The 72,089-nt window shown below is 44.7% G+C and overlaps 1 protein-coding gene across 1 annotated transcript; it reads left to right on the top strand.

The window, feature by feature from the left end:
- Positions 1 to 49,393: 49,393 nt before the first annotated feature.
- Positions 49,394 to 51,594, top strand: LOC123396053 (plant UBX domain-containing protein 10-like). The gene is made up of 4 exons (XM_045091085.1): positions 49,394 to 50,071; positions 50,485 to 50,694; positions 50,789 to 50,953; positions 51,207 to 51,594. The coding sequence occupies exons 1-4, from the start codon at positions 49,508 to 49,510 to the stop codon at positions 51,435 to 51,437; spliced, it is 1,170 nt and encodes a 389-aa protein (XP_044947020.1). The 5' UTR covers positions 49,394 to 49,507; the 3' UTR covers positions 51,438 to 51,594.
- The last annotated feature ends 20,495 nt before the right edge of the window (positions 51,595 to 72,089 follow it).

Here is a 72,089-nt window from a genome sequence, read left to right as displayed (position 1 = left end):
TGCTACTGGTTACTGTTGTTCCTTGCTACTGCTATCACTACTTCTGTTCCTTGCTATTGCTGTCACTACTGCTGTTACTTGCTACTTTGCTGTTACTTGTTGCAAGACTTTTCTGGAGCAGTTGCTGGGGAAGAATAGTCGCCCGCCAACGTGCTATTTACTGGCGCCATTGATACAATAGTTAGGAATAGTCTGCCGTCAACACACCTTTTTCTGACACCGTTGCTATCATACCACTTTGCTACTGATACTTTTCTTGCAGACACTAATCTTTCAGGTGTGGTTGAAACTGACAAACTCAGCTGCTAATACTTGAGAATATTCTTTCGCTTCCCTTTGTGTCGAATCAATAAATTTGGGTTGAATACTCTACCCTCGAAAACTGTTGCGATCCCCTACACTTGTGGGTTATCAAGACCTTTTTCTGGCGCCATTGCCGGGGAAGCATAGCTATATTCTCTGAGTCACTTGGGATTTACGCCTGCTGGTCACTATGAAGAATCTGAGATATCCAAGAACTAAAGTCTTGCCCTCAACTACGAGGACAGGTAAGGAACTGCCATCTAGCTCTCCACTTGATTCACCTTCAGTTATGAGTAAGTTTGCGACACCACCACCTGCTAGAAATCTTGATATGTCGCATGTGCTTGATGATGCTACTTCTGCTGCCCATGATTCTTATGATGATGCTATGCTTGATACTATGCCTGATGATGCTATGCTTGATACTATGCCTGATGATGCTATGCTTGATACTATGCCTGATGGTGCTATGCTTGATACTTCTATTCCTGATGATGTTATGCCTGATACTACTTTGCCACTAGATGCATTCCTTGATGCACAAATTGCTAGAGTTGCTGCTAGATGTGATGATACTTCTGAAACTGCAGATACTATTGAAGTAGAACCTGCTATTTTGCCTGCTAGAACTAGCTCTCCTATGTCTGATTTGCCTGATATGCCTGATACGCGTTATGTTATGGAGGGAGAGATAGCTGAGGATTTTCTTGCGTGTAAGGATAGCTATGATGTTGAGAAATTACCGGGCAAGTGGAAAGAAAAATCTCTGAATGCTAGGATGAAATACGACCCTAAGTTTGCCACTTCGCCTATCTTTGTGACCGATAAGGATTATGAATTCTCTATCGACCCTGAGTTAATCACTCTAGTCGAATCTGATCCTTTTCACGGTTATGAGTTTGAAACGGTTGTAGCCCATCTTACCAAACTGCACGATATAGCCACCCTATTCACTAGTGAGGAAAAGATTCGCCACTACTATATCCTCAAGCTATAGGATGATGCTAAGACCTGGTTCACTTCTCTTGCTCCTAGTTGTGTGCGTAGCCCCCAGGACATGGTCTATTACTTCTCTGGAAAATATGTCCCTGCCCATAAGAAGCAAGCTGCCTTGCAGGAAATATACAACTTTGCTCAAGCTGAACAAGAGAGTCTCCCACAAGCTTGGGGGAGGCTTATCCAGCTACTGAATGCTTTCCTTGATCACCCTCTTGAGAAGAATGAAATACTTGATATCTTCTCCGGCGTCACACCATGATCTCCATCATCATGATCTCCATCAACGTGTCGCCATCGGGGTTGTCGTGCTACTCATGCTATTACTACTAAAGCTACGTCCTAGCAATATAGTAAACGCATCTGCAAGCACAAACGTTAGTTTAAAGACAACCTTATGGCTCCTGCCGGTTGCCGTACCATCGACGTGCAAGTCGATATTAACTATTACAACATGATCATCTCATACATCCAATATATCACATCACATCGTTGGCCATATCACATCACAAGCATACCCTGCAAAAACAAGTTAGACGTCCTCTAATTGTTGTTGCATGTTTTACGTGGTGACCATGGGTATCTAGTAGGATCGCATCTTACTTACGCAAACATCACAACGGAGATAATGAATTGCTATTTAACCTCATCCAAGGACCTCCTCGGTCAAATACGATTCAACTAAAGTTGGAGAAACTGACACTTGCCGGTCATCTTTGAGCAACGGGGTTACTCGTAGCGATGAAACCAGTCTCTCGTAAGCGTACGAGTAATGTCGGTCCAAGCCGCTTCAATCCAACAATACCGCGGAATCAAGAAAAGACTAAGGAGGGCAGCAAAACGCACACTACCGCCCACAAAAACTTTTGTGTTCTATTCGAGATTACATCTACGCATGAACCTAGCTCATGATGCCACTGTTGGGGAACGTCGCATGGGAAACAAAAAATTTCCTACGCGCACGAAGACCTATCATGGTGATGTCCATCTACGAGAGGGGATATTCGATCTACATACCCTTGTAGATCGCACAGCAGAAGCGTTAAGAAACGCGGTTGATGTAGTGGAACGTCCTCACGTCCCTCGATCCGCCCCGCGAACCGTCCCGCGATCCGTCCCATGATCTAGTGCCGAACGGACAGCACCTCCGCGTTCAGCACACGTACAGCTCGACGATGATCTCGGTCTTCTTGATCCAGCAAGAGAGATAGAGAGGTAGATGAGTTCTCCGGCAGCGTGACGGCGCTCCGGAGGTTGGTGATGATCTTATCTTGGCAGGGCTCCGCCCGAGCTCCGCAGAAACGCGATCTAGAGGTAAAACCGTGGAGATATGTGGTCAGGCTGCCGTGGCAAAGTTGTCTCAAATCAGCCCTAAAACCTCCGTATATATAGGGGGAAGAGGGGGAGCCTTTCCTTGGGGCTCAAGAGGCCCCAAGGGGGTCGGCCGAGCCAAGGGGGGGAGTCCTCCCCTTCCAAACCGAATCCAACTAGGTTTGGAAGGAGGAGTCCTTCCCCTTTTTCCCACCTCCTCCTTTTTTTTCTTTTCTCTTTGATTTTCTTCCTATGGCACATAGGGCCTTCTTGGGCTGTCCCACCAGCCCACTAAGGGCTGGTGCGCCACCCCCAAGGCCTATGGGCTTCCCCGGGGTGGGTTTCCCCCCCGGTGAACACCCGGAACCCATTCTTCATTCCCGGTACATTCCCGGTAACTCTGAAAACCTTCCGGTAATCAAATGAGGTCATCCTATATATCAATATTCGTTTCCGGACCATTCCGGAAACCCTCGTGACATCCGTGATCTTATCCGGGACTCTGAACAACATTCAGTAACCAACCATATAACTCAAATACGCATAAAACAACGTCGAACCTTAAGTGTGCAGACCCTGCGGGTTCGAGAACTATGTAGACATGACCCGAGAGACTCCTCGGTCAATATCCAATAGCGGGACCTGGATGCCCATATTGGATCCTATATATTCTACGAAGATCTTTATCGTTTGAACCTCAGTGCCAAGGATTCGTATAATCCCGTATGTCATTCCCTTTGTCCTTCGGTATGTTACTTGCCCGAGATTCGATCGTTAGTATCCGCATACCTATTTCAATCTCGTTTACCGGCAAGTCTCTTTACTCGTTCCGTAATACAAGATCCCGCAACTTACACTAAGTCACATTGCTTGCAAGGCTTGTGTGTGATGTTGTATTACCGAGTGGGCCCCAAGATACCTCTCCGTCACACGGAGTGACAAAACCCAGTCTCGATCCATACTAACTCAACGAACACCTTCGGAGATACCTTTAGAGCATCTTTATAGTCACCCAGTTACGTTGCGATGTTTGATACATACAAAGCATTCCTCCGGTGTTAGTGAGTTATATGATCTCATGGTCATAGGAACAAATACTTGACACGCAGAAAACAGTAGCAACAAAATGACACGATCAACATGCTACGTCTATTAGTTTGGGTCTAGTCCATCACATGATTCTCCTAATGATGTGATCCCGTTATCAAGTGACAACACTTGCCTATGGTCAGGAAACCTTGACCATCTTTGATCAACGAGCTAGTCAACTAGAGGCTTACTAGGGACAGTGTTTTGTCTATGTATCCACACATGCACTGTGTTTCCAATCAATACAATTATAGCATGGATAATAAACGATTATCATGAACTAAGAAATATAATAATAACTAATTTATTATTGCCTCTCGGGCATATTTCCAACAGTCTCCCACTTGCACTAGAGTCAATAATCTAGTTCACATCACCATGTGATTTCAACGAATCCAACACCCATATAGTTCTGGGGTGTGATCACGTCTTGCTCGTGAGGGAGGTTTTAGTCAACGGTTCTGAAACTTTCAGATCCGTGCGTTCTTTACAAATCTTTATGTCATCTTATAGATGCTGCTACTACGTGCTATTCGGAAATGCTCCAAATATCTACTCTACTATACGAATCCGTTTCACTACTCATAGTTATTCGGATTAGTGTCAAAGCTTGCATCGACGTAACCCTTTACGATGAACTCTTTAACCACCTCCATAATCGAGAAAAATTCCTTAGTCTATTTAGTTACTAAGGATAACTTTGACCGCTGATCAGTGATTCAATCCTGGATCACTCTGTGTACCTCTTAACAGACTTGCTGCAAGGCACACATCAGGTGCGCTACTCAACATGGCATACTTTAGAGTCTACGAATAAGGCATAGAAGATGACCTTCGTCTATTCTCTTTATTCTGCTGTGGTCGGTTTTTGAGTCTTACTCAAATTCACACCTTACAAAACAATCAAGAACTCCTTCTTTGCTGATCTATTTTGAACTCCTTCAAAAACTTGTCAAGGCATGCATCTTGTTGAAACTTCTATCAAGCGCTTTCGATCTATCTCCATAGATCTTTGATGCTCAACGTTCAAGTAGCGCAATCCAGGTACTCCTTTGAAAACTCCTTTCAAACAACCTTGTATGCTTTACAGAAATTATACATTACTTCTGATCCACAATATGTCAACCACATATACTTATCAGAAATTCTATAGTGCTCCCACTCACATCTTTGGAAATACAAGTTTCTCATAAACCTTGTAGAAACCCAAAACCTTTGATCATCTTATCAAAGTGTATATTCCAACTCCGAGATGCTTGCACCAGTCCATCAAAGGATTGCTGGAGCTTGCATACCTGCTAGTATCTTTAGGATTGACAAAACCTCCTGTTTGTATCACATACAATGTTTGCTCAAGGAAACCGTCGAGGAAACAATGTTTTGACATCCTACGTGCAATATTTCATAAATAATGCAGCAACTACTAACATAATTCTAACAGACTTTTAGCATCGCTACGAGTGAGAAAGTCTCATCATAGTCAACTGTTTGATCTTGTCGGAAACATCTTCGCGACAAGTCGAGCTTTTCTTAATACTTACTTATCACTATCATCGTCTGTCTTCCTTTTAAAGATCCATCTTTACTCAATAGTCCTATGACCATGAAGTAGTTCTTCCAAAGTCTACACTTTGTTTTCATACATGGATCCTCTCTCGGATTTCATGGCTTCCAGCCATTTGTTGGAATCTGGGCCCACCATTGCTTTCTCCATAACTCATAGGTTCACTGTTGCTCAGCAACATGACCTCCCAGACAGGGTTACCGTACCACTTTTGCAGTAGTACGCGACCTTGTCAACCTACGAGGCTTGTAGTAACTTGATCCGATGCTCGATGATCACCATCAGCAGCTTTCACCTCAATTGGTGTAGGCGCCACATGAACAGCTTCCTGCGCCCTGCTACACACTGGTCGAAGTGATGGTTCAATAACCTCATCAAGTTCTACCACCCTCCCACTCAATTCTTTCGAGAGAAACCTTTCCTCGAGAAAGGATCCGTTTCTAGAAACAAACACTTTGCTTTCGGATCTGAGATAGGAGATGTACCCAACTGTTTTGGATATCCTATGAAGATGCATTTATCCGCTTTGGGTTCGAGCTTATCAGACTGAAACTTTTTCACATAAGTGTCGAAGCCCCAAACTTTCAAGAAACGACAGTTTAGATTTCTCTAAACCTCAGTCTATACTGTGTCATCTCAACGGAAATACGCAGTGCCCTATTTAAAGTGAATGCGGTTGTCTCTAATGCATAACCCATAAACGATAGTGGTAATTCGATAAGAGACATCATAGCATGCGCCATACCAAATAGTGCGTGGCTATAATGTTCAGACACATCATCACACTATGATGTTCCAGGTGGCATGAACTGCGAAACAATTTCCACATTGTCCTAACTGCGTACCAAAACTCGTAACTCATATATTCATTTCTATGATCATATCGTAGACAGTTTATCCTCTTGTTACGACGAACTTCACTATGAAACAGAATTGAACTTTTCAATATTTCAGACTTTTGATTCATTAAGTAAATACTCTTGCATCTACTTAAATCGTCATTGAAGTAAGAACATAATGATATCCACTGCGTGCCTCAGCACCCATTGGACTGCATACATCAAAATGTATCACTTCCAACAAGTTACTATCTTGTTTCATCTCAATGAAAACAAGGCCTTGCTCATGTGGTATGATTAGCATGTCACTAGTGATTCAAAATCAAGTGAATATAAAGATCCATCAGCATGGAGCCTCTTCATGCAATTTATACTAACATGACTCAAGCGGCAGTGCCACAAGTAAATGGTACTAACATCATTACCTCGTATCTTTTGGCACCAATATCATGAACATGTGTAACACTACGATCGAGATTCAATAAACCATTGAAGGTGATTATTCAAGCAAAATAGAGTAACCATTATTCTCTTTAAATGAATAATCGTATTGCAATAAACACGATCCAATCATGTTCATGCTTAACGCAAGCACCAAATAACAATTATTTCGGTTTAACACCAATCCCGATGGTAGAGGGAGCGTGCGACGTTTTGATCATATCAATCTTGGAAACACTTCCAACACGTATCGTCACCTCGCCTTTAGCTAGTCTCCGTTTACGTCGTAGCTATCATTTCGTGTTACTAATCACTTAGCAACCGAACCGGTATCCAATACCCTCATGCTACTAGGAGTACTAGTAAAGTGCACATCAACATCATGTATATCAAATATACTTCTTTCGACTTTTGCCAGCCTTCTTATCTACCAAGTATCTAGAGTTGCTCCGTCTCAGTGACTGTTCCCCTCATTACAGAAGCACTTATTCTCAGGTTTGGGTTTAATCTTGGGTCTCTTCATTAGTGCAGCAACTGTTTTGCCGTTTCACGAAGTATCCCTTCTAGCCCTTGCCTTTCTTGAAACTCAGTGGTTTTACTAAGCATCAACTATTGATGCTCCCTTTTGATTTCTACTTTCGCAGTGTCAAACATCGCGAATCGCTCAAGGATCATTGTATCTATCCTTGATATGTTATAGTTCATCACAAAGCTCTCACAGCTTGATGGCAGTGACTTTGGAGAACCATCACTATCTCATCTGGAAGATTAACTCCCACTTGATTCAAGCGATTGTCGTACTCAGACAATCTGAGCACACGCTCAACGATTGAGCTTTTCTCCTTTACTTTGTGGACAAAGAATCTTGATGGAGGTCTCGTACCTCTTAACAAGGGCACAATCATGAAATCACAATTTCATCTCTTTAGAACATCACTTATGTTCCGTGACGTTTCAAAACGTTTTCGGCGCCTTGCTTCTAAGCCATTAAGTATTTTGCACTGAACTATCGTGTAGTCATCAGAAACGTGTATGTCGGATGTTCACAGCATCCACAGATGACGCTCGAGGTGCAGCACACCGAGTGGTGCATTAAGGACATAAGCCTTCTGCGCAGCAACGAGGACAATCCTCGGTTTTACAGACTTAGTGTGCAAAGTTTGCTACTATCAACTTTCAACTAAATTTTCTCTAGGAACATATAAAAACAGTAGAGCTATAGCGCAAGCTACATCGTAATTCTCAAAGACCATTAGACTATGTTCGTGACAATTAGTTCAATTAATCATATTACTTAAGAACTCCCACTCAAAAAGTACATCTCTCTAGTCATTTGAGTGGTACATGATCCAAATCCACTATCTCAAGTCCGATCATCACGTGAGTCGAGAATAGTTTCAGTGGTAAGCATCTCTATGCTAATCATATCAACTGTACGATTCATGCTCGACCTTTCGGTCTCATGTGTTCCGAGGCCATGTCTGCACATGCTAGGCTCGTCAAGCTTAACCCGAGTGTTCCGCGTGTGCAACTGTTTTGCACCCGTTGTATGTGAACGTTGAGTCTATCACACCCGATCATCACGTGGTGTCTCGAAACAAAGAACTGTCGCAACGGTGCACAGTCGGGGAGAACACAATTTCGTCTTGAAATTTTAGTGAGAGATCACCTCATAATGCTACCGTCGTTCTAAGCAAGATAAGGTGCATAAAGGATTAACATCACATGCAATTCATAAGTGACATGATATGGCCATCATCATGTGCTACTTGATCTCCATCACCAAAGCACCGACACGATCTTCTTGTCACCGGCGTCACACCATGATCTCCATCATCATGATCTCCATCAACGTGTCGCCATCGGGGTTGTCGTGCTACTCATGCTATTACTACTAAAGCTACGTCCTAGCAATATAGTAAACGCATCTGCAAGCACAAACGTTAGTTTAAGGACAACCCTATGGCTCCTGCCGGTTGCCGTACCATCGACATGCAAGTCGATATTAACTATTACAACATGATCATCTCATACATCCAATATATCACGTCACATCGTTGGCCATATCACATCACAAGCATACCCTGCAAAAACAAGTTAGACGTCCTCTAATTGTTGTTGCATGTTTTACGTGGTGACCATGGGTATCTAGTAGGATCGCATCTTACTTACGCAAACACCACAACGGAGATATATGAATTGCTATTTAACCTCATCCAAGGACCTCCTCGGTCAAATCCGATTCAACTAAAGTTGGAGAAACTGACACTTGCCAGTCATCTTTGAGCAACGGGGTTACTCGTAGCGATGAAACCAGTCTCTCGTAAGCGTACGAGTAATGTCGGTCCAAGCCGCTTCAATCCAACAATACCGCGGAATCAAGAAAAGACTAAGGAGGGCAGCAAAACGCACACTACCGCCCACAAAAACTTTTGTGTTCTACTCGAGATTACATCTACGCATGAACCTAGCTCATGATGCCACTGTTGGGGAACGTCGCATGGGAAACAAAAAATTTCCTACGCGCACGAAGACCTATCATGGTGATGTCCATCTACGAGAGGGGATATTCGATCTACATACCCTTGTAGATCGCACAGCAGAAGCGTTAAGAAACGCGGTTGATGTAGTGGAACGTCCTCACGTCCCTCGATCCGCCCCGCGAACCGTCCCGCGATCCGTCCCACGATCTAGTGCCGAACGGACGGCACCTCCGCGTTCCGCACACGTACAGCTCGACGATGATCTCGGCCTTCTTGATCCAGCAAGAGAGACAGAGAGGTAGATGAGTTCTCCGGCAGCGTGACGGTGCTCCGGAGGTTGGTGATGATCTTATCTCGGCAGGGCTCCGCCCGAGCTCCGCAGAAACGCGATCTAGAGGTAAAACCGTGGAGATATGTGGTCGGGCTGCCGTGGCAAAGTTGTCTCAAATCAGCCCTAAAACCTCCGTATATATAGGGGGGAGAGGGGGAGCCTTGCCTTGGGGCTCAAGAGGCCCCAAGGGGGTCGGCCGAGCCAAGGGGGGGAGTCCTCCCCTTCCAAACCGAATCCAACTAGGTTTGGAAGGAGGAGTCCTTCCCCTTTTTCCCACCTCCTCCTTTTTTTTCTTTTCTCTTTGATTTTCTTCCTATGGTGCATAGGGCCTTCTTGGGCTGTCCCACCAGCCCACTAAGGGCTGGTGCGCCACCCCCAAGGCCAATGGGCTTCCCCGGGGTGGGTTTCCCCCCCCCCCCGGTGAACACCCGGAACCCATTCTTCATTCCGCTACATTCCCGGTAACTCCGAAAACCTTCCGGTAATCAAATGAGGTCATCCTATATATCAATATTCGTTTCCGGACCATTCCGGAAACCCTCGTGACGTTCGTGATCTTATCCGGGACTCCGAACAACATTCGGTAACCAACCATATAACTCAAATACGCATAAAACAACGTCGAACCTTAAGTGTGCAGACCCTGCGGGTTCGAGAACTATGTAGACATGACCCGAGTGACTCCTCGGTCAATATCCAATAGCGGGACCTGGATGCCCATATTGGATCCTACATATTCTACGAAGATCTTATCGTTTGAACCTCAGTGCCAAGGATTAATATAATCCCATATGTCATTCCCTTTGTCCTTTGGTATGTTACTTGCCCGAGATTCGATCGTTAGTATCCTCATACCTATTTCAATCTCGTTTACCGGCAAGTCTCTTTACTCGTTCCGTAATACAAGATCCCGCAACTTACACTAAGTCACATTGCTTGCAAGGCTTGTGTGTGATGTTGTATTACCGAGTGGGCCCCGAGATACCTCTCCGTCACACGGAGTGACAAAACCCAGTCTCGATCCATACTAACTCAACGAACACCTTCGGAGATACCTGTAGAGCATCTTTATAGTCACCCAGTTACGTTGCGACGTTTGATACACACAAAGCATTCCTCCGGTGTTAGTGAGTTATATGATCTCATGGTCATAGGAACAAATACTTGACACGCAGAAAACAGTAGCAACAAAATGACACGATCAACATGCTACGTCTATTAGTTTGGGTCTAGTCCATCACATGATTCTCCTAATGACGTGATCCCGTTATCAAGTGACAACACTTGCCTATGGTCAGGAAACCTTGACCATCTTTGATCAACGAGCTAGTCAACTAGGGGCTTACTAGGGACAGTGTTTTGTCTATGTATCCACACATGCACTGTGTTTCCAATCAATACAATTATAGCATGGATAATAAACGATTATCATGAACTAAGAAATGTAATAATAACTAATTTATTATTGCCTCTAGGGCATATTTCCAACACTCCTAAACCAACTCCGAAGAAAGTAGGTATTCTATTCCTCAGTCCTAAAGATATGCAAGAAGCCAAGAAGTCTATGCGAGAGAAGGGCATTAAATCTGAAGATGTCAAAACTCTACCACCTATCGAAGAGATCCATCGTCTCGATAACCCGATACAGGTAGTAGAAGTAAGTTCTCTGCGTAGGTTTGATGAGAGTGATATTCCTTTTGATAAACCTGCTAGCTTATGCATGGATGAATTTTATAACTTGGTTGCCAAACAACAGAGTTTCAATGATTATGTTAGAAGACAATTGGAACAGAATGCTCGTATGCCTATTCATTTAAGTGCTTGTGTGGACAGAAACGTCAATGATCTTAAACTTCTGAGTAAACATGCCTCTATGGTTACTACTCAGGTAGAACAAGTACTTAAAGCTCAAAATGACTTGCTCAATGAGTTGAATGACAATTCTATGAGAGTCGTCACTAGAGGCGGTAGAATCACCCAGGAACCTTTGTATCCTGAGGGTCATCCGAAGAGAATTGAACAAGATTCTCATGGAGTTAGCACTAATGCACCTAGTCATCCTAGAAAGAAGAAGAAAGATGATAGGAACTTGCACGCTAGCAACCCTGTTGCTGCTACACCTGAGAGTCCAAACGATGTCTCTCTCTCTGATGCCGAAACACAATCTGGTGATGAACATGAGCCTAATGATAATATCAATAGTGATGTTCATGTTGATGCTCAACCTAGCTATGATAAGGATGTGGAGATTGAACCTGTTGATCTTGATAACCCACAACCTAAGAACAAGAGATACGATAAGAATGACTTCGCTGCTAGGAAGCATGGTAAAGAAAGGGAGCCATGGGTTCATAAACTCATGCCCTTTCCTCCCAAACCATCCAAGAAAAAGGATGATGAGGATTTTGAGCGACTCGTTGAAATGATCAGACCTGTCGTTCTGCAAATGCGTTTGACGGATATGCTCAAGATGTCTCCGTATGCTAAGTACATGGAAGATATTGTGACTAATAAGAGGAGGATACCTAAGGTTGAGATTTCCACCATGCTCGCTAATTATACCTTCAGGGGTGGAACTCCGAAGAAACTAGGTGATCCCGGTGTGCCCACTATACCATGCTCCATTAAAGGCAACTATGTTAGAACTGCGTTATGCGACCTTGGAGACGGTGTTATTGTCATGCCTCTCTCTCTTTATCATAGACTTGAACTGGATAAGTTGACACCCACTGAAATCTCTCTGCAAATGGCCGACAAATCAACTTCTTTCCCTATCGGCATTTGCGAGGATGTGCCTGTTGTGGTTGCTAATGTCACTATCTTAACAGACTTTGTTATCTTGGATATTCCCGAGGACGATGCCATGGCGGTCATCCTCTGAAGACCCTTTTTAAACACCGCAGGGGCTGTTATAGATTGCAACAAAGGCAATGTCACTTTCCATGTCAACGGTAATGAGCACACAATGCACTTTCCGAAGAAACAATATCGAGTACATTGCATCAATGCTATCGAAAAAATTCATCGATTCTTATTGGGAGCTTTGAATGCCCTATTCCTCGTGTCAAGATGAAGTATAACTTGCTTGTTGGGGAGATACACATCCCCATTGAGGTGACCTAGTGACTATTCAAAAATTCTCCGTTCTCTTTTGCGATTCGAAAAAGTTTTATCCAGGGGATTTGATCAACCCCATTGACGGATTTGTTTCGATGACCATGAGATGGATGAATCCAGGAGTCACAAACCTCTGTTTTAAGCTTTCACCTTCGGTTGCTTAGAAGAAAGATGATAGATTTAGTTTAGTTTTCCCTGTTTTCTGTTTTAGCGCCCGGTAGAAAAATACCCCGAAAATAGAAGTTCTCCGAACGTCCTGAAATCAAGTATGATTTTTTCTGGAATTTTTGAAAAATTCTGAGACAAAGAGTTTGTCTAGGGCTGTACCAGTGGGCCACAAGCCCTGACGGTGCGGTCACCCCCTGGACGCGCCACCCGGGCTTGTGGGGCCCACATGCACCCCCTCCACTCATTCTTGCTAGCATCTGGTTCTCCTACCTCCAGAAAAAATCGTTTCGCAGCTCAAACCTGTGTTCTTGCTCCTGTTGCTGGGATTTTCGATCTCTTTGCTCAAATCACCATTCTCCGAACTGTTTTGGGGAAATTACTCCTTGGTAAGTGACTCCTCCATTGGTCTAATTAGTTTTTGCTCTAGTGCCTTATACTCCGCGTATTTTTGCTGCCTTGGTGACCATGTTCTTGAGCATTGCATGTTGATTTTAGCTGGTCCCAAGTAGTTTTGATGCGTAATATGGCCTCCAGGCACTTGTGGGAGTAGTTGCTACGAGTTTAGTTGAGCCTTGTTCACTTTTCCTTAGAATCACTAAAAATTCAGAAATTTTCAGAGATAGAAAAGGGAAAAGATGAGGAGGTTCTTAAGAGGATCGTCAAGCCGTGACCCCAAGGATGATGGGAGTGAGAAGAAGCCCAAGTATTTGGTCCCTCGAGTCGTAGAAGTTCGACCATGCGAGTGGCCAAGCGACGTGTTCTTACGCGCCGCTGGAATTTATGTGGACTTTACCACTTGGTGGAGAACGCAGGCCTTACCACCTTCGTTGGAGATAAGTGTCCGCAATACCTCCTCCTCACTAATATCTTCGTACAAAGCTTTAACTTCTATCCGAGGAAGAATCCTCCTATGGTTGAGTTTAAACTTTATGATATCCCCACCGCATGTCACCTCAGGATTTTTGCAATGTTTGCAAATTGCCTTTCGTGGGGATATTCATGAACCTCGTCCACGGGACTTGGAAGCTTTCATTGATACAATTGTTGTAGGAAAGGAGAGAGGAGTGTATTGCGCTAGAGCTGCTAGCATTCATTTTCCCATGCTTCGCTACTTCTCATTATTCATGGGAAAATGTTTGATTAGCCGTGGGAAGGCTGGGTCACTTAGTTCCCCAGATCTTGCGGTCTTGCGCGAAGCCCTTTATAACGATAAAACTTATAGCTTGGGCGCTATAGTAGCTCAACGGTTGAACATGAACCGTTCTAAAGGCGCTGTCTATGGAGGTATATACGCTACTCGTCTTGCCAGACATTTTTAGATACCTATTAGACTGGAAGAGGAAGAAGAGATTCTTCTTCCTAAGAGATATCTAGATTATGATAGCATGGTTGGCCATGACTTTCTTGATAGAGATATAAATAGAAGGATGATTTATAACCTGGTATTTAGTCATGGTACTCGTGAGACTATTACTTTGCCTGCTCCTTCTTTGTTCAATCTTCATGCACGCAGGTACACTATTATGCCCTCGGACATCTACGCATATTGGGGCTTAGCTCAACCACAGGTGCCCATGCCCGAGCTACTAGTTGAGTACCACACGCCAGTTTATCAGTGGGAGCCAGAGGAGCTCACACATCAGTGGCATCCTCAGTCCACTCCGGAGTACCCCGGAGTTGGTTATTTCCCTCCTTGGGAGTAGACCGACTTAGGCCAAAAGCCTAAGCTTGGGGGAGTACGTGTTCTCACCGACTTTACATTCTTGCTTATGCTTTCACTTTGTTAGCCGGTGTTCACACTTTGCCACTGTATCATCAATGCTAGTTTATTTTCTTTTCCTCGTTTTCTTTTCGTTTGTCTGTCTAGTTTGAGAAAAAACAAAAAGATTTTCTTTTCTTCTTTTTCTTTGGGTCAAGGTAGAAGACCATGGTTACAATGTTTAGTGGCTCTTGCATGCATACCTGTTTAGCTTTCAAAGAACCATATTACTTTGTCTTCTCCTTTGTGTTTGCGTGCAGATTCCAACTTTAGTCCAATACACGAGCACTCTTATTATTGTTCACATCGTTCGGTCGTGCAAGTGAAAGGCAATAATGACGATATGTGATGAAGTGACTGAGCCTGGAAAAGCTGGTATGAACTCGATCTATTTTGTTTTTGTAAATATGATTAGCTCACTGTTCCTAGTTCAGCTTTGTTGTGAGAGAAACATGTTTGCAATGACAACTTAGAGATCATAGTTGCTTATGCCATGCTTACTTAGCTAGGAGCTTATAATGGTTTGTCTTGGATGCCCACATGAATGTTGAGATGACTATGATGTAGTATGATAGGATGGTATCCTCCTTTGAATGTTTCAAGTGGCTTGACTTGGCGCATGTTCACACATGTAGTTGAAACAAAATCAACATAGCCTCTATGATGTTCATGTTCATGGTGATTTATGTCCTACCCATGCTTGCACTCAATGTTAGTTAATCTCAATGCATTTTGATGACTGTTGTCGCTCTCTAGTTGGTCGCTTCCCAGTCTTTTGCTAGCCTTCACTTGTACTAAGCGGGAATACTGCTTGCGCATCCACTTCCATAAACCCAAAGTTGTTCCATATGAGTCCACCATACCTACCTATGTGTGGTATCTATTTGCCGTTCCAAGTAAATTTGCATGTGCCACTCTCTAAACCTTCAAGAAATAATCTGTTTTCATGCCCGAACCGCTCATGTGGTGATAGGGGGCTAATGGTATCTTCCATGCTAGGCGTGTTATCCTCGATATGTGTTTATTCACTATCATTCATGAGAAAGGGGCCGGTAATTGGAATTCCCAGTTCCATGCTCAAATCGAAAAGATAATTGCAAACAAAACTCCCCCAGGATTGATGTTGGTATGGACGGTACCCGAGGATTCGGCTAGCCGTGGAGTTTGATTGATTGGTGGTGGGGGAGTCAAAACTTTACTTTTCTTTTTGGGAACCACCTATAGCATGAGTAGCTTGGAAGATGTTGAGAACTCTTAGTCATTGCGTTGACAATGAAAACATGCCACCCAAAATTATTATCTCTATTTTCAAAGCTTGAGCTCTGGCACCTCTGTAAATCAATGCTTCCCTCTGCGAATGGCCTGTCTATTTATGTTCTTGTTGAGTCATCCTCCTCTTACAAAAGCACCAATTAGAGAGCACCTTTGTCATTTTTATGCTTTGCTTTTAACTGTGTTGAGTATGACTGTGACTGGATCTTCTTTGCCATGAATTACAATGTTTATTCAGCCCTTGGTCTTTGAAGGTGCTCTGCATTTATATTTTGCGGTCTTAGAAAGAGCTAGCAAGATACCATCTGTTCGCACTGCTTCATGTTGTTTTGATTGAACTGTTGACATTTGAGACTTATTATTATTTGCTCGCTAGTTGATTATGCCATTGATATGAGTTTACCGTGAGACCTAGATGACATTTGCTTATGTGGTTTGCTTGTGATCTTGCTGAAACTCTGGATATGAGTTAGACATAGTTGCAATAACAAGATCAAACAGAGTTCGTCAAAGTTTTTCTTTTGTCTCTTTCAGTTTGTCAACTGAATTGATTGAGGACAAGCAAGGCTTTAAGCTTGGGGGAGTTGATACGTCTCCGTCATATCTACTTTTCCGAACTCTTTTGCCCTTATTTTGGACTCTAATTTGCATGATTTGAATGGAACTAACACGGACTAACGCAGTTTTCAGCAGAATTGCCATGGTGTTGTTTTTGTGCACAAATAAAAGTTCTCGGAATGTCCTGAAAATTTACGGAGAATTTTTCTGGAATAAATGAAAAATACCTGCACAAAGATCCACCGGAGGAGGTGTGCCAGTGGTCCACAAGCCCTTGGGCCACGGCTACCCCCCTGGCCGCGCCGTGAGGGCTTGTGGGGCCCACGTGGCACCACCGCCTCCAAACTCAACTCTATTTCTTCCGTCTCGCCCGGAAAAAAAAATCAAAGAAAAGGATTCATCGCGTTTTACGATACGGAGGCGCCGCCACCTCCTGTTCTTCATCTGGAGGGCAGATCTGGAGTCCGTTTTGGGCTCCAGAGAGGGGAAATCGTCGCCATCGTCATCATCAACCTTCCTCCATCGACAATTCCATGATGCTCTTCATCGTTCATGAGTAATCTCATCGTAGGTTTGCTGGACGGTGATGAGTTGGATGAGATCTATCATGTAATCGAGTTAGTCTTGACGGGGATTGATCCCTAGTATCCACTATGTTCTGAGATTGATGTTGCTACTACTTTTCCATGATTAATGCTTGTCACTAGGGCCCGAGTGCCATGATTTCAGATCTGAACCTATTATGTTGTCGCCAATATATGTGTGTTTTAGATCATATCCCGTAGTTTCCATTAGGACCCCGCTGCCACGGGAGGGATGGACAATAGATGTCATGCAAGTTCTTTTCCCTAAGCATGTATGACTACATACGGAATACATGCCTACATTAGATTGACGAACGGGAGCTAGTTACTTATCTCTCCGTGTTATAGCTGTTACATGATGAATCACATCCGTCATACTCATCCATCACCGATCCACTGCCTACGAGTGTTTTACTACTGGTCCTTGCTACATTACTTTGTCGCTACTACGGTTGCTACTGCTGTTACTCTGCTGCTACTGGTTACTGGTGTTCCTTGCTACTGCTGTCACTATTGTTGTTCCTTGCTACTACTGTCACTACTGTTGTTCCTTGCTACTGCTGTCACTACTGCTGTTACTTGCTACTTTGTTGTTACTTGTTGCAAGACTTTTCTGGAGCAGTTGCTGTGGAAGAATAGTCCCCCGTCAACATGCTATTTACTAGCGCCATTGATACAACAGTTAGGAATAGTCTGCCGTCAACAGACCATTTTCTGACACCGTTGCTATCATACCACTTTGCTACTGATACTTTGCTTGCAGACACTAATCTTTCAGGTGTGGTTGAAACTGAGAAACTCAGCTGCTAATACTAGAGAATATTCTGTCGCTTCCCTTTGTGTCGAATCAATAAATTTGGGTTGAATACTCTACCCTCGAAAACTGTTGCGATCCCCTACACTTGTGGGTTATCAGAGGCCACTGATACATCCATTTTGCATCATGTTTTCATGTTGATACTTATCGCTTCTTTGGCTGTTATTTCACTTCACGGTACTATTCTTATGCCTTTTCTCTCTTATTTTGCAAGGTTTACATGAAGAGGGAGAATACCAGCAACTGGAATTCTGGCCTGAAGTAGAGCAAAGTTGAGATACCTATTCCGCGCAACTCCAAACGCCATAAAAATCATGAGGAATTTTTTCCCGATTTATCAAAAATACTGGGCCGAAGAAGTGCCAGAGGGGCACCAGGGTGTGCCCAAAAGCCTGCACGGCGCGACCACCCCCACACCGTGCCATGGTGGCTTGTGGGCAGCCTACTGGCCCACTTGCTCCCCTCTTTTGCTATATGGAGGGTTTCGTCCAGGAAAAAATCAAGGAGGAGCTTTTTCGTGGTTTCGCCGCCGCCACAAGGCGGAACTTGAGCAGAACCAATCTAGAGCTCCGGTAGGACGATCTTGCCGGGGAAACTTCCCTCCCGGAGGGGGAAATCGTCACCATCGTCATCACCAACACTCCTCTCATCGGCGGGGACTCGTCATCATCAACATCTTCATCAGCACCATCTCATCTCCAAACCCTAGTTTATCACTTGTAAACAATCTCCGTCTCACGACTCCGATTGGTACTTGTAAGGTTGCTAGTAGTGTTGATTACTCTTTGTAGTTGATGCTAGTTGGATTATTTGGTGGTAGAGTTTATGTTCAGATCCTTGATGCTACTCATTACCTCTCTGATCATGAATATGATTATGCTTTGTGAGTAGTTACTTTTGTTCCTGAGGACATGGGATAAGTCATGCTAATAGTAGTCATGTGAATTTGGTATTCGTTCGGTATTTTGATATGTTGTATGTTGTTTTTCCTCTAGTGGTGTTATGTGAACGTCGACTACATAACACTTCACCATTATTTGGGCCTAGAGGAAGGCATTGGGAAGTAGTAAGTAGATGATGGGTTGCTAGAGTGACAGAAGCTTAAACCCTAGTTTATGCGTTGCTTCGTAAGGGGCTCATTTGGATGCACTAGTTTAATGCTATGGTTAGACTTTGTCTTAATTCTTCTTTTATAGTTGCGGATGCTTGTGAGAGGGGTTAATCATAAGTGGGATGCTTGTCAAAGTAAGGGCAGTACCCAAGCGCCGGTCCACCCACATATGATAACTATCAAAGTAACGAACGTGAATCGTATGAACATGATGAAACTAGCATGACAGAAATTCCCATGTGTCCTCGGGAGCGTTTTTCCTCCTATAAGACTTTGTAAAGGCTTGTCCCTTTCTACAAAAGGGATTGGGCCACTTTTCTGCACCGTTTCTACTTTGTTACTTGTTGCTCGCTACGAATCATCTCACCACACAATCACTTGTTACCGACAATTTCAGTGCGTGCAGATTTTACCTTGCTGAAAACCACTTGTCAGATCCTTGTGCTCCTCGTTGGGTTCGACACTCTTACTTATAGAAAGGACTACGATTGATCCCCTATACTTGTGGGTCATCAAGACTCTTTTCTGGCGCCGTTGCTGGGGAGTGGAGCGCCTTTGGTAAGTGGAACTTGGTAAGGAAACATTCATATAGTGTGCTGAAATTTATTGTCACTTGTCACTATGGATACTAATTCTTTGAGGGGCTTGTTCGGGGTATCTTCACGTCGAACGGAAGCACAAATAGTTTCTCCTCAACCTGCTGCACCTACTGAAAGTATATGTTTTGAATTTCCTTCGGGTATGCTTGAGAAACTGTTGGCTAATCCTTTTACAAGAGATGGAACATCACATCCAGACTTGCATCTAATCTATGTAGATGAAGTCTGTGGTTTATTTAAGCTTGCAGGTGTGCCCGAGGATGAGGTCAAGAAGAAGGTCTTTCCTTTATCTTTGAAGGATAAGGCGTTGACATGGTATAGGCTATGTGATGACACTGGATCATGGGACTACAATCGGTTGAAATTGGAATTTCATCAAAAGTTTTATACTATGCATTTAGTACATCATGATCGAAATTATATTTATAAATTTTGGCCTCGTGACAGAGAAAGCATCGTTCAAGCTCGGGGGAGGCTTAAATCAATGCTATATTCATGCCCCAATCATGAGCTCTCGAGAGAGATTATCATTCAGAACTTCTATGCTTGGCTTTCTCATGATGATCGCACCATGCTTGACACTTCTTGTACCGGTTCTTTTATGAAGAGAGATATTGACTTCAAATGGAATTTATTGGAGAGAATTAAACGCGACTCTGAAGATTGGGATCTTGAAGAAGGTAAGGAGTCAGGTATGAATTTCACGTTTGATTGCATTAAATCCTTTGTTGAGACAAATACCTTTTGTGATTTTAGCGCTAAGTATGGACTTGACTATGAGATAGTAGCTTCATTGTGTGAATCTTTTGCTGCTCATATTGATCTCCCCAAAGAGAAGTGGTTTAAATATCATCCTCCTTTAGAAGTCAATGTAGTTAAACCCACTCCAGTTGAAGAGAAAGTCATTGCCTATAATGATCCTGTTGTTCCCAGTGCTTACATGGAGAAACCACCTTTCCCTGTTAGGATAAAGGATCATTCTAAAGATTCAACTGTGATACGTAGAGGCTATATTAGAACACCTACACCCCCTGAGCAAATTAGAGTTGAACCTAGCATTACTATTATCAAAGATCTTCTGTTTGAAGAAGTTGAGGGACATAATATTCACTTCTGTGAAGATGCTGCTAGAATTGCTAAACCTCATGCTAGAGACAAACATAGGCCTGTTGTTGGCATGCCTGTGGTTTCTGTTAAGATAGGAGATCATTGTTATCATGGTTTATGTGACGTGGGTGCTAGTGTTAGTGCAATACCTCAATCCTTATATGATGAAATCAAAGATGAGATTGCACCTGTTGAGATAGAGCCTGTCGATGTCACTATTCAGCTTGCCAATAGAGATACTATCTGCCCTATGGGAATTGTTAGGGATGTTGAAGTCTTATGTGGTCAAACGAAGTATCCTGCTGATTTCCTCGTTCTTGCTACCGCACAAGATAGCTTTTGTCCCATCATATTTGGTAGACCTTTTCTCAATACTATCAATGCTCATATTGATTGTGAGAAGCAAACTGTCACTGTTGGCTTTGAAGGTGTGTCACATGAGTTCAATCTCTAAGTTTGGTAGACAACCTCATGAAAAGGAGTTGCCTAGTAGGGATGAAACTATTGCCTTAGCTTTTATTGACATGCCTCCTACTGATCCCTTTGAGCAATACTTGCTTGAGCATGAAAATGATATGCATATGGATGAAAGGGATGAGATAGATAGAGTTGTCTTAGAACAATATCCTATCCTTAAGAATAACTTGCCTGTTGAACTGCTTGGGGATCCACCCCCACCAAAGGGTGATCCTGTGTTCGAGCTTAAGCAGTTGCCTGATACTCTTAAGTATGCCTATCTTGATGAAAAGGAGATATATCCTGTTATAATTAGTGCTAGCCTCTCAGAGCATGAAGAAAAGAAGTTACTAAAAACTCTGAGGAAGCACCATGCTACTATTGGATATACTCTTGATGATCTTAACGGCATCAGTCCTACTCTATGTCAGCACAAGATTAAAACTGATCCTGATTTCAAACCAGTTGCTGATCATCAAAGGAGATTGAATCCTAAGATGAAAGAGGTAGTAAGAAAATAAATATTAAAGCTCCTGGAAGCAGGTATCATCTATCCTGTTGCTCATAGCGATTGGGTGAGTCCGGTGCATTGCGTCCCTAAGAAGGGAGACATTGCCGTTGTCCCTAATGATAAAGATGAATTGATCCCACAGAGGATTATCACTGGCTATAGGATGGTGATCGATTTTAGGAAACTGAATAAAGCCACTAGGAAAGATCGTTACCCTTTGCCTTTTATTTACCAAATGCTAGAAAGGCTGTCCAAACACACACACTTATGCTTTCTAGACGGTTATTCTGGTTTCTCCCAAATACCAGTTGCACAATCTGATCAGGAGAAGACCACTTCACTACTAGGAAAAGGGCTATAGATAATATAGACACTAATGGCGCACCAGAGAAGTGGTGGGACACTACTATATAGCAGTGGCGCACCATGTGCAGGTGCGCCATTAGTGTGATGGACCACTACTAATAAACTTTTTTTTCCAAAAGTAGTAATGGCGCACCGGTGCAGAGTGCGCCATTACTAGTTTAACTAGTAATGGCGCACCACTCACAGAGTGCGCCACTACTATATTTTTTTGTGCAAAACTACTAATGGCACACCGGGGCAGAGTGCGCCATTACTAGTTTAACTAGTAATGGCGCACCACTACCCAGTGCGCCACTACTGCCAAACGACTACCAGCATCCATTTCCTCCCCCATCTCCACCGCCATCACCGCCATCACCTCCCCCTCCCCCTCCTCTCGATGTCGGATCGAGATCTACACGACGGCGCCTCCGCCTCTCCCACCACCTCCGCGCCTCCGCAAGACGGTGTCCAGTGGGCTGAGGCCGCCTCCTCGGCCGCCCTCCGCGTCCCCCTTCCGTGCACGAGGGGAGAATAGTCTAATCGGCCCAGTGCGCACCACGCCTACCGCCACCTAGCTCCACTCTCGCCACTGGATCAATCAGGATCCCCCTCGGGTTCGCTCCGTCCAGCTAATCTGGTCGGCCTTTGCTGGTTCTGGCCGCGGTCTGAGCCGAGAGGATTCAGGAGGGGAGCGAGGGGAGGCATGGAGCACAACAGGGAGGAGTTCTTGGAGCAGTTCGGAGGCGAATACGGCTACCCGGACGCGCCCAAGGGCGTCGACCAGATTCGGGCCGCCGATTTCAAGCGCCTCCAAGGTGCGGATCCATTCATGGTTCTGTCAATTTTTATTCTTGTCCCGTGTAGAAAGTATGATTCTTGAGCTGAGAGTGATGGCGCCGCTGTTCCCCGGGTGCGACTACGAGCACTGGCTCATCGTCATGGACAAGCCCGGCGGCGAGGGCGCCTCCAAGCACCAGATGATCGACTGCTACATACAGACCCTCGCCAAGGTCCTCGGAAGGTACTCCCCACCCGCCGTGCACCCCTCACCGCTACCTGCATGCTGCTGCCGTTGCATCTAATCATGAACGATGCTTCCATAACAGCGCCGATCGGCCAGTCTCCGATGTAGTGATACTGTCTTAGACAAGATGTACTGAAACTGCTTGCCTCTGTTAGGTTATTACTAGTGTCCATTTTTGGTGCAATCCCTGGTCCCTGTATCTTGTGGACATGTCTGCCTGCTATCAAGTGCGCGGTTTCAGCAAACTTGTGTCTTGTTTGGGTTGGACGACTAGTTCCACGGTAGTTTCTGTTGAGTATTGTTTGTGTAAGCCTGATAAGCCGATACTGTTCCATCTTTGCATTCTGCGACAGCGAGGAGGAGGCCAAGAAGAAGATTTACAACGTCTCGTGTGAGCGCTACTTTGGGTTCGGGTGTGAGATTGATGAAGAGACATCCAACAAGCTTGAAGGTTCGTCTGAGCTAACTTGTCCTGTTTCTCCTTCTGGTAGGGTGTGTGTGTGTGTGTGTGTGTGTGTGTCTAAATACATCTGTTGGTTTGTGCTGCAGGTATTCCTGGTGTTCTTTTTATGCTCCCTGATTCCTATGTTGACCCTGAACACAAGGACTATGGAGGTAATTCTGGACATATTATACATATCCCGCAACCATCTTTTCCTGCCTTTTTGTTTAAACAATGCCATGTTAAGTTAAAAACTTCATGTCGATGATAAGCCATTTGTGGAAGGGAGTTAGTCTATAACATTCTCTGTGGGATTAGAGATGCTCAAGTCGACAACCATTTTAGATTTTTCAAGGTTACAGACTTGCAGTACAGAAGTACATCTTGTTTTTTTTCAACCAGCAAGACATGTGTTGTCCATTAGCATTTAAATGATTCCATCTTGGTTATCCGATGCAGCATTATGGGCGGTATCATTGATTTAATTGCTAATAAACCTGTAGATGGTCATGCACGTGAGTAGATTTCTTTTATCATGAAACATACATCCTCTTTCAGTACAACCCATGGTGCTCTAATCTGTCTCTACTGAGCAATGGTTTCTTTCTTCCTTTCTTTCTTTCAAATCCAATCAGACCTACCTACCTAACCCTAAGGGAATTGCATCTATTCCTGCTTGCAGGCGTCGACTTCAAGGTCAAGATGGTTAACATTGCCGGCAAGAAGCTCAAGCTCGCCGTCTCGGACACTGGTGCATCCCCTCTCTTTCTCTTTTTCAACCTGCAATTCTTTCTTTCTTTCTTTCTTTGGTTATTAATATTAATTTCTCTTGCCCTAGCCTGGGATTCAACCGTCTTAGATTGACAACGCCATGTCTTTTCATCTTTCTTGAATAGCCACATATTCTGTTTGATATTCAACATATCTAAAGCATCTATTACATATTCTATTGCTCATAGTCAAAGATGATTGTGTTCCCTGCAGCTTCCAAATCTACCAGGCCAAGTATTGCTACCATTGTTATCTGCCAAGCGAAGTTATTTTGAACTCCTCGGTACGTAGCCGCCAGGGTTATGAAATCCAACCATGTACTCTATTCCGATTCCTTCACTTATTTTGCAACATATCTGTATTTCGATGATTGTAATGTTCCTAATGGCTCCAGTGTTTGTTCATTTCGGAGAAGAGGCTTCAATGTCTATTGTGATAGTTCAGAGCACTTATCACCACAAGTAGGTCGACAACGTTCTGTCTTGAACCCACCTCACATCGATGCAGCGGCCTCGGGTCGAAGTCGTCGCCTCTCACCTCAAGTCTGCCTCTGTAGCTGTTGTCCCTCGGGTCGACGGTACCGTCGTATGGATCCAAGGGAAGTGGCCATCTTATTTCTCTATTGGTTCGTCTGCACATCCTTTTAGTGGTTTTCTTGGAGTACATATGCAGGTTCCAGATTCGCCGCTGATGCAGGTTCCAGATTCGCCGCTGATGCAGGTTCCAGATTCGCCGCTGATGCAGGTTCTTTACCCTTTTGGAGTATTATATTATGTGGTACCTTCATGCCGGCTGCCTGAGTGATTCTCGCCGGATTGGCCGAGCGGTTCTTGCTCCTTGTGGTCGGATTCTTGATTTTGTTTGTGATCCAGGCCAGGCCGTTGCTTGCCCATTGACCCGTGCGAGATTAGTTGAGTCATTCTTACGGTTCTTGAGCGGGTTTGCTGCTTATATCTGCGCTGAATTTTGCACATCCCCTGCAGCCTGCACCAAGCTCTCTGTTTTACAGTTGAGTGTGAATGTCATAGCAGGGATCTTGCTCTAGTTGTTCTCCGTTGATCTATGCCCAAGAAACAAGAGATTGTCATTGATTAGTGAGAGTACAAGCTCCTCGTGTACAAGCTTGTGTTGATTGTGCAGTCTGTACTCTGTACCTGTTGTTGGATCGTGTGGGAACTGAAAGATGGTGTCGTGGCTCGCATGTATGTGAAGTAGACAAGCAATGAGTGTACCGCCCATAGGTGCTTCTTTCTCTACTCCTATCTATTTATCAATAGAAATCTCTATGCTTTTCAAGTTTTGTAATTTGCTAGAGGTTGCTCTTTTCGCCTCTGCATCACTAGCATTGTTGCTCAAAACATGTAAGAAGAGATCATTTGACCCATTTGAAGATCAAATTTATAATTAGAGACCATTATTGAAGATCTTCATGATTTAGAGTGTTAAATTTGACATGTTGATGATTTCATCCTGTAGGTTGCCACGCGGATGCTCTTTGGACTACGATATGGACATGAAGGCATTTGTTTTAGTGCCAAATATTACTTACTAATGCCCGCAAAGTATCGTTGTGTATTATATTTGCTATGGAGCTATGTATGTATGGATGCTATGGAACTATATGTCTATATGGATGCTACGGAATTTTGGATGTATGGATGCTATGGAATTTTGATATATGGATCATGAAATTTGTTATGCAACTTTGCATATATGTTATGTGTTGTGGATCAGTAAAACTATTGGGCACATATTATGTATTATATATTTGATATATATGTTATGTGCTGTTGAATTTGTGGTTTTGAAACAAAACATATATATGCCAGAATACTAGATACTAATGGAGCACCATGGGCTATACTAATGGCGCACTGTCTGGTGTGCCATTAGTATATATGCCCTGGGAGGCATACTAATGGAGCACCATGAGCTATACTAATGGCGCATTGTCTGGTGCGCCATTAGTATATATGCCCTCGGAGGCATACTAATGGAGCACCATGGGCTATACTAATGGCGCACCTATGGTGTGTGATACGTCTTAAACGTATCTATAATTTTTGATGGTTTCACGCTGTTATCTTGTCAACTTTGGATGTTTTGTTTACCTTTTATATCTTTTTTGGGACTAACTTATTAATTCAGTGCCAAGCACTAGTTCCTGTTTTTTCTGTGTTTTTGACTCTTTTCAGATCTGATTTTGGAACGGAGTTCAAACGGAATAAAATCCCTGAAATAAATTTTTCCAGAACGGAAGAAGATCGGGAGGCTTGAGGGCCAAGGCAGTGGGCTCACAGGGAGCCCACAAGCCTTGTTGCCGCGGCCAGGGGGGAGGCCGCGACAACCAAGCTTGTGCCCCCCCTGGCGATCCCCTGCCCTAGGTCTTTGGCCTATAAATTCCCTAAAAATCCAGAAAAAATCAGGGCATCCACGGAAACACTTTTCCGCCACCGCAAGCTTCCGTTTCCGCAAAATCTCATCTGGAGAACCTTCCCGGTGCCCTGCCGGAGGGGACTTTGGAGTTGGAGGGCTTCTTCATCAACATCATCGCCCCTCCAATGACTCGTGAGTAGTTCACTTCAGACCTACGGTTCCGTAGTTAGTATCTAGATGGCTTCTTCTCTCTCTTGGATCTTCAATACAAAGTTCTCCATGATCTTCATGGAGATCTATCCGATGTAATCCTCTTTGGCGGTGTGTTTGTCGAGATCCGATGAATTGTGGATTTGTGATCAGATTATCTATGATATATATTTGAGTCTTTGCTGATTTCTTATATGCATGATTTGATATCCTTGTAAGTCTCTCCGAGTCTTGGGTTTTGTTTGGCCAACTAGATCTATGATTCTTGCAATGGGAGAAGTGCTTGGTTTTGGGTTCATACCGTGTGGTGACCTTTCCCAGTGACAGAAGGGGCAGCAAGGCTAGCATCGTGTTGTTTCCATCAAGGGTAACAAGATGGGCTTCTATCGTAGATATGAGATTGTCCATCTACATCATGTCATCTTGCTTAAGGCGTTACTCTCTTCTTTTGAACTTAATACACTAGATGCATGCTGGATAGCGGTCGACGTGTGGAGTAATAGTAGTAGATGCAGAAAGTATCGGTCTACTTGTTTTGGACGTGATGCCTATAGATATAATCATTGCCATAGATAACGTCACGACTTTGCGCAGTTCTATCAATTGCTCGACAGTAATTCGTTCACCCACCGTCTACTTGCTTTCATGAGAGAAGACACTAGTGAACACTACGGCCCCCGGGTCTATTCACACCTATCATTCCCACTTTCACTTTTACTTTGCTTTGTTTCTTTTTGCTTTCAGTTCTCACTTGGCAAACAATCTATAAGGGATTGACAACCCCTTCATTGCGTTGGGTGCAAGCTCTTTGTGTTTGTGCAGGTACTTGTGATAATCCTTCACTGGATCGATACCTTGTTTCTCAAAACTGAGGGAAATACTTACCGCTGCTGTGCTGCATCACCCTTTCCGCTTCGAGGGAACACCAACGCAAGGCTCCAAGGCCACGGGGGAATCCTTTTCATATTTGCCAAGGAAGTCCCTAAAGGCGTAGCCGTAGCAGAAGGATTCCTGGTGTCGTTGCTGAGGAGTATCAAGACAAGAATAGTCTCCCGTCAGCACGCTTGTTTCTGGCGCCGTTGGAAGGTCTTTTGTTGTAGTAGCAGAAGTATTTCTGGCGCCGTTGCTGGGGAAGGAGAGATCTATCCAAGTAGGTCTCACAAACTCATCTCTTGCATTTACTTTTTTGCCAGTTGCCTCTCGTTTTCCTCTCCCCCACTTCACATTTCACGTTTTCATTTGCCTTTCTCCTTTGCCGTTTTCATTTGCCTTTTTGCCGTTTTCCTTTGCCGGTTTTCTTGCTTGCTTGTGTGCTTGTTTGTTTGTTGAAGTCATCATGGCTGAAAACACCAAACTTTGCGACTTCTCGAGTACCAATAATAATGATTTTATTAGTACTCCGATTGCTCCCGCCACTAGTGCGGAATCGTATGAAATCAACGCATCTTTGCTGAATCTTGTTATGAAAGAGCAATTCTCTGGCCTTCCTAGTGAAGATGCCGCATCCCATCTCAATACCTTCATTGAGCTTTGCGATATGCAAAATAAAAGAGATGTGGATAATGACGTGATTAAGTTGAAGCTTTTTCCTTTCTCATTGCGAGATCGCGCAAAAACTTGGTTTTCTTCTTTGCCTAAAGTTGTAGCCGTAGCAGAAGGATTCCTGGTGCCGTTGCTCAGGAGTATCAAGACAAGAATAGTCTCCCGTCAGCACACTTTTTTCTGGCGCCGTTGGAAGGTCTTTTGTTGCAGTAGCAGTGCGCCATTAGTAAAAAATTCTAATGGCGTGATGCTAGCGGCGCACCTGTAGTGCGCCATTAGTAGCCAAAACAGGTGCGCCACTAGCAGGCCTTTTCCTAGTAGTGCTTTCACCTGCCCTTTCGGTACCTTTGCTTATAGACGTATGCCTTTTGGCTTATGTAATGCACCTGCCACCTTTCAAAGATGTATGATGGCTATATTCTCTGACTTTTGTGAAAAGATTGTTGAGGTTTTCATGGATGACTTTTCCGTTTACGGGTCTTCCTTTGATGATTGCCTCAGCAACCTTGATTGAGTTTTGCAGAGATGTAAAGATACCAATCTTGTCTTGAATTGGGAGAAGTGCCACTTTATGGTTAATGAAGGCATCGTCTTAGTACATAAAATTTCTGAAAGAGGTATTGAAGTTGATAAGGCTAAGGTTGCTGCAATCGAGAAAATGCCATACCCCACAGATATCAAAGGTATAAGAAGTTTCCTTGGTCATTCTGGTTTCTATAGAAGGTTCATTAAAGACTTCTCTAAGATTTCTAGGCCTCTTACCAATCTCTTGCAAAAGGATATTCCTTTTGTTTTTTACGATGATTGTGAGGAAGCCTTCGAAACACTTAAGAGGGCTTTGATAACTACATCTATTGTTCAACCACCTGATTGGAACTTGCCTTTTGAGATCATGTGTGACGCTAGTGATTATGCTATTGGTGTTTTTCTAGGGCAAAGAGTTGACAAGAAGTTGAATGTTATTCACTACGCTAGTAAAACTCTAGACAGTGCCCAGAGAAACTATGCCACTATGGAGAAGGAATTTTTAGCAGTCGTGTTTGCATGTGAAAAGTTCAGGTCTTACATAGTTGATTCCAAAGTCACTATTCACAGTGATCATGCTGCTATTAAGTACCTCATGGAGAAGAAGGACGCTAAACCTAGACTTATCATATGTGTTCTCTTGCTACAAGAATTTGATTTGCACGTTGTCGACAGAAAGGGTGCTGATAACCCAGTAGCAGATAACTTGTCTAGGTTGGAGAACGTTCTTCATGACCCACAACCTATCAATGATAGCTTTCCCGAACAGGTTGTTAGATGTTGTGTACCTGAACATGAACAGATCCTACAGAAGTGTACCTAAACATGAACATGAACATGAACATGAACATGAACAGGTTGTGTACCTGAACATGAACATGAAGAGGTTATTAGACGTTATTAGACGTTATTAGTAGCAGATAACAGGGATGATCCTCACCTTTATAAGGAAGGAGTAGATGGTGTTATTAGACGTTGTGTACCTAAACATGAACAGGGACAGATCCTACAGAAGTGTCACTCCGAGGCCTACGGAGGACACCATGCGGGAGATAGAACTGCACACAAGGTATTGCAATCAGGTTTCTATTGACCCACTCTCTTTAAGGATGCCCGTAAGTTTGTCTTGTCTTCTGACGAATGCCAAAGAATAGGTAATATTAGCAAACGTCAGGAAATGCCTATGAACTATTCACTTGTCATTGAACCATTTGATGTTTGGGGCTTTGATTATATGGGACCTTTTCCAAAATCCAACGGGTATACACATATCCTAGTTGATGTTGATTACGTCACTAAGTGGATAGAAGCTATCCCCACTAGTAGTGCTGATCACAACACCTCTATCAAGATGCCGAAAGAAGTTATCTTCCCTAGATTTGGAGTCCCTAGATATCTAATGACCGACGGTGGTTCACACTTCATTCATGGTGCTTTCCGTAAAACGCTTGCTAAGTACGATGTCAACCATAGAATTGCGTCTCCGTATCACCCTTAGTCCAGTGGTCAAGTAGAGCTAAGCAATAGAGAGATTAAACCGATTCTGCAAAAGACTGTCAACATGTCTAGAAAGAATTGGTCTAAGAAGCTCGATGATGCATTGTGGGCTTATAGAACTGCCTATAAGAATCCCATGGGCATGTCTCCATACAAAATGGTGTATGGGAAAGCATGTCACTTACCTCTTGAGCTAGAGCATAAAGCTTATTAGGCAATCAAAGAGCTCAACTTTGGTTTCAAACTTGTCGGTGAGAAGAGGTTATTTGACATTAGCTCGCTTGATGAGTGGAGAACTCAGGCATATGAGAATGCCAAGCTGTTCAAAGAGAAGGTTAAGAGGTGGCATGATAAGAGGATACAAAAGCGTGAGTTCAATGTAGGTGATTATGTCTTGCTATATAAATCTCGTTTAAGATTCTTTGCACGCAAGCTTCTCTCTAAATGGGAAGGGGCCTATGTTGTTGAGGAAGTATATCGTTCCGGTGCTATCAAGATCAACAACACGGAAGGTAATTGTCCGAGAGTGGTAAATGGGCAGAGAATCAAGCATTATATCTCAGGTACTCCCATAAATGTTGAAAGCAATATCATCAATACCATAACTCCGAAAGAATACCTAAGGGACATTTATCAGCCTGTTTCAGACTCCGAAAACAAAGAGATATGTGATTCGGTAACAAAATAGAGTCCAAAACTTTTCCAGTAGGAAATTTTCTCTGTTTTGGAATATTTGAAAAAATAAAAAAATTGGAAGTAGTCCGGAAAGTGCGCGAGGAGGCGACAAGCCAGCAAGGCGCGGGCCCACCCCCTGACCGCGCCGTGAGGGCTTGTGTCCACCTCGTGCGCCTCCCGGACTCCGTTTTCATGCAGGGTACTCCTTCTGGTCTGGAAAAAATCATTATATGTACTTCCATTTGGTCTGACCCCTGCATCATGCAGATTTCCTGTGTTTTTCGTTTCGAGCCTGTTTCTGTTGCAGATCTAGATCGCTATGACTTCCCCAAAAGCTCCAAAGGAGAAGATCTTCGAGAAGGTCATCAATCCCTACCTCACGAAAGTGCTGCAACACCCTCAATCTATCGAGATGCGTGAGGGGATGTTGCACATGTGTGATGTTGAGGGGCCTAAGAAGACCGCAAGCGTGGAGACGAGGCTCGAAGCAATGGAGCAACAAGTCTTCAAGTGCCAGGGGATGGTGGAGCGTGGACTCAATGCCAACCACATGATGATCACGGAGTTCACCAACAAGCACAGGATTGATGCCAATGACATTGGGAAGCACCTCTCCAGGCTCTATGACAGGGTTGATCAACTCCAGGGCCAGATCTATGACCTGCAGAACCAAAACTGTGAGTATGAGTATAGATTTAAATCAATAAGGTTGGCTATAGATTTGAGGATTCCGGAGACTCATTCATCTTTCCATGGTGGAGCACCTATGCCTTGGAAGACGGAGGATAAAACTCATGTTGCAACAACTCCACCATCACCACCAAAGGAAGACAACTGAGCATTGGTATGGGCAATCCCCTTGGATTTTGCCAAGCTTGGGGGAGTTGCCCCGGTATCGTATCACCATCACATCTTTTTCCTTTACCTTTGTTTTAGTTTTCCTTTTTAGTTTTCTTTTTCTCTAGTAGTTTAAAAGTCTTAGTGTTTTAGTCTTGAGTTTTGCTTTGTGTCACCCCCGATGTATTCTTGCTCGTGAGCCATATAATAAAGAGTGTCTTAGTTGAAGGGCTTTGCCTCTTGCCATGATCAAAAGAGTGAGAATAGAACAAAAGCATGAAAGATCATGTAATGATCTTATGGGAAGTGATGGCTTCACATATAAAAAGGATGAGGATTGAAACTTGTTGAGGGTAGGCAAACGTAGACCTTGGGCATTGTTGCAATTAATAGGAAGTGATAAAGAAGGAGAGGTTCACATATAAATATATCATCTCTGACACTATATATGATTGTGAACACTCACTAAACTATTACATGCCTAGAAGTAGATGTTGGACAAGGAAGACAACGTAATGAATTGTGTTTGCTTGGCTCCGAACAATGTTATATGATTAGAGATCCCTTAGCATGTGACGATTGCCTCCACCTGATATTAGCCAAAACCTCCCGCACTAAGTAGAGATACTACGTGTGCATCCATGAACCATCAAACCAGTTTTGCCATGAGTGTCCACTATACCTACCTATGGATTGAATAAGATCCCTCAAGTAAGTTGTCATCGGTGCAAGAAATAAAAATTGCTCTCTAATATGTATGATCTATTAGTGTGGGGGAAAACAAGCTTTATACGAACCTATGATGAGGAAGACATAAAAGCGACAGACTTCATAATAAAGTTCTTTATCACAGGAGGCAATATAAAGTGACGTTCCTCCACACTAAGAGGGCACACATCCAAACCTCAAAAGCGCATGACAACCTCTTCTTCCCTCTGCGAAGGGCCTATCTTGTACCTTTAATTTTTGCCCTTGAAAGAGTCATGGTGATCTTCACCAATTCTTTATCTCGCCTTTATCTTGGCTAACGTCATATGCTTGGGAAAGATCTATATTCATATGTCAACTTGGAGGTAGGCATTCATGAATTATTATTGTTGACATTACCCTTGAGATAAGTAGTTGGGAGGCAAAACTATAAGCCCCTATCTTTCTCTGTGTCTAGCTAAAACTTTGATCTCATGAGTACCACGTGAGTTGTAGCAATTGTAGAGAACGAAAGAATGATTGAGTATGTGGATTTGCTTTACAAGCTCTTATTTGACTCTTTATGATGTTGTGATAAATTGCAATTGCTTCAATGACTAAAGGCTATCGGTTGTTACTTCTCGGTAAGGTTCTGGATCCATGCTTTACTTTGTGAAGGAATTATCACTTTAGCATGAGAGATTATATGTTGGTATTGCTGTTATGATCTTGATCATGATGCATGCATGTTCGTATCTTGTTATGTCGACACCTCTCTCCTTAAACATGTGGACATATTTATTGAGCTCGGCTTTCGCTTGAGGACAAGCGAGGTCTAAGCTTGGGGGAGTTGATACGTCCATTTTGCATCATGTTTTCATGTTGATATTTATCGCTTCTTTGGCTGTTATTTCACTTCACGGTACTATTCTTATGCCTTTTATCTATTATTTTGCAAGGTTTACATGAAGAGGGAGAATACCGGCAACTGGAATTCTGGCCTGAAAGTGGAGCAAAGTTGAGATACCTATTCTGCGCAACTCCAAACGCAGTAAAATCATGAGGAATTTTTTCCCGATTTATCAAAAATACTGGGCCGAAGAAGTGCCCGAGGGGCACCACGGGGTGCCCACAAGCCTGCACGGCGCGGCCACCCCCCAAGCCACGCCATGGGGGCTTCTGGGAAGCCCACTGGCCCACTTGCTCCCCTATTTTTCTATATGGAGGGTTTCGTCCAGGAAAAAAAATCAAGGAGGAGCTTTTTCGTGGTTTCGCCGCCGCCACGAGGCGGAACTTGAGCAGAACCAATCTTGAGCTCCGGCAGGACGATCCTGCCGGGGAAACTTCCCTCCCGTAGGTGGAAATCGTCGCCATCGTCATCACCAACACTCCTCCCATCGGAGGGGACTCGTCACCATAACATCTTCATCAGCACCATCTCATCTCCAAACCCTAGTTCAGCACTTGTAACCAATCTCCGTCTCGCGACTCCGATTGGTACTTGTAAGGTTGCTAGTAGTGTTGATTACTCTTTGTAGTTGATGCTAGTTGGATTATTTGGTGGAAGAGTTTATGTTCAGATCCTTGATGCTACTCATTACCTCTCTGATCATGAATATGATTATTCTTTGTGAGTAGTTACTTTTGTTCCCGAGGACATGGGATAAGTCATGCTAATAGTAGTCATGTGAATTTGGTATTCGTTCGGTATTTTTATAAGTTTTATGTTGTTTTTCCTCTAGTGGTGTTATGTGAACGTCGACTACATAACACTTCACCATTATTTGGGCCTAGAGGAAGGCATTGGGAAGTAGTATGTAGATGATGGTTTGCTAGAGTGACATAAGCTTAAACCCTAGTTTATGCGTTGCTTCGTAAGGGGCTGATTTGGATCCACTAGTTTAATGCTATGGTTAGACTTTGTCTTAATTCTTCTTCTGTAGTTGCGGATGCTTGCGAGAGGGGTTAATCATAAGTGGGATGCTTGTCCAAGTAAGGGCAGTACCCAAGCGCCGGTCCACCCACATATCAAACTATCAAAGTAAAGAACGCGAATTGTATGAACATGATGAAACTGTTGGGTAACGTAGCATAAATTCAAAAAAATTCCTACGCATATTTAGATCTTCCTATGGAGAGACCAGCAACGAGAGAGGGGGTGAATGCATCTTCATACCTTTGAAGATTGCTAAGCAGAAGCATTGCTAGAACGCGGTTGATGGAGTCGTACTCGCGGCGATTCAGATCGCGGTGTGATTCTGATCTAGTGTCGAACCACGGCATCTCCGTGTTCAACACACGTGCAGTCCAGTAATGTCTCCCGCACCTTGATTCAGCAAGGAGGAGGGTGAGTTTGGGGAAGATCTACGGTAGCACGACGGCGTGGTGTCGATGGAGAGACGAGGTCTCCCGGCAGGGCTTCACCAAGCACCGGCAGAGATGAGGAAGAAGGGGGGCAGGGCTGCGCCGAGGGAGATGGAAAAATCGTGTGTCAAACAGCCCCAAAACCCCCACTATATATAGGAGGAGGGGAGGGGGGGCGCCACCCCTAGGGTTCCCACCCTAGGTGGTGCGGCAGCCCAGATGGGAGGGGGGCGGCGGCCAAGGCACGGAAAGGGGGGGCGGCGCCCTAGATGGGCCTTGGCCCTCCCCTGCGCCTAGGTTTTCCCCTCCCTCCCTCTCTGATCGCATGTGCTAGGTGTCGGGGGCGCAGCAGCCCACCTAGGGGCTGGTTCCCTCCCGCACTTGGCCCATGTAGCCCTCCGGGGCTTGTGGCCCCTCCCGGTGGGCCTCCGGAACCCTTCCGGTGGTCCCGACACTTTGCCGGTGGTGCCCGAAACATTTCCGGCGTCCAAACCCATCGATCCTATATATCAATATTTACCTCCGGACCATTCTGGAGCTCCTCGTGACATCCGGGATCTCATCCGGGACTCCGAGCATACTTCGGTAACCTCGTATAACAATTCCCTATAGCCCTAGCGTCATCGAACCTTATGCGTGTAGACCCTACGGGTTCGGGATACAGGCAGACATGACCGAGACACCTCTCCGGCCAATAACCATCAGCGGGGTCTGGATACCCATGGTGGCTCCCACTTGCTCAACGATGATCTCATCGGATGAACCACGATGTCAAGGATTCAATCAATCCCATATACAATTCCCTTTGTCTGTCGGTATAGAACTTGCCCGAGATTCGATCGTTGGTATACCTATACCTTGTTCAATCTCGTTACCGGTAAGTCTCTTTACTCGTTCCGTAGAACGTCATCGTGTGACTAACTCCTTAGTCACATTGAGCTCATGATGATGTTCTACCGAGTGGGCCCAGAGATACCTCTCCGTCACACGGAGTGACAAATCCCGATCTCGATTCGTACCAGCCTAACAGACACTTTCAGAGGTACTCGTAGTGCACCTTTATAGTCACCCAGTTACGTTGTGACGTTTGATACACCCAAAGCACTCCTACGGTATCCGGGAGTTGCACAATCTCACGGTCGAAGGAAATGACACTTGACATTAGAAAATCTTTAGCATACGAACAATACGATCTAGTGCTACGCTTAGGATTGGGTCTTGTCCATCACATCATTCTCCCAATGATGTGATCCCGTTATCAATGACATCTAATGCCCATGACCAGGAAACCATGATCATCTATTGACTAACGAGCTAGCCAACTAGATGCTTGCTAGGGACACATTGTGATCTATTTATTCACAAATGTATTACTGTTTCCTGTTAATACAATTATAGCATGAACAATAGACGATTATCATGAACAAGGAAATATGATAATAACCATTTTATTATTGCGTGTAGGGCATATTTCCAACAGTCTCCCACTTGGACTAGAGTCAATAATCTAGTTACATTGTGATGTATCGAACACCCATAGCATCATGGTGTTGATCATGTTTTGCTCGTGGAAGAGGTTTAGTCAAGGGTCTGCAACATTCAGATCCGTGTGTACTTTACAAATCTCTATTACTCCACTCTGGACATGGTCCTGGATGGAGTTGTAGCGGCGTTTGATGTGCTTCGTCTTCCGGTGAAACCTGGGCCCCTTGGCTATGGCAATGGCCCCAGTGTTATCATAGAAGAGTGTCATTAGACCCGACGCGCTTGGAACCACTCCAAGGTCGGTGATGAGCTCCTTCATCCAAATTCCTTCATGAGCTGCTTCAGAAGCAGCTATGTACTCCGCTTCACATGTAGATGCTGCCACGACTTCTTGATTGCTGCTGCACCAGCTCACTGCCCCACCATTCAAAACATATATGTATCCGTTCTGTGACTTAGAGTCATTCGGATCTGTGTCGAAGCTAGCGTCGACGTAACCCTTTACGACGGGCTCTTCGTCACCTCCATAAACGAGAAACATTTCCTTAGTCCTTTTCACATACTTAAGGATATTCTTGACCGCTGTCCAGTGTTCCATACCAGGATCACTTTGGTACCCCCTACCAAACTTATGGCAAGGTTTATATCAGGTCTGGTACACAGCATGGCATACATAAGAGATCCTATGGCTGAAGCATAGGGGACATAACTCATCTTCTCTCTATCTGCTGCCGTGGTCGGCGATTGAGTCTTACTCAATCTCATACCTTGCAAAACTAGCAAGAACACTTTCTTTGAGTTTTCCATATTGAACTTTTTCAATATCTTGTCAAGGTATGTACTTTGCGAAAGACCTATGAGGCATCTCGATCTATCTCTATAGATCTTGATGCCTAATATGTATGCAGCTTCTCCAAGGTCCTTCATTGAAAAACTCTTGTTCAAATAGGCCTTTATGCTCTCCAACATCTCTATATTATTCCCCATCAATAATATGTCATCCACATACAATATGAGGAAAGCTACAGAGCTCCCACTCACTTTCTTGTACAGACAGGCTTCTCCATAAACCTGTATGAACCCAAACGCTTTAATCACCTCATTAAAGCGAATGTTCCAACTCCGAGATGCTTGCACCAGCCCATAGATGGAGCGCTGGAGCTTGCACACTTTGTTAGCACCCTTAGGGTCGACAAAACCTTTTGGTTGCATCATATACAACTCTTCCTTAAGGTTCCCGTTAAGGAACGCTGCTTTGACGTCCATTTGCCAAATTTCATAATCAAAAAAGGCGGCAATTGCTAACATGATTCGGACTGATTTCAGCTTCGCTACGGGAGAGAAAGTCTCTTCGTAGTCAATTCCTTGAATTTGTCGAAAACCCTTTGCGACAAGTCGAGCTTTATAAACGGTCACATTACCGTTTGCATCAGTCTTCTTCTTGAAGATCCATTTATTTTTTATGGCTCGCCGGTTATCGGGCAAGTCCACCAAAGTCCATACTTTGTTCTCATACATGGATCCTATCTCGGATTTCATAGCTTCAAGCCATTTGTTGGAATCACGGCCCGCCATCGCTTCTTCATAGTTCGAAGGTTCACCGTTGTCTAACAACATGATTTCCATTACAAGGTTGCCTTACGACTCTGGTGTGGAGCGTACCCTCTTGGATCTTCGTGGCTCAGTAGTAACTTGATCCGAAGCTTCATGATCATTATCATAACTTCCTCTTCAGTTGGTGTAGGCGCCACAGGAACAACTTCCCGCGCTGCACTACTATCCTGTTCGAGAGGGGGTGTAATTACCTCATCAAGTTCTACCTTCCTTCCACTTACTTCTTTCGAGAGAAACTCTTTCTCTAGAAAGGATCCGTTCTTGGCAACAAAGGTTTTACCTTCGGATCTAAGATAGACGGTATACCCAATAGTTTCCTTAGGGTATCCTATGAATACGCATTTCTCCGCTTTGGGTTCGAGCTTTTCTGGTTGAAGTTTCTTCACATAAGCATCGCAGCCCCAAACTTTAAGAAACGACAACTTAGGTTTCTTGCCAAACCATAGTTCATACGGTGTCGTCTCAACGGATTTAGTCGGTGCCCTATTTAAAGTGAATGTTGCAGTTTCTAATGTGTATCCCCAAAATGATAGCGGTAAGTCGGTAAGAAACATCATAGATCGTACCATATCTAGTAAAGTGCGATTACGACGTTCAGACACTCCGTTGCGTTGCGGTGTGCCAGGCGGCGTCAGTTGTGAAACGATTCCACACTTCCTTAGGTGTGTGCCAAACTCGTGACTCAAATATTCTCCTCCACGATCATATCGTAGACACTTAATTTTTTTGTCACGTTGATTCTCGACCTCACTCTGAAACTCCTTGAACTTTTAAAATGTCTCAGATTTGTGCTTCATCAAGTAGATATACCCATACCTACTCAAATCATCAGTGAGAGTGAGAACATAACGATAGCCACCGCGAGCTTCAACGTTCATTGGACCGCACACATCAGTATGTATTATTTCCAATAAGTCAGTTGCTCTCTCCATTATCCCTGAGAATGGAGTCTTAGTCATCTTGCCCATGAGGCACGGTTCGCATGTGTCAAATGATTCAAAGTCAAGAGACTCTAATAGTCCATCAGTATGGAACTTCTTCATGCGCTTAACGCCGATATGACCAAGGCGGCAGTGCCAGAAGTATGTGGGACTATCATTATCAACTTTACATCTTTTGGTACTCACACTATGAATATGCGTAACATCACGATCAAGATTCATCAAGAATAAACCATTCACCAACGGAGCATGACCATAAAACATATCACTCATATAAATAGAACAACCATTATTCCCTGACTTAAATGAGTAGTCGTCTCGCATTAAGCAAGACCCTGATACAATATTCATGCTCAAAGCTGGTACTAAATAACAATTATTAAGGTTTAAAACTAATCCCGACGGTAGATGTAGAGGTAGCGTGCCGACGGTGATCACATCGACCTTGGAGCCATTCCCGACGTGCATCATCACCTCGTCCTTGGTCAGTCTCCGCTTATTCCGCACTTCCTACTTTGAGTTGCAAATGTGAGCAATAGCACCGGTATCAAATACCCCGGAGCTACTATGAGCGCTGGTAAGGTACACATCAATAACATGTATATCACATATACCTTTAACATTGTCGGCCTTCTTGTCCGCTAAGTATTTGGGGTAGTTCCGCTTCCAGTGACCCTTTCCCTTGCAATAGAAGCACTCAGTCTCAGGCTTGGGTCCATTATTTTTCTTCTTCTCGGCATCTGGCTTACCGGGCGCGGCAACGGCTTTGCCGTCTTTCTTGAAGTTCTTCTTACCCTTGCCCTTCTTGAAACTAGTGGTCTTGTTGACCATCAACACTTGATGCTCTTTCTTGATTTCTACTTCTGCAGACTTGAGCATCGAGTACAACTCGGGAATGGTCTTCTCCATCCCTTGCACGTTGTAGTTAAGCACAAAACCTTTGTAGCTTGGTGGGAGAGACTCGAGGATTCTGTGAATTCTAGCATCATCCGGAAGTTTGACTCCAAGTGAAGTCAGACGACCGTGTAACCCAGACATTTTGAGTATGTGCTCACTGACAGAACTGTTCTCCTCCATCTTACAGCTAAAGAACTTGTCGGAGACTTCATATCTCTCGACACAGGATGAGCTTGAAAAACTAGCTTCAGCTCTTGGAACATCTCATATGCACCGTGTTGCTCAAAACGCCTTTGGAGCCCCGTTTCTAAACTGTATAACATGCCACACCTAACCAGAGAGTAGTCATCACTCCGCGTTTGCCAGACGTTCAGAATGTCCTGGGCTGCTGCGGGAGCGGGAGGGTCACCTAGCGGCGCATCAAGGACATAAGCCTTTTTAGCTGCTTCAAGGATGAGCTTCAAGTTGCGAACCCAGTCCGCATAGTTGCTACCATCATCTTTCAGCTTGTTTTTCTCTAGGAATGCATTGAAATTGAGGTTGACGTTGGCCATCTACAATATTTATAAAGACAACTTTTAGACTAAGTTCATGACAATTAAGTTCATTTAATCAAATTAAGTATGAACACCCACTTAAATCGACATCCCTCTAGTCATCTAAGTGATACATGATCCATGTTGACTAACTCGTGTCCGATCATCACGTGAGACGGACTAGTCACCATGGTGAGCAACTTCATGCTGATCGTATTCAACCATACGACTCATGTTCGACCTTTCGGTCTCTTGTATTCGAGGTCATGTCTGTACATGCTAAGCTCGTAGAGTCAACCTAGGTGTTTCGCGTGTGTAAATCGGGCTTACAGCCATTGTATGCGAACGTTAGAATCTATCACACCCTATCATCACGTGGTGCTTCGAGACAATGATACTTCGCAACGGTGCACACTTAGGGGAATACGTTCTCGAAATTTTAAGAGGGATCATCTTATTATGCTACCGTCGTTCTAAGCAATAAGATGAAAAACATAATAAACATCACAATGCAATCATATAGTGACATGATATGGCCATTATCATCTTTGCTCTTTCGATCTCCATCTTTAGGCATCGCATGATCATCATTGTCATCGGCGTGACACCATGATCTCCATTATCATGATCTCCATCATCGTGTCTACGTGAAGTCATCACGCCAACTACTACTATCACTACTACTATAGCTAACAGTTAGCAATGAAGTAAAAGTAGTAAGCACATGGCGTTGCATCTCATACAATAAATTAAGACAACTCCTATGGCTCCTGCCGGTTGTCATACTCATCGACATGCAAGTCGTGAAACCTATTACAATAACATGATCATCTCATACATCATACATGCAACATCACAACTTTGGCCATATCACATCACATGTCAAACCCTGCAAAAACAAGTTAGACATCCTCTAATTGTTGTTGCAAGTTTTACGTGGCTGATTTGGGTTTCTAGCAAGAACGCTTTCATACCTACGTGACTGCCAGAATGATGATATGCCAAAGCTATTTACCCTTCATAAGGACCTTTTTCATCAAATCCAATCCTACTAGAGTAGGAGAGACAGACACCCGCTAGCCACCTTTATGCACGGTGTGCATGTGTGTCGGTGGAACCAGTCTCACATAAGCGTACGTGTAATGTCGGTCCGGGCCGCTTCATCCCACAATACCACCGGAAAAGAATAAGACTAGTAGCGGCAAGCAATTGACAAATCATCGCCCACAACCTTTTTTGTTCTACTCGTGCATAGAATCTACGCATAGAAAACCTGGCTCGGATGCCACTGTTGGGTAACGTAGCATAAATTCAAAAAAATTCCTACGCATATTCAGATCTTCCTATGGAGAGACCAGTAACGAGAGAGGGGGTGAGTGCATCTTCATACCTTTGAAGATCGCTAAGCGGAATCGTTGCTAGAACGCGGTTGATGGAGTCGTACTCGCGGCGATTCAGATCGCGGTGTGATTCCGATCAAGTGCCGAACCACGACACCTCCACGTTCAACACACGTGCAGCCCGGTGACGTCTCCCGCACCTTGATCCAGCGAGGAGGAGGGAGTGGTAGGGGAAGATCTCCGGCAGCATGACGGCGTGGTGTCGATGGAGAGACGAGGTCTCCCGGCAGGGCTTCGCCAAGCACCGGCAGAGAGGAGGAAGAAGGGGGGCAGGGCTGCGCCGAGGGAGATGGAAAACCGTGTGTCAAACAGCCCCAAAACCCCCACTATATATAGGAGGAGGGGAGGGGGTGCGCCACCCCTACGGTTCCCACCCTAGGTGGTGCGGCAGCCCGGATGGGAGAGGGGGGCGGCGGCCAGGGGAGGGAAAGGGGGGGTGGCGCCCTAGGTGGGCCTTGGGCCTCCCCTGCGCCTAGTGTTTCCCCTTCCTCCCTCTCTGGTGCGCATGGGCTGGGTGTGGGGGGCGCACCAGCCCACCTAGGGGCTGGTTCCCTCCCACACTTCGCCCATGTAGCCCTCCGGGGCTTGTGGCCCCTCCCGGTGGGCCTCCGGAACCCTTCCGGTGGTCCCGACACTTTGCCGGTGGTGCCCGAAACATTTCCGGCGTCCAAACCCATCCATCCTATATATCAATCTTTACCTCCGGACCATTCTGGAGCTCCTCGTGACGTCCGGGATCTCATCTGGGACTCCGAACATCCTTCGGTAACCTGGTATAACAATTCCCTATAGCCCTAGCGTCATCGAACCTTAAGTGTGTAGACCCTACGGGTTTGGGAGACAGACAGACATGACCGAGACACCTCTCCGGCCAATAATTATTAACGGGGTCTGGATACCCATGGTGGCTCCCACTTGCTCAACGATGATCTCATCGGATGACCCACGATGTCAAGGATTTAATCAATCCCGTATACAATTCCCTTTGTCTGTCGGTATAGAACTTGCCCGAGATTCGATCGTCGGTATACCTATACCTTGTTCAATCTCGTTACCGGTAAGTCTCTTTACTCGTTCCGTAGCACGTCATCGTGTGACTAACTCCTTAGTCACATTGAGCTCATGATGATGTTCTACCGAGTGGGCCCAGAGATACCTCTCCGTCACGCGGAGTGACAAATCACGATCTCGATTCGTACCAACCCAACAGACACTTTCAGAGGTACTCGTAGTGCACCTTTATAGTCACCCAGTTACGTTGTGACGTTTGATACACCCAGAGCACTCCTACAGTATCCGGGAGTTGCACAATCTCACGGTCGAAGGAAAAGACACTTGACATTAGAAAAGCTTTAGCATACGAACAATACGATCTAGTGCTACGCTTAGGATTTGGTCTTGTCCATCACATCATTCTCCCAATGATGTGATCCCGTTATCAATGACATCAAATGCCCATGACGAGGAAACCATGATCATCTATTGACTAACGAGCTAGCCAACTAGAGGCTTGCTAGGGACACGTTGTGATCTATTTATTCACACATGTATTACAGTTTCCTGTTAATACAATTATAAAATGAACAATAGACGATTATCATGAACAAGGAAATATGATAATAACCATTTTATTATTGCCTCTAGGGCATATTTCCAACAGAAACTAGCATGACAGAAATTCCCGTGTGTCCTCGGGAGCGTTTTTCCTCCTATAAGACTTTGTCCAGGCTTGTCGCTTGCTACAAAAGGGATTGGGCCACTTTGCTGCACCGTTGCTACTTTTGTTACTTGTTGGTCGCTACGAATCATCTCACCACACAATCACTTGTTACCGACAATTTCAGTGCTTGCAGATTTTACCTTGCTGAAAACCACTTGTCAGATCCTTCTGCTCCTCGTTGGGTTCGACACTCTTACTTATCGAAAGGACTACGATTGATCCCCTAAACTTGTGGGTCATCAGTCACCCCAACTCATCACGCGCACGTCGGTCACTCCCCTGGCATATCAGCCGTCGTCACAACATTCAAAAACTGGTGAGCTTCAAATTTGCTTGGTCAATTTTCAGAGAGGGTTCGGTTTCTATTGCTTTAAGAATAGTGTTTGTGATGGTGATTGTGAACTTTTGTGTGTTTTCCCCTCCCCCCACGCCCAACCCACCCATCCCTACTAGTCATATACTCCCTCCGTCCCAAAATAAGTGATTTAAAAATGATTCAACTCTGCACTAAAGTTAGTGCAAAGCTGAGTCATTTTTAAGTCATATATTTTAGAATGGGAGGAATATTATATTTGGCCTCCAAGAACTTGGTCAAGCCCCGCCACTTCTTGATAAGTGTTTAACAAAATACATAAACCAAAAATAATTTTTACTTCTTTATATAATGATCGGTTAGGTCCGACTAAAACTTTATAGAGTAAATATACTCAATGAAGGTTTACTCCGACGAGTACTTCTCCATTTTTCAGGGTGTTAGACTTAGAGATATACTAGACTTAGAGATATGTTGTTTGTAATCTCAACTAATTGTATCTATCTCTATCTCTAACCAACTCCATATCCTACCGACTCCACCATCGATGGAATTCTTGTAAGCCACGGCAGGGGCCTTTCCTGCCTCCCATCAATATATACCCAACGCGGCTCCTCATGGAGGAGTAGGAATGCTTCCATCAGACATGGTATACAGAGCCATCCTCTTCCCATCTATCTAGCTAGGAAAAAACTCCACCGATCGCCAAATCCGATCGCCATGTCTTCTTCGGCTCCCGTCGCCCTCAACCTTGGAGCGTCGCCCGCCGAGAAGCTCACCAAGGGGAACTTTCTCCTATGGAAAGCCCAAGTGATGCCGGGCCTGCAAGGAGCGCAGGTCACCGGCCTCATGGATGGAACCGATGCAGCACCCACGAAGACAGTGGATCAGCAGCAGGCGGACAAGACGACGATCATGGTGCCTAATCCTCTTTATGCGCCATGGCTGTCCAAAGATCAACAAGTCCTCAGCCATCTCCTCAACTTTGTGTCAAAGGAAATCCTCGCCCAAGTTGTGAGTAAAGAAAACACCTTTGATATATGGATTGCTATCATCACTATGTTTGCTTCGCAGTCCCAATCTCAAATCACAAATTTGAGAATTGCTATCACCATCACCAAGAAGGGCTCCATGTCGAGCACCTCCTGCATCGCCCGGATGAAGAATTTGGGAGATGAACTTGCTGCAGCAGGCCGGTCCCGTCTCTGATCCAAAGATGGTGCACTATGTCCTTGCCGGTCTTGATCGGGACTACGACCCGGTCGTGGCAGCGATTGGCGCTGTCAAAGCCTCCATCACCGTCGACGAGCTTTTTGCTCAGATCTCTGCCTTTGATCAACGGGTGGAGATGTTAGGCGACGGACCAGAAGCTGGCTACAACACCTCTGCAAACATGGTGTACAGGGGGCGTGGCAGCAGAGGCCGCGGTCGAGGGAGACGCTCACCCTCCTCCCCTTCTCCACACGGCGGCAACAGGAGAGGTGGCCGTCCCCAACAACAGAAGCAGCAACGCCCACCGCACCGGGATTACCCCGAGTGCCAGATATGTCTCAAACATCATCCCGGGGGTGCCCGTGAATGTTGGGATCGCTACGAGGAAGATGAGTATGAAGAAAAGGAGGCAAACGTCGCCTCCGACTCCTACGACATCGACACAAATTGGTATGCCGACTCCGGTGCCACCAATCATATCACAGGGGATCCTGACAAGTTGAAGGTCAGAGATAAATATCGTGGTCATGATCAAGTGCACACTGCAAGTGGTTCTGGTATGGAAATTACTCATGTTGGTAGTTCAATTGTTAAAACCCCCATGAAAAATCTCCACCTTAAAAAAGTCCTATATGTGCCCGCAACATCAAAGAATCTCATTTATGTTCATAGATTTACCCTTGATAATCGTGTCCTCATTGAATTATATCCATATTTCTTTTTGGTAAAGGACTTGGACACGAGGAAAATACTTCTTAGGGGAAAATGCATGGGAGGTGTCTACCCGCTCATATCTTCATCAACACCATCCAATAAACAAGCTTTTGTTGTTGTCAAGCCTTCCTCATCAAAGTGGCATAGTAGACTAGGTCATCCTTCGACAGTTATTGTTAAATTTGTTCTTAGCAAGAATAAACTTCCATACTCTCATGAGTCTAGTATTGAGTCTGTTTGTGATCCATGTCAACAAGCTAAAAGTCATCAGTTGCCATTCCCCATATCTACCAGTATTTCCACTGCACCTTTGCAACTTGTGTTTTCAGATGTGTGGGGGCCATCTCCCACTTCTGTTGGCAGACACTCATATTATGTCAGTTTCATTGACGACTTTATCAAATTTACATGGATCTATTTTCTCAAGAAATGATCCAAAGTTTTTCAAGTCTTTAAGAACTTCCAGAATCTTGTTGAGCGCAAACTAAACACCAAAATCATTGCCATGCAAACAGATCGGGGAGGTGAATACAGAAAACTCAATCTCTTTTTCAAGAACTTGGTATTTCACATCATGTTGCATGTCCTCATGCACATCAACAGAATGGCTCCGCTGAAAGGAAGCATCGCCATGTTGTTGAAGTAGGACTAGCCCTACTAGAAAATTCATCTATGCCACTAATATTTTGGGATGAAGCTTTCTTAACTGCCACCTACCTCATCAATTTTCTACCTAGCAAAGTCATCAACTTTTAAACCCCCATCACTCGCCTCTTTGGCATTTCTCCTGACTACAAGTCACTCCGTGTATTTGGTTGTGCCTGTTGGCCCAACCTTCGGCCATACAACACACGCAAGCTTGCGTTTTGTTCAAAAAAATGTGTTTTTCTTGGATATAGTCCTATTCATAAAGGAGTCAAATGCCTAGATGTTTCCACTGGCAGGGTTTATATTTCTCGTGATGTAGTTTTTGATGAGTCATTATTTTCCTTTGAAACACTTCATCCAAATGACGGAGCACTTCTCAAACAAGCCATTATCCTACTTCCACCACATCTCTAAACTTCCGATCATGGGGGCGACAATTGTACTAATCCAACTGATGATCCGACTAGCGGGGATGTGCCTCCATGTGCGCAGGATCCTACAGAAGCAAATGGCGCAGAAAATGGTGAAGAAAATGATCCAAATTTTGGAGAATATGAGCCTATATTTCATGCAGCACAAGAGGACGAAGCTGACGCGGAGCACGAGGTGGATCCGGCGTCACCTGAGACTCCTGTGCGCACGCAGATCCGTGCGCGACCCAGCGCCTTCGCTCCGCACCAATCGGTTGCCGCCACGTCACCAGAATCAGGCGGGAACCCGCGTCCCGCACTGCGTCCCACACGCGGGCCGACGACAACAGCAGGTTGGGCGGGGCCCGCGTCGGGATCCCTGACCCGCACGCGTCAGCCGACAGCGACAATAGATTCGGCGGGGCCCGCGTCGGAATCTTTGTCTTGTGCACGCGCGCACACGACCAGCAGTGACGGATCTTCTGCGGCAAATTCCTCTAATAAATCAGACACATCGCAGGCCACACAGGTGAACTCGGGATCTGCTGTGGAAAGCGAATCTGAGAACCTCTCAGGATCCTCTGCACCTGAGCCTTCTGCGTCATCTCGTGTGGCACAACCAGCGCGTACACGACGAAGTCAACTTCAATCACAACTCCTTGTGTCACGACTCGGTCACAGAAAGGTATAAAAAATCCAAAGGTTCGAACTGATGGCACTATTCCATATGGTATGTTATGTGTAGCAGGAGAACCAGCAAAATTGGAGGATGCACTAGGAGATCCAAAGTGGAAAAATGCAATGGATGAAGAATATTCAGCGCTCATGAGAAACAAGACTTGGCATCTTGTGCCAGAAAAGAGAGGTAAAAATATCATTGACTGTAAGTGGGTTTACAGAATCAAAATAAAAGCAGATGGCTCCATTGACAGGTATAAAGCTCGTTTAGTTGCAAAAGGCTTTAAGCAACGGTATGGCTTGGACTATGAGGACACCTTCAGTCCTGTTGTTAAAGCTGCAACTATTAGACTTGTGTTAGCTATATCTGTGTCGAGGGGATGGAGTTTGAGACAGCTAGATGTTCAGAATGCGTTTTTGCATGGTGTTCTGGAAGAGGAGGTTTACATAAGACAACCACCTGGGTATGTTGACAAGAAGGTACCTCACTATGTATGCAAGCTTGATAAAGCACTCTATGGTTTGAAACAAGCACCAAGGGCATGGTACTCAAGGTTAAGTTCTCAGTTGAAAAGTCTAGGCTTTGTTGCATCCAAATCTGACACCTCTTTGTTCATTTATAACAAGGTAATACAACTATATTTGTATTAGTATATGTTGATGACATCATAGTTGCAAGCTCTTCACAAAGTGCCACTAATGCCCTCTTACATGATTTGAGCTCAGAATTTGCATTAAAGGATCTTGGTGATCTACACTTCTTCTTGGGCATTGAGGTAAAGAAGATTCAAGATGGCATAGTATTGAATCAAGACAAATATGCCGCTGAACTTCTAGTTCGCATGGGGATGAAAGAGTGTAAGCCTTCACCCACACCATAATCATCTTCAGAGAAACTCTCAGCATTTGAAGGTGAGCCACTGAAGGAAGAAGAGATCACAAAATACAGAAGTGCAATAGGAGCTCTACAGTACTTGACCCTGACAAGACCTGATATTTCCTTTGTTGTCAACAAGGTTTGCCAGTATCTTCATGCACCTACTAGTGTACATTGGACTGCTGTTAAAAGAATTATACGGTACATAAAGCATTCTGTGAGCTTAGGTCTCCAAGTTAAACATTCTAATTCCACCCTTGTTAGTGCCTTCTCTGATGCTGACTGGGCAGGATGTAGTGATGATAGAAGGTCAACTGGAGGATTTGCAGTATTCTTTGGTTCTAACCTCGTCTCTTGGAGTGCTAGGAAACAAGCCACAGTATCCAGGTCAAGTATTGAAGCTGAATATAAATCATTGGCTAATGCAACTGCTGAAATCATTTGGCTTGAAGCATTGCTAAATGAGTTAGGAGTTAAACAGCATCGTGTGTCATGTTTGTGGTGTGATAATCTAGGAGCCACATATCTCTCTGCAAATCCAGTATTTCATGACAGAACAAAGCACATAGAAATTGACTTTCACTTTGTGAGAGAAAGGGTTGCAGAAAAGAAGTTAGACATACACTTCATTCCTTCCAGAGATCAAGTTACAGATGGATTTACGAAAGCCTTGCCATTCAAACCATTTGAAGAATTCAAGAAGAATCTTAATGTAGGATAGTTGAGATTAAGGGAGGGTGTTAGACTTAGAGATATATTAGACTTACAGATATGTTGTTTGTAATCTCAACTACTTGTATCTATCTCTATCTCTAACCAACTCCATATCCTACCGACTCCACCATCTGTGGAATTCTTATAAGCCACGGCAGGGGCCTTTCCTGCCTCCCATCAATATATACCCAACGCGGCTCCTCATGGAGGAGTAGGAACGCTTCCATCAGACACAGGGATAGGTTAGAAAATAAAATGGCCTTAGAAATGTTTCTCGGGCTTGTGTACGGAGGCATTGCAGCTAGCTTGTCCTACACTTCTCAAACCTCTCACTGGTGCTCTAAAGCATCTCGAGTTCTCGACACACCTGTGAAGAATCCGATGTCCTTTGCTTCAAAGCGCATGAGACAAAGCACAAAGCAAACCAAATGTGCTACCAGACTCCTTTATTTCCCTTCTTTAACAAAGCAAAGCATATTATCATTTTCTTAATCCGAGCGCATGCAGCCGCTTTATAATTGGCGAGAGCAAAATGCACACAGTGGAGAGGAGACGCGGCACTCTTCAGCTTCCTGAACAATCTTCAGTTGTAGCCGGAGGGGTGGCATAGCTGGCTGTAGCATGTGATGTAAGCATGTCGTCAAGCTCAGCGAGGGATGGCGCGGGCGGGAGCTCGCGGAACACCCGCAGCGGCTTCGCCAGGAACCTCGCGAGGCTCCCGTCCAGCATCATGGAAGGGCTGGCAAGGTCGATAGCCCGTCGGGCTCCCAGGAGCAGCCGCCCGCGGAGCGTCCAGGTGCACCAGCAGCATCAGCCGCCACCCCCGGGGCCTCCTCCTCCGCCGTTCGTGCCGGAGGAGCTGTTCTTCTTCAGCGCGTTCGAGCAGCAGTACGGCGACCGCCACCCGTTCTTCTACGGGTGCCGGCTCAGCGAGGTCCTGGCGATCGCCCGGCGGGAGGGCAAGCACGTCTTCTTGTACCTCCACGAGCCGGGCCATCCGTACACTGATCCCTTCTGCCGGGGCACGCTCTGCTCGGACGTGGTGGTGGAGTTCCTCGACGCCAACTTCGTGTCCTGGGGCGCCGTCACCGGCAGAGGGGAAGGGTCCGGCATGGCCGCCTCACTGCAGCCCGGAAGCTTCCCCTTCTGCGCCGTCGTCGCCCCGGTGTCCGGCGAAAGCATCACAGTCCTCCAACGGGTACGAACTACGAAGCCGATAGTATTGAGTTCACAGTATCAAGAAACATATGGGGTTTGGCGTTTCATCATATTTCAGTGAGATTTCGATGAAGTTCACTGAATTTTGTTAATTTAAGCAAACACTGAAATATTTACATTTCGACCAAAATATTTCGGCAATTTTAGTAGTACGCATGAATTTTATTTTTATTTTTAAATTTCAAATATTTAATTGAATTCAAGTAAATATTACGGTCCTTTGGCCGAAATGCAAACCGAAATCACCGAAACATTTCAGTTTCTGAAAAATTTCAGCACCAGAATTGACTTGCACCTAATTCCATGGTTCTTTATTTCAGTTTCAGAAAAACTTCAGCACCAAAATTCCTCATCTTTTCATCAAGAACTACAACATGACTTGTCTCCTCGCAGGTAGAAGGACCGGTCACGCCGTCGGAGCTCGTGGAGATGTTGCAGAGGACCATCGATGAGCAACGCGCGGCTTTTCGAGCCTCAGTGGACGACGATCAACCCGCGGCATTCAGAGCCTCTAGGGCTGAGGAGGAAGAGAGGAGGAGATCGGCACTACGGCTGCGACAAGAGCAGGACGCAGCTTACCTCGAGTCGCTTCGGAAGGACCAGGTCCAAGATCAAATTTCCTTCAGTAGTGCTGTACAAATGTAGTAGTACATCTCCTGCTCAGACTCAGATGTCTCATTTAGCTGTGTCAGTGCAGGAAAAAGAAAGGCACACGAGAAGTCCTCAGGAGGGAACCCCAAAGCCGAAGCCAAGCCCAAAAATTCGTGGCCAAGCAGGTAGAGAAACTACCAGGACAGCCCAGAACAGAGCACCTGCGCATAAGCAAACTGCGCCTTCACCGAGAACGGAAGCAAACACCAAGGTATGGAAAACCTAAACGAGTTCTCGGGTACACTCACGCCATATATTGATAGCAACAAGAAGATGATATCAAAACTCATGAACAGGGGAGTTTCAGATTCAGTAGCGATGCCTACATAGAAAGTGTTGCAAGTTATGCATAAAAGTTTACTGGACACTGCATTTATTTATGCAAGATAATATCAGAGGCACCCATCTAGTAGATTTGTAGACGGCACGGGCCATTGAACAATATTTGACCGTTTTTTGTGCAGATAATGATAAGATTTCCCAACGGCGAGAGAAGGCAGCAGAGCTTCCGTCACACGGACACGATAAGGGAGATCTACAAGTATGTTCATTCCTTGGGCATACCTGGCTTAGGAAAGTATCAACTTGTAAGGAGCTACCCAAGGAAAACCTACGGGCATCAGCAGCTGGAGATGACTCTTGGAGACACAGGTTTCCATCCGAGTGTGACACTGTACATTGAACAACTTCAGTAAAACATGACGTAACTACGAGACTGAATGTAAATTTGATGCAAATCATGTAATAGAAACATGCCCATGCCGGCATGCCAAGACATGAACGCATGCAGCTAGTAGGGTCACAACCATGGAAACAAATTTCAGTTGGCAAAAAATTTCAGCCGGTGCCGAATCAGTGATTTCAGCTTTCAATTCAACCAAATGACCGAAATTGTGATTTGAATTTGTCCTTAAAATTGACTGAATACTGGCCTAAAAATATGTGAAATCACAACAAATATGACCCCATCAACTGCAGAATGCAGCTCACCACCCTCCCGCGGCGCTCCCACGAGCGCCCGGGGGAACCCTAGCCCCCACCTCTACTCTTCTCCTCCCGCAGCCCCCCTCCCTCACCGCCGCCCCATGGTGCCGCCGGGCAAAGCCCAGCCGGCAAGGGCGGCGGCGGGGCCTCCTTTTTCCCCTCCTCTTGGGATCCACGGCCGGCCCAGGGCGGCCGCTCGTCTGGGGGCGCTGGCCTACGGCAGGGCCAGCAGCGCGACGGCGCAACTCCAGGGTGGAGACGAGGACGTCTGGTGCCGTCGCGACGGCGGCTGGGCATGCATCTGCAGCGCAGCGGCCACGACAAGTCCAGATCTGGTGGTGGTGGGCCGACGCGCCTACGGCCAGATCCTCCCGGATCTGGTCCATGGCGAAGGCGGGCATCGCGGGTTGGCGGCCGAGGCCCATCCAGGGCTCGGTGTGGTGGGGCTTGCAGCAGCGTAGCTACAACCTCGTGGTCGGCCTGGTCTTCCCGCGGCGACGGCGGGACATGCTCCGGTGGCGGTTCGTCTGGGATGGACTTGGGGTGAGCTCCCTGCCTCTTCTGCGGTTTCAGGTACGGACGTGTCCGGCTTGGGTGGCTCCATGGCGCGGCGTGGGTGCGTGTGAGGCCTGCAGGAGGTGGTAGGGGACCTTGGAGGGTGGCAGAGTGCCCCCTCCGTGGCATCTGGCGGCTGCTGTCGGTGACTGCCGGAGGTCCCCTGGCCCAGATCTGGCCGTCGAGGCCATCAACCCTCCCAAGGTGTCGACTTTGGGATGGAAGGGTCTTCTGCTCCATTCCGTCCGGCTGCGCCGGTTTGGTGTACCCCTCGATGAGGGAGGGGCTCGGATGCCGTGGCGGCGGCTCGGTTGGTGGAAGTCGGAAAGCTCATGGGCGGAGCACGCGGCTTGCGGGTTGTCCGGTCACCATTGCCGTGTGGGCGGCATGTTGACCGGGGTGTGTCGTTCAATGGCGGCGTTGCGATTGTCCGTAACACAACCCGGTGACGGTGAGTGTTGGTCGGGGTGAAAACCCAATCCGTCTTGACAGGCCTGTGGTGGCGGCGTTCTTGTGTCGGCCCCCTTCTGGAAGGCACCGTCGCGGCATCTCATCTGTCGCCATGGTGCTCCGGGGAAAACCCTAATCCTCGGATTGTGTGATGGCATTCCTTGTTGAAGTTGCCGCTTTGGAGCCCATTGTTCGTCATACACGACTTCTCCTCTTCGTGCTGGTTCTCCCACCTTCAGGGCCCCGACGACTTAGTAGTTGTGCTTAGTGTTTCATCTCATGTTTGCTTCGAGTTTGTTGGGGTGGTGTTGCTGTTTTCAGCGTCCTTGTATCAGCCTACGGTGTGTGTGGTGTGATGTGTGTGTGTGTATGTTTGTATCGGCTGATTCGGTTTGTTCGGTGATGGTTGTTTTATATATAAAGCGGGGAAACCCTTCTTTGTCGAAAAATGTGTGAAATTTCAGTGTAGGAAAACAGAACATTCGGACGGAAAGAAAAAAACACTAGATCACCATCAAATAGCATATGAATTCTACAAATATAAATCATCATCTAGACAACAAAGATTACTTCATCGATTCAATCAAATTACTAGTTCATACAAATTTCACAACAATTCATACAAATTTCACAAAAGATGATGACAATATGACAAGATAAATAGTAAGCCAAAGTCACTTGTCTTGTCGCCTTTCTTGATTCTTGACACCCTCGATAAGTCACCCATTATTCTTGACACCCTTCGGGTGGGGACGCAGCAGAGCGGTGCTTGCTTGCCATTGACGGAGGAAGAGCTCGATCCTCCATCGTCGGTGCCGACGACAGAAAAGAGGATTTTTCCCTTGATTTGGTGATTTAGGGATGGAAGTGAGATGACGGGAAAGGAATATACCCATTCGTGGGCCGGGGGGTGATACATCTCCAATGTATCTACAATTTTTGATTGTTTCATGTTATTATCTTGTCAAACTTTGGATGTTTTGTATGCCTTTTATATTTTTTTTTGAGACTAACTTATTAACTCAGTGCCAAGTGCGAGTTCCTGTTTTTTCCGTGTTTTTGACCCTTTTCAGAGGAAGATTTGAAACGGAGTCCAAACGGAATAAAATCCCCAAAAAGGTTTTTTTCGAAACAGAAGAAGATCGGGAGACTTGAGAACCAAGGCAGGGGGTCCTCAGGGACCCCACAAGCCCCCTAGCCCCAGCCAGGGGGGAGGCCGGGCCTCCCAGGATTGTGGGCCCCCTGGACCTCCTCTGCCCTACGTTTTACGCCTATATATTCCCTAAAATCCCAGAAAAAAATCAAGAGATCATCGAAAGTACTTTTCCGCCGCCGCAAGCTTCTATCTCCGCAAGATCCCATCTGGGGCACATTCTGGTGCCCTACCGGAGGGGATTCGGATACGGAGGGCTTCTTTATCAACACCATGACCTCTCCGATGATGCGTGAGTAGTTCACCATAGACCTACGGGTCCATAGCTAGTAGCTAGATGGCTTCTTCTCTCTCTTGGATCTTCACTACAAAGTTCTCCATGATCTTCATGGAGATCTATCCGATGTAATCTTCTTTTGCGGTGTGTTTGTCGAGATCTGATGAATTGTGGATTTATGATCAGATTATCTATGAATCTTATTTCAGTTTCTTCTGATCTCTCTTATGCATGATTTCATATCCTTGTAATTCTCTTCGAGTTGTGGGTTTTGTTTGGCCAACTAGATCTATGATTCTTGCAATGGGAGAAGTGCTTTGTTTTGGATTCATACCGTGCGGTGACCTCACCCAGTGAGAAGGGGTAGCGAGGCACGCATCGTGTTGTTGCCATCAAGGGTAAAAAGATGGGGTTTTCATCATTGGTTTGAGATTATCCCTCTACATCATGTCATCTTGCGTAAGGCGTTACTCTGTTCGTCATGAACTCAATACACTAGATGCATGCTGGATAGCGGTCGATGTGTGGAGTAATAGTAGTAGATGCAGAAAGTATCGGTCTACTTGTCTCGGACGTGATGCCTATATGTATGATCATTGCCTTAGATATCGTCATGACTTTGCGCGGTTCTATAAATTGCTCGACAGTAATTTTTTTACCCTCCGTGATACTTGCTATTTTGAGAGAAGCCTCTAGTGAACACTATGGCCCCCGGGTCTACTCCACACCATATTTTCAGCCTTACACTTTTTCTTCGTTTCACTTTCCGCCTTCAGATCTCACTTTCCAATCAATCTTGAAGGGATTGACAACCCCTTTATAGTGTTGGGTGCAAGCTCTTTGTGTTTGTGCAGGTACTCTGGATTTGACGAGATTCTCCTACTGGATTGATACCTTGGTTCTCAAACTGAGGGAAATACTTACTGCTCGTGTGATGCATCACCCTTTCCTCTTCAAGGGAAGAACCAACGCAAGCAAGTCTCTGTCAACGTGTCAATTTCTGGCGCTGTTGTTTGAGAAGTAGCTGGGGGCATGTTTGGGCCTTTGGCGTGGTTTTTTCCCGCCTAAGGAGGCATTGGCGGGAATTGATTTGGGGGCTTGAAAGTGTTTTTTGTGGCCGAAACACTATATTTCATTACTTGTTGAAATTCATGAATTTTTTGATATTTCACTAAATTTTAGAACCTTGGTCACAATACATCCATCGGCTCACAACACAAAGGGTGTGAGACTACAACAACATGAGTTCATGGCGCCACTCCCTAGTCCCCAAATCGAACTACTTAGTCCGAAAGCTACATAAATTACAACAAAGGCAGGTTAGTTCGATTGTAGCCATTATTATGGATCAACAGAAACGGGTGCATGCAACTCACTCACAGCCTGGCCTGGACGATGATGTAGTGGGAGATAGCAGATGTTGCATCCCATTCTCTTCATATCGTGTGCATCTCCTTGTTGGAAATGAATACATACCAACCAGAGTCTCCTGACACAACATAGTCATGAACTCCACATCTTGTTGAACCTCTTTGATAGCTCCGTCTTTCATCGATTCATATCCGGTGTTCCAACTGGGCACAAAATAAACTATTTGGCCAGGTTGGAATAATTTGCAATCAGTTGCAGTGTCTTCAAATTTCCAAGTTTCTCTATAGGAGAAGCAGTAGAAGGGAATTATTTATCCATATTGACAATTTCAGTTCACTGCTCTTGCGAAGAGGTAAAAAGAACATGCCTGAATTGCATCACAATGTTTTTTTCGAGAAAAATCCGCCAAAGTATAGTCCTAAACTTGACAAATGTCAAACAAAACTAGGGACGCTGTTTTCAAGGGAACATCAAGCATCCAAGGATCATGCCAGACCTTGGCAAGATCCCCTTTATTGATTTTGATCATCCTACCCTTCAGATAAACCTCTTCCACTTTCATAATTTCTTTCCAGCAAGGTGAGTCGTTAAATCTAGTCTACGCGTTAGCTACCGTCATACATTTGAAGTAGTGGGCTCCCACAATACACTACCATAGGACATCACCACACTCCAGCCTCCACCACCACTTCACTAGGAGGCTAACATTCTGTTTGAGGAGGTCTTTAATACTCAGTCCACCAATTTTCTTAGATTGGCAAATTCATGTCCATTTGACCATATGTTATGCCCGTTTTTTCCTACCCTTCCTCCAGAAAAACATCTACGATGGGCACTCGTTTTCTTAATGGAAGTATTGTTAACGAGAAACATAGACATGAAATAGGATGGAATCCCATCCAGACTAGAGTGGATGAGAGTAACCCTCGCCTTTGAGGAAGCACCATAACTAATATAGGTCGATAACCTCTTGAGTAATTTGGCATCCACGAAGTCCCAATCAATAGTCTTAAGCATTGCATATGTCACAGGAACTCCCAAATATTTCATTGGAAGTATCCCAACTTGAAAGCGAAACATCTCAGCATATGTTAGATCAATATTATTATCCCCCCAATAGTAAACACCTCACTTTTAACAAGGTTTATTTTCAAGCCGACATTAACTCAAAAAATAAAAGAGCAATTTAGCATGCAGTACCTTCTCCACATCATGCGAGAAGCACAACACTCTGTCATTTGCATATTGTAAGATACCCACACACCCATCAATGAGATCACAAGTCGGCCCCTGAATGAGGTTATTTTTTAGGCGGATCGGACAATCTTTGTTAAGCATTTTACATCAAGGTTAAATTCCCCTGGACGAACCCCTTTGGCACTCTGAATATAAAGACCCAACTCATCATTGATTTTGACACTAATCGTACCATTACGCAGGATCTGCGACACTGATACGTCTCCAACGTATCTATAATTTTTGATGGTTTCACGTTGTTATCTTGTCAACTTTGGATGTTTTGTCTACCTTTTATATCTTTTTTGGGACTAACTTATCAACTCAGTGCCAAGTTCCAGTTCCTGTTACCGCGGCCAGGGGGGAGGCCGCGGAAACCAAGCTTGTGCCCCCCCTGGCGCTCCCCTGCCCTAGGTCTTTGGCCTATAAATTCCCTAAAAATCCAGAAAAATCAGGGCATCCACGAAAACACTTTTCCGCCGCCGCAAGCTTCCCTTTCCGTAGGATCTCATCTGGAGACCCTTCCCGGTGCCCTGCCGGAGGGGACTTTGGAGTTGGAGCGCTTCTTCATCAACATCATCTCCCCTCCAATGACTCGTGAGTAGTTCACTTCAGACATACGGGTTCGTAGTTAGTAGCTAGATGGCTTCTTCTCTCTCTTGGATCTTCAATACAAAGTTCTCCATGATCTTCATGGAGATCTATTCGATGTAATCCTCTTTGGCGGTGTGTTTGTCGAGATCCGATGAATTGTGGATTTGTGATCAGATTATCTATGATATATATTTGAGTCTTTGCTGATTTCTTATATGCATGATTTGATATCCTTGTAAGTCTCTCCGAGTCTTGGGTTTTGTTTGGCCAACTAAATCTATGAGTCTTGCAATGGGAGAAGTGCTTGGTTTTGGGTTCATACCGTGTGGTGACCTTTCCGAGTGACAGAAGGGGCAGCAAGGCACGCATCGTGTTGTTGCCATCAAGGGTAACAAGATGGGATTTTATCATAGATATGAGATTGTCCATCTACATCATGTCATCTTGCTTAAGGCGTTACTTTGTTCTTTTGGACTTAATACACTAGATGCATGCTGGATAGCGGTCGACGTGTCGAGTAATAGTAGTAGATGCAGAAAGTATCGGTCTACTTGTTTTGGACGCGATGCCTATAGATATAATCACTGCCATAGATAAGGTCACAACTTTGCGCGGTTCTATCAATTGCTCGACAGTAATTCGTTCACCCACCGTCTACTTGCTTTCATGAGAGAAGCCACTAGTGAATACTACGGCCCCCGGGTCTATTCACACCTATCATTTCCACTTTCGCTTTTACTTTGCTTTTTTACTTTGTTGCTTTCAGTTCTCACTTGGAAAACAATCTATAAGGGATTGACAACCCCTTCATAGCGTTCGGTGCAAATTCGTTGTGTTTGTGCAGGTACTTGTGATATTCCTTCACTGGATCGATACCTTGGTTCTCAAAACTGAGGGAAATACTTACCGCCGCTGTGCTACATCACCCTTTCCGCTTCGAGGGAACACCAACGCAAGGCTCCAAGGCCACGGGGGAATCCTTTGCATATTTGCCAAGGAAGTCCCTAAAGGCGTAGCCGTAGCAGAAGGATTCCTGGTGCCGTTGCTGAGGAGTATCAAGACAAGAATAGTTTCCCGTCAGCACGCTTGTTTCTGGCCCCGTTGGAAGGTCTTTTGTTGCAGTAGCAGAAGTATTTCTGGCGCCGTTGCCAGGGAAGGAGATATCTATCCAAGTAGGTCTCACAAACTCATCTCTTGCATTTACTTTTTTGCCTGTTGCCTCTCGTTTTCCTCTCCCCCACTTCACATTTGCCGTTTTCATTTGCCTTTCTCCTTTGCCGTTTTCTTTTGCCTTTTGCCTTTTCGCCGTTTTCCTTTGCCGGTTTTCTTGCTTGCTTGTATGCTTGTTTGTTTGTTGAAGTCATCATGGCTGAAAACACCAAACTTTGCGACTTCTCGAGTACCAATAATAATGATTTTATTAGTACTCCGATTGCTCCCGCCACTAATGCGGAACCGTATGAAATCAACGCAGCTTTGCTGAATCTTGTTATGAAAGAGCAATTCTCTGGCCTTCCTAGTGAAGATGTCGCATCCCATCTCAATACCTTCATTGAGCTTTGCGATATGAAAAATAAAAAATATGTGGATAATGACGTGATTAAGTTAAAGCTTTTTCCTTTCTCGTTGCAAGATCGTGCAAGAACTTGGTTTTCTTCTTTACCTAAAAATAGTATCGATTCTTTGGATAAGTGCAAAGATGCTTACATATCCAAGTATTTTCCGTCGGCTAAGATTATCTCCTTATGTAACGATATCATGAACTTCAAGCAACTTGATCATGAACACGTTGCACAATCTTGGGAGAGGATGAAGTTAATGATTAGAAATTGTCCCACTCATGGCTTGAGTTTGTGGATGATTGTACAAATCTTTTACGCTGGCTTGAATTTCGCTTCTCGCAATATCTTGGACTCCGCCTCAGGTGGAACATTCATGGAAATCACATTAGGAGACGCTACAAAACTCTTAGATAATATCATGACCAACTACTCTCAGTGGCACACTGAAGGGTGACCTGCTAGCAAAAAGGTACACGCTATAGAAGAAATTAACTCGCTTAGTGCTAAGATGGACGAGTTGATGAATTTGGTTGCTAGTAGAAACGCTCCTTTGGATCTTAATGACATGCCACTATCTTTCTTGACTGAGAGTAGCAACGCTAGTTTGGACGTTAATTTTGTTGGTAGGAACAATTTTGGCAACAACAATGCTTTTAGAGGAAACTATGTTCGTAGGCCTTTTCCTAGTAACTCCTCCAACAATTATGGCAATTCCTACAACAACGCTTATGGAAATCACAACAAATTACCCTCTGATTTAGAGAGTAATATCAAAGAGTTCATCAACTCTCAAAAAAATTTCAATGCGTCCATAGAGGAGAAACTACTCAAAATTGACGATTTGGCTAAGAGTGTTGATAGGATGTCTTGTGATATTGATGCTTTGAAAGTTAGATGTGCTCCTCCCAAGGTCAACTTGGATGAAACTTTGAAAGCTATGCGTATCTCCATGAATGAGAGCAAAGAAAGAACCGCCCAAATTCGCGCTAAGCATGAATGGTTTAAAAGGGTGCGTTCTAGTGATGCAAATCACAAAGATCTTAAAGTGCTTGGTGTGACTCCTCTTGAATCTTTGTTTTCGCGTGTCAAACCTATTGATGAAGGGGCTGGATATGAATCCACTTTGGTTGAAAAACGCCCCAATGATTCGAAGTCCACCTATCTTGATGATAAAGGTGTGGAGAGTGGAGTAGAAGAAATCAAAATTTTGGGTAGTAATGAAACTCCCACTTTGGATTTCAATGAATTCAATTATGATAGTTGCTCCTTGTTTGAATGCATTTCTTTGATGCAATCCATTGCAAACTCTCCACATGCTTATAGCCAAAGCAAAGCCTTTACCGCGCATATCGTAGATGCTATGATGAAATCTCTTGAAGAGAAGCTCGAATTAGAAGTCTCTATACCTAGAAAACTTCATGATGAGTGGGAACCTACTATCAAAATCAAAATCAAAAACTATGAGTGCAATGCTTTGTGTGATTTGGGTGCTAGTAATTCCGCGATTCCAAAGTCTTTATGCGATATTCTTGGTTTTCATGAGATTGAAGAGTGTTCTCTTAATTCGCATCTTGCGGATTCTACTGTCAGGAAACCCATGGGAAGGATCGATGATGTTCTTATTGTTGCAAATAAGAACTATGTACCCGTGGATTTCATTGTACTTGACATATATTGCAATCCTTCATGTCCCATTATTCTTGGTAGACCTTTCCTAAGGACTATTGGTGCTATCATCGATATGAAGGAAGGGAATATTAGATTTCAATTTCCCCTAAAGAAGGGCATGGAGCATTTTCCTAGAAAGAAAATAAGATTGCCTTATGAATCTATGATGAGGGCTACTTATGGTTTGAGCACCAAGGATTACTATACGTGATTCCATCACCTTATGCCTAGCTAAGGGCGTAAAACAATAGCGCTTGTTGGGAGGCAACCCAACGAATCTATCCTTTTTATTTCTGTTTTGTGTTTTGTGTGTTTCTTTTTGCGTTTGTGCCAAGCAAAACCGTAATGATTAGTCTTGCGGATGATCGTTTGGTCATGCTGGAAAAGACAGAAACTTTCTGCTCACGAAAAGAATTTTCATTTTTCTTCTGTAAGAAATTTTTAGTTGATTATTTTTGCTGCTGATTGCTACCCAAATTCTTCAGACTGTCATAATTGTTCAGAATTTTTTAAGTACCAGAAATATACGAAGTATACAGATTGCTACAGAGTGGTCTGTTGTTAACAGATTCTGTTTTTGTTGTGTTGGTTGCTTATTTTGATGAAACTATGAATAGTATCGGGGGTATTAGCCATGGGAGATTTAAAATACAGTAACCCAACATCAACATAAGTAGAATTTAAGTTTGCTACAGTATCTAAGGAAGTGGTGGTTTGCTTTCTTATGCTAATGTTATCACGAGTTTCTGTTTAAGTTTCGTGTTGTGAAGTTTTCAAGTTTTGGGTGAAGTTCTTATGGACAAAAAGATAAAGAGTGGCAAGAGCTCAAGCTTGGGGATGCCCAAGGCACCCCAAGATGATTCAAGGATGCCATAAAAGCCTAAGCTTGGGGATGCCCCGGGAAGGCATCCCCTCTTTCGTCTTCAATCCATCGGTAACGTTACTTGGGGCTATATTTTTATTCACCACATGTTATGTGTTTTGCCTAGAGAGTCTTGTATCGTAGGAGGCTTTTATTTTTGTTGTGTCACCATCATCCTTGCTGCACACCTAGAGAGAGAGAGACATGCATGCACCGTGATTTTGTCGAGCTTCACTTATATCCTTTGGTTAGACAATTCAGCTCACATGTGCTTCACTTATATCTTTTGAGCTAGTTGCTTTTGCTCTATGTGCTTCACTTATATCTTTTAGAGCACGGAGGTGCGTGGCTTGGTAGTTGATCTATGCTATGAAAGTAGTCTCAAAAGGGGTATTTATCCAGAGGGATACGAAAACTTCCACCTACATGTGCATTGAATAGTTAGAGAAGTTTGATTCATCTCAATTAGTTTTGAGTTGTGGTTATGGTAATATTGAAGTTATATTAGTAAGGTGTTGTGGATCTAGAAATACTTGTGTGGAAGTTAGTGATTCCCGTAGCATGCACGTATGGTGAACCGCTATGTGATGAAGTCTGAGCATGATTAGTCTATTGATTGTCATCCTTTGTGTGGCGGTCGGGATCGCGCGATGGTTTATACCTACCAACCCTTCCCCTAGGAGTATGTTTTGAATGCTTTGTTTCGATTACTACTAAAACTTTTGCAACAAGTATATGAGTTCTTTACGACTAATGTTGAGTCCATGGTTTAGATGCACTTTCACCTTCCACCATCACTATCTTCTTTAGTGTCGTGCAACTTTTGCCGGTGCACAAAACCCACCGTTAGCCTCCCTCAAAACAGCCACCATACCTACCTACTATGGCTTTTTCAAAGTCATTCCGAGATATATTGCCATGCAACTACCACCATGACATGTGCCACCACGTCTACATTACCATTGCATGATCGTAAGATAGCTAGCATGATGTTTCCATTAATGTCCATGCCATGCTAGATCATTGTCACGGTACACTACCGAAGGCATTTCATATAGAGTCATCGTTGCTCTAAGTTTTGAGTTGTAGGTGTGATGATCATCATTGATGGAGCATTGTCCCATGTGAGGAAATAAAATAGGCCAAAGATGCCCATCCAAAAAAATGAGATAAAAAGAGAGAAGGGACAATGCTACCACCTATCCACACTTGTGCATATTAAGCACCATGATCTTCATGATTGAGAGTCTCTCGTTTTGTCACCACCATATAGCTAGTGGGAAATTTTCATTATATAACTTGGCTTGTATATTCTAATGATAGGCTTCCTCAAATTTGCCTTAGGTCTTGGTGAGCAAGCAAGTTGGATCCACACCCAATAGTTTTCTTTAAGAGCTTTCACATACTCTTAGTTCTAGTGCATCATTTGTATGGCAATCCCTACTCATTCACATTGATATCTATTGATGAGCATCTCCATAGCTCATTGATATGCCTAGTTAATGTGACCATCTTCTCCTTGTTTTTCTTGCAACCTCCACCACACTCCACACCATTTATAGTGTTAAAACCATGGCTCACGCTCATGTATTGCGTGAGAGTTGAAAAAGTTTGAGAAAGTAAAGGTGTGAAAACAATTACTTGGCCAATACCGGGGTTGTGCATGATTTAAATTCGTTGTGCAATGATGATAGAGCATAGCCAGACTATATGATTTTGTAGGGATAACTTTCTTTTGGCCTTGTTATTTTGAAAGTTCATGATTACCTTGCTAGTTTGCTTGAATTATTATTGTCTCCACGTCAATAGCAAACTATTATTTTGAATCTAATGGATCTGAACATTCACGTCACATAAGAGGAGTTACAAAGGACATCTATGTTAGATAGCATGAAAGCATCAAAAATTCATTCTTTATCACTTCCCTACTCGAGGACGAGCAGGAGTTAAGCTTGGGGATGCTTGATAAGTCTCCAACGTATCTATAATTTTTTATGGTTTAACGTTGTTATCTTGTCAACTTTGGATGTTTTTTCTACCTTTTATATCTTTTTTGGGACTAACTTATTAACTCAGTGCCAAGTGCCAGTTCCTGTTTTTTCTCTGTTTTGACTCTTTTCAGATCTAATTTTGGAACGGAGTCCAAACGGAATAAAATCCCCGAAATGAATTTTTCCAGAATGGAAGAAGATCGAGAGGCTTGAGGGCCAAGCAAGTGGGCCCACAGGGGGCCCACAAGCCCTGTTGCCGCGGCCAGGGGGGCCGCGGCAACCAAGCTTATGGCCCCCCTGGCGCTCCCCTGCCCTAGGTCTTTGGCCTATAAATTCCCTAAAAATCCAGAAAAAATCAGGGCATCCACGAAAACACTTTTCCGTCGGCGCAAGCTTCCGTTTCCGCAAGATCTCATCTGGAGACCCTTCCCGGTGCCCTGCCGGAGGGGACTTTGGAGTTGGAGGGCTTCTTCATCAACATCATCGCCCCTCCAATGAATCGTGAGTAGTTCACTTCAGACCTACAGGTCCGTAGTTAGTAGCTAGATGGCTTCTTCTCTCTTTTGGTTCTTCAATACAAAGTTCTCCATGATCTTCATGGAGATCTATCCGATGTAATCCTCTTTGACGGTGTGTTTGTCGAGATCCGATGAATTGTGGACTTGTGATCAGATTATCTCTGATATATAGTTGAGTCTTTGCTGATTTCTTATATGCATGATTTGATATCCTTATAAGTCTCTCCGAGTCTTGGGTTTTGTTTGGCCAACTAGATCTATGATTCTTGCAATGGGAGAAGTGCTTGATTTTGGGTTCATACCGTGTGGTGACCTTTCCCAGTGACAGAAGGGGGAGCAAGGAACACATCATGTTGTTGCCATCAAGGGTAACAAGATGGGCTTTTATCGTAGATATGAGATTGTCCATCTACATCATGTCATCTTGCTTAAGGCATTACTCTGTTCTTTTGGACTTAATACACTAGATGCATGCTGGATAGCGGTCGACGTGCGGAGTAATAGTAGTAGATGCATAAAGTATCGGTCTACTTGTTTTGGACGTGATGCCTATAGATGTAATCATTGCCATAGATAACGTCAAAACTTTGCGCGGTTCTATCAATTGCTCGACAGTAATTCGTTCACCCACCATCTACTTTCTTTCATGAGAGAAGCCACTAATGAATACTACGGCCCCGGGTCTATTCACACCTATCGTTTCTACTTTCGCTTTTACTTTGCTTTGTTACTTTGTTGCTTTCAGTTCTCACTTGGCAAACAATCTATAAGGGATTGACAACCCCTTCATACCATTGGGTGCAAGTTCGTTGTGTTTGTGCAGGTACTTGTGATATTCCTTCACTGGATCGATACCTTGGTTCTCAAAACTGAGGGAAATACTTACCGCCACTGTGCTACATCACCCTTTCCGCTTCGAGGGAACACCAACGCAAGGCTCCAAGGCCACGGGGGAATCCTTTGCATATTTTCCAAGGAAGTCCCTAAAGGCGTAGCTGTAGCAGAAGGATCCCTGGTGCCGTTGCGGAGGAGTATCAAGACAAGAATAGTCTCTTGTTAGCACGCTTGTTTCTGGCACCGTTGGAAGGCCTTTTGTTGCAGTAGCAGACACCCATCCGCACCACTTATTATTAAAACCATGTTTGGCATGACAGTCGAGGAGGAAGCCTCAATTGACCTTGTCAAAGGCTTTTTCGAAATCAAGCTAAAGAATAACCCCAATTCATTTCTTAATGTGGGTGTAATGCATAATCTCATCTAATGACACAATCCCATTCATGATATTCCTCCCCTTAATAAAAGCATTTTGCTGAATGCTAAACAACTTGGAGGCATAAATGCAAACCCTATTGTCCATGACTTTCGTGATCAATTTATATGGACAATACAACAAATAGATGGGTCTATACTGTTGTATTATATTTGCTATGGATGTTTTGGGTAGCAGAGTAATTATGACATAGTTCAGGCTCTGCACATCCAACCTGCCCTCATAAAACCGTTCGAATAACCTAAAAAGATCAAACAAAACAGTCTCCGAGCAGTGTTGGCAAAACTCAGCAGGGCTACTATCTGGGCTAAGGGCATGATTGGATTCTCCATGGTAAATAAGACCTCTTTAACTTCCTCAAGGATGAAAGGTCTTGTTAGGTCATCTTTATCACTAGGAGATATTTTCTCTTCTTGGGACCTAAAAGTTTCTCCATCAATTTTACAAATATTCCCAGGGGCAGGTCCAAGTAATTCTTTATAAAAATCATAAGCATGAGCCATGAGTTTTTTGTCTCTTCAATGATCATGGGACCACACTGTAGAGAGGGTATCTAGTGTACTCGTAACACAGTTACTTTTGAAAACCATCATCGCTAGAGGCAGTTTTCACTGCATGTTCCTTTCTAATGTATTGATGATTAGGTTTGTTGAAGGAAGTGGACATGGAAAACTTCTAGGCTACAGTTCAGAGGACGGTTTGGGTTGCGGCCTCGTTGGCAGACCGCTCACCTTTGCGAGTCAAGTTGGGACTAGAAGGCTATGCTGCAGCTTCAAGTGAATGGAGTCTTGCTATCTCGATTGGTCGATAGATTTCCTCACAAGGGTTTGATGTCCGTTGAGTTCTGTGTGGTTTCCTTTTGCTGGGTGTGGGATCAATAGAAGGGATGTCTAGAGGGGGGTGAATATACTACTTGCATAAATTAAAATCTAGCTTTTTCAATTTTAATTGTTGGCAGATTTTAGTAATTCTAACAAGTCTAGTGCACCCTACACATGCTAGTGAACATATATGGCAGCAGAAAGTAAGGACGTTGCACATGTAAGTAATGAGTAGAGTTTAGGAAGATCAAACGCAAAGATGGACACGACGAATTTGGGCATGGTACTGATAGGTGGTGCTATCATACGTCGACGTTAGTCGAGACTTCAACCGACGAAGGGTAACGGCTACGAGAGTCCACGGAGGGCTCCACCCACAAGGGGTCCACGAAGAAGTGTCCTTGTCTATTCCACCATGGCTTACATCCACACATGACTAGCCTCACTCGGGGTAGATCTTCACGAAGTAGCCGATCTCCTTGCATGTACAAACTTCTTGGTTCAACTTGACAACATGAATTAGGCGGCTCCCAAGCGACACCTAATGTGACAGCCCGATGTCGACGTTCCAGAAGATTCCCCTTTTCTTTCCATTTTCGTCGTGTGTCTATATTCTTTTGTCGCATCAGCATCGCATCATGCGCATCATCTGCATTGCATCGACATCTTCATTGCCGCCAGTTTTCAAAAGTTGCATCCGTTGTTAGTTGTCAGTTATCGTCGTTGGTCGTTCCGAGTCCGACCGCACTCGCACGCGCCCGCGGCATCGTCAAACCCTGTTTTATAAGTGTGCGTAAAACTTTCTCTGATCGAGGTGAAACTTGGCACGCGGTCGCGATTAGTTATAGCCAGACCGCATGTCGAATTTCATCGCGATCGGGGTCCGTCTGGTACCCGAAAGGTCGACCGTAGCGGCACCGTATTTGGTCTACCGTCAGACGTCTGTCGGTGTTTTAAAACTCGTTGCCGCGCCACCCGTTCTTCCTCTCGTCTCCTGATTTCCCCCTCTACACAGCCTCGTACCCATTCCCGCGTTCGGAATTATCCGATTCCGACTGCGCGGTTGGATCCGGAACGCGATTCCGGTTAACCTAGCCCCCCATTTGTCTACATATAGGCCCTCCTCCTAATTTTTAGACAGCCATCCCTCTCCACCTCGAAAACCGTGCCCCTAACCCTAGCTCCCGCAGCCTCTCTCTCCCAACAGTGCCGCCGGCCCGCCAGGCTCGATCCAGGCCCGCCTTGGGCCCAGATCCGCCGACCCCGCGAGCTCCCCAGCTCCAACGCCATGGCCTCCCTCCCGAGCTCCCTGCCCACCTCGCCTGCGCACCGCCCCAACTCCCCATGCCGCCGGCAGCTCGCCGGATCCCCGCGCCCCCCTCAGGCCCCGCTCGCGCCGTCACCCCGCCTGCTCCTCTCGCCGCCTCACCCCCGTGCAGTCCCGCCGGCCAACCTCCGCGCCGCTTGCTCGCCGCCGCGCCGCGCCATGCGCCGCCGCCGCTCCCCTAGATCCACCCGGATCCGCCGCCCCTCGCCTCCCGGAGTCCACCTCGCCGACGCCTCCCGGCCCCTCGCTGCCGAGGCCGGTGCCGCCATGGCCGAGCTCGGGAGCGAGCAGGAGAGGAACGAGAGCGTCCATGCTCGTCGCGTGGGCCTGCTCCTCCGCGTGGGCCGGCCTCACCTCCCGGCCCACCTCGGCCTCCCCACCGCGAGCAACCGACCCCCCTCCAGCGCCTCCTCTCCAGGTCGGCCCAAGAAGCCCATGGTGAGCGCCTCCGCTAATCCCCGCCCGTAGCGCTATTTAATTATCTTGCGCTCAATGCCCTGTGTAGATTCGGCCCGATTCGGTTTTTCTAATTAATCCGCGATTTAATATTTTTGGGGATATGCTAGATATTAAAACGCCCGTAGATTATTATTCGTAAGTCGGAACGAAGCGAGTAATATATGTAATTCGTATAGTTTCTCGTGTAGAATACGTTGGCGCAACTTGCATAATTGTTTGACGTTGTTTAGCATGCCTGCCTAGAAATGTGTGTTGTCTATATTGTTTCGTCCCGTAGATATTTTTTTCGCGCGTGCCCGGATTGCTCAATGCCTTAGGTAAAATGCTTATGTTTTAGGAACCATTTTTCCATGCATTTTAGAGCGGTCACTTGTATTTTTGCATGTAGGGATTGCCGCTAGTTTATTTTCCCGTGTATAGGTTATTTTTCTCGCATTTATGTGTGGCATTATTTTTTGTGTTGCAACCCCACATATTTTATATGTTTCTGTGCAATTAGTTTTAGCTTTTGAGTAAGTTAGTTCGCGAGATATTTTTCCGTGTTGCTCTCTTGTTTATTTCGTAGGATTTATTACGTGCTTCGTTTGACGGAGATGTCAACTAGAGAGTTGATCTTGGATGTTTTGTTTAGCCCCTGGTATCTTTGGTTGCAATAGAAATGCATGTTTAGGTGGGGTTTGCTTGCTCTCAAGTTGCTAGAAATATTGCTGATTTGGAGGAGCTGAAATATTTCTAAGTATGGAATCTGTTATATTTTGTTGCTGTTTTGTTTTGCTTCTAGCTTGTGATATGTAGCTCTTTTGAGGTTGGTCCAATGGAGTTAGTTGTACCCCTTGTGTTTCTCTAGCATGTTGTGAATTTTCATTCCATTTGGAGTCCTGTAGCTATAGGTTTTGCTGTTGTCAATATTGCTTCAGATCGAAAACTGCACTTTCATGAGGTGTAATTTTCACTAAGTCTGAAATAGTGTGTGGGAATCCATTTTGTGACTTCTTTCCCTAGTGTTCCTTGCTGCCATGCTAGTTGTTGTTTGCTGTTTGTAGTAGTGCTTCTTGCCCTCTTTCTTTTCATGCCTTGCTTGAGCTTATTTGAGTTGAGTAGCTCGTAGTTGTGGGGTGTAGAAAATGTTATGTGGCTGATTTTGGCAGATTGTAGTGATTTCTTGCTTTGCTCGTAGTTGTTGAACCGTAGCTCCGATTTGATCGTGTCCTATATGAAACTTGCTTAGAATCTCGTATAGTTTCATTTTCTCTTGCTGGTTGTATGTTTTGAAGTGCTCGTGACCGTCGTTGCACACATATTGCATTCATGCCATCATATCTTGCGGTGCTTGTATCTTTTGACCCGTAGCTCCGTTGGAGATGATCTCTACGTGTAAATTGCTTGTCTTGACGCGCAGAATCACGTGAACCTATTTTTTTTGCTGTTTAACAACCAATTAAATATGTTAATTCAGATCTGGACAGAATTGTAAATTAACATGTGAGATCGTCTCGGAGGTGCTATATGTCATTTCCGACCTCATTTAAAATGCCTAGATATGTAGTTTAATTACGCTTCACCTCTTGCCATGTTAACCCACATTTCATATTGCCGTGTAAATAACCGGGAGTGAACTAAATAATTCATATGTGGAGTTTCGTCAATATGCAACTCGTTGCATATTGAACTTCACTTAATGTGTAGTGTTTGATTGTGTGATTTGTCATGCCGTGACTTGCCTGTATTCAGCTGCTCATGCATCATTTGTGTTGTGCATCGTGTGGTGAATTCCGTGTGTTGATTTGTGTTTCCGGTTTGCTTCGTCTCAATAGAGTTCCGCAGCGTGCCGGATTGTGAGGACTCGTTCGACTACGTCGGTTCGTCTGCTTCACGGAGACATTCTTCTTCCAAGCGGGATCTCAGGCAAGATGACCATTTCCCCAGATACTATTACTATCATTGCCATGCTAGTTTTACCGTTGCTACCGTTTATGTCTCGTTGCCTACCACATGTTAAATATCAGCCTCTCAACAATGCCATGAAACCTTCAACCTGTTCAACCTAGCAAACCACTGATTGGCTATGTTACCGCTTACTTAATCTTGTGTTAGCGTTCCTAGTTGCAGGTGTAGTTGCCTCCATGTGAAAGCATGGGTTCCTTGTTATATCACCATATTATTGCTATTTAATTTAATGCACATATATACTTGGTAAAAGGTGGAAGGCTCGGCCTTTCTAGCCTGGTGTTTTGTTCCACCTTTGCCCCCTTAGTTTCCGGCTACCGGTGTTATGTTCCACAAATGAGCGCTCCTAACACGATCGGGGTTGTTATGGGGACCCCCTTGATAATTCGTTTTAGATTAAAGCTGGTCTGGCAAGGCCCAACATTGGTACTACATTCGCCTAATAACCTAATAAAATTGCATAGGGACTTTCCGGACCCCGAGGATAATTTAATCAACCCCCCGGGCCAGTGCTCCGCATGAGTGTTGGTCCACCCACCTAGCAGTCGGCGGTGCCACCTCGGGGCAACTCGAGGTTTGGCTACCATCCACTATGCATAGACGGTGTGTCCTGAGAACGAGATACGCGGCTCCTATCGGGTTCGTCAACACACAGGGTGGCCTTGCTGGATTAGTTTTACCTTTGACGAGATATCTTGTGCATCGGGATTCCGGTGATGCTTTGGGTAATCTCAAAGTTGAGGTTTTCCACTAGGGAATCCGACGAGATCGCGAGCTTCGTGATGGAGGATTTCTATGCGGCTTGTGGTAATTTGTGATGGACTAGTTGGAGCACCCCTGCAGGGTTAAATCTTTTCGGAAAGTCGTGCCCGCGGTTATGTGGCAACGTGGAAACTTTGTTTAACACTGGTTCTAGATAACTTGAAGTTAACTTAATTAAAATATGCCAACTGTGTGCGTAACCGTGACTGTCTCTTCCATGAATTCTTACTCCGATCGAGGACACGGTGGGGTTATGTCTGACGTAGGTAGGTGTTCAGGATCATTCATGTGATCATCAGTAGTTCACGTCCGTTATGCGTAGATCTTCCCCCTCTTATTTCTTGTACTCGTAAGTTTAGCCACCAAATATATGCTTAGCCGCTGCTGCAACCTCACCACTTAACCATACCTCACCCATTAAGCTTTGCTAGTCTTGATACCTTTGGAAATGAGATTGCTGAGTCCCGTGTGGCTCACAGATTACTACAACACCAGTTGCAGGTATAGGTAAAGGTTACTTGACGCGAGTGCGTTGATTGTTCATTCGGAGTTGCTTCTTCTTCTTCGTCTTCATCGATCTAGGATGAGTTCCAGGCCGGCAGCCTGGGATAGCAAGGATGGATGTCGTTCTTCTTTTGTCGTTTTTTTTCGTCCGTAGTCGGACCCTGCTCTTACTCTTGATGATTATGTAATATACTGAAGTGACTCCGATGTAGTTTGTGGCGAGTGTAAGCCAATTCTATTATATACCTCTTCTTTTCAGTACATGTACTTGTAACGATATCCATTCTTGCGACACGACAAGATGCGCTTCTATCCCTGACGAGGCCTTCGTGCCAAATTGAGGATAGGGTCGCATCTTGGGCGTGACAAATTGGTATCAGAGCAGTACCGACCTAGGAGCCCCCTTGATTGATCGAACTTGGCGGAGTCGAGTCTAGTAAAAACTGCTTTGAGTCTAGTTATATATCGGAGAGTAGGATTCTTTTTTTCTCCTCTTCTATGCTCTGGTGAGGAATCTTGACGTAATAATTTAATTCTACTCCTCTTCTCACTCAAAAAAATTTAGGATCACGCGGATATTTTTGGAATCTATATGATGCTGATGTGACGGAGTTCTGTCCTAGTGCCTCCTATCTGCTTTAAGTTTCAGGGGAGTTGAGCTCCAGGGGATTCTCGAGCACATCGTTATCATTCAGATTTCTTCGTATCTCAGAACGAAGGATGTTCGTAATTGCTTCAATACTAGTAGTGGCGAGAAAACCCCGATGTCTCCAGTACTGGTGCAGATTGTTCGGGAGTACTGCCATACTTTGTATCGTTGTGATCACGAGGGTCTGTAGTAGATGAAGGTCCGAGATTCTGGTTGTGTGTTGACGGATGTGATACAGGTGACGGGTTAGTATAGGAGTTGTGTGATATTACTCCTTGTATCCGTGTACGAGATTGCATGACCAGATATTTCGGGAATTCTTAGGTGGGAATTCAAGTAGTTGCTTATAGGACAATCTTCCAACAAATGCATGATGTTAGGTTGGGG

The sequence above is a fragment of the Hordeum vulgare genome, chromosome 5H (assembly GCF_904849725.1).
Source record: "Hordeum vulgare subsp. vulgare chromosome 5H, MorexV3_pseudomolecules_assembly, whole genome shotgun sequence".
NCBI classification, from domain to species: domain Eukaryota; kingdom Viridiplantae; phylum Streptophyta; class Magnoliopsida; order Poales; family Poaceae; genus Hordeum; species Hordeum vulgare.
Note: the sequence above shows the minus strand (reverse complement) of the source record. Positions and strands in the feature narration are given on the sequence as shown.

What these genes read in the sequence shown, in the direction of transcription:
- LOC123396053 (XM_045091085.1), top strand. Translation starts at nt 49,508, where the DNA reads ATGTCGTCAAGCTCAGCGAGGGATGGCGCGGGCGGGAGCTCGCGGAAC. An exon ending in GCATCACAGTCCTCCAACGG is followed by an intron (nt 50,072 to 50,484) that starts GTACGAACTACG and finishes GTCTCCTCGCAG; the next exon opens with GTAGAAGGACCGGTCACGCC. An exon ending in GAACGGAAGCAAACACCAAG is followed by an intron (nt 50,954 to 51,206) that starts GTATGGAAAACC and finishes TTTTTTGTGCAG; the next exon opens with ATAATGATAAGATTTCCCAA.